The sequence below is a fragment of the Tenrec ecaudatus genome, chromosome X (assembly GCF_050624435.1).
Source record: "Tenrec ecaudatus isolate mTenEca1 chromosome X, mTenEca1.hap1, whole genome shotgun sequence".
Classification (NCBI taxonomy): Eukaryota; Metazoa; Chordata; class Mammalia; order Afrosoricida; family Tenrecidae; genus Tenrec; species Tenrec ecaudatus.
In genome coordinates this window covers 23,839,427-23,911,515 of record NC_134548.1, presented here as the reverse complement: position 1 = coordinate 23,911,515, position 72,089 = coordinate 23,839,427, and the positions used below count along the sequence as shown (strand labels likewise).

The window sequence follows — 72,089 nt, the reverse complement described above, 5'->3', positions numbered from 1 at the left end:
CACTCCAAGTAAGAAACTTGCACTAAAGGCCAATTTCCTCCTCATCCACCAGCTTTGTATATTCTCACCCAAGTGCCTCCAGCCTTAGACTCCTGTGAGAGCCTTTCTCTTGTTTCCAGGGAGCTCTCCTGTGCTATGCCTGCGAATATCCTTCTTGTCACAGCATGAGCTGCGGGTACTTGCTCAGTGGGCAAGGCAGTTTCATCACCACCTGTCAACTTGAGGGCAGGGTTTGAGTGGAGACTGTCCATCAGGTCAAAACCAATCATGCCTGTGCTTGCACACGGCCTTCTCCTCAGACTTCTGAAACCTCCTGTCTTCCCCACCGGAGGCCGAACAGATAAGATCACTCCCTGTTTCACCTTCTGTGGACAAATGGGATGGAGCTCAGCTGAGGGAGGAGCCTCATGGGGATTCACGGCAGTACCATATGCTCCCACTGCCAGTGGACCCACAGGACTTTCCATCCACTGTCCTGTGATCTCCCGGCCCTGCGCCTCATAGCATGTGTCATATGAATCTCAAGAAGAATTTATAAACTCCTTTAGGATGTAAGCTTTACAATTGGACTTACGGACTTGATTTGGACTGGCCTGCGATGTTTCCTTAAGATGCAAATACTTTTGGATAAAACACTCTCTTACACACATAGGAGTCTCCCTGGATTTCTTTCTACAAATCAACCAGACGGACACACTGGGGTTCATTGATAGCTCGCAAAAATGAACTTCTGGTACCCATGACGTTATCTCAGATCAAATAAATTAAGGATGACAACCTGTGTCCCATGAGCATTATAACCGTGGGAATCGTGTGAGCTTTTAGAGCACCTATTCTTTGGAGGGACTAGGTAAAAATGTTGGGGGAGGGAGAGCAATAGTCATCCCATACGAAGAGGTGTACTTTTGACAGTGGGCAAAGGAAAACATCGTTAGTGGAATGGGACACACGGCTCCACGCATTGGTGACGAGGTTGATGTACACCCTTCTGCCCATGCCATCCCAGGTTCCCTTCATTGTGACCAAGAGAAAAAATTCCAGTCTTCATTTGGAGTTTGCTCAAAGTCAGTCCACAAATTCCAAACCCAATGATTTGTGTGTGGAGTGACCTATTGAGCCCCCATCCCTCCCCAAAAGGCCATGTCATGGGCTTCTCGACATCACACTCACATCAAGCGAGTATCAAGCCATCCCTGAATCCGCACATGATTTCAAGGGCACAGAGAATCAGAGCACTGTACAGCTCTCGGTCCTGCCCCAGGTGGGGATGACTCTCTGGTTGACTCACCACCTGAGGCTGGGCTCAGAGGCAGGCTCCATTACAGCCCGTGCCTGGATACTAGGACACAAATTAAGACTGAATGTCTGACTATGCACACCCCAGTATACTCTCATTTATTCCCATGACCTGCAAACTCCTACGCATCCAGGTCAAACACCCTTACCTATAATAGCCAGCTACTCCGAGATCCAAGTGCCTCATGAACCAAAAGGGTCCTGGCCCAGAGCCTGTACTGTACTGCCAAGCTCAAAGTGGGTTTTCTTCTTCTGCGCTCACATCATGAAGAGTAATTCTGTGATTTCCAGATTCATCATTGCTGTTAGACAGGACACATTTTCAACAAGGGAATGCATGATCTTTGGCTCCAGGTCTTAATACCAGTTTGAAGACTCCAAAGGATGCACTCTAGGTACCATTTTGGCAAAGCAACAAGAAGTCAATAGGGTGTGTACATCACCGCCTCTTTTTCCTCCAACATTCTTAAATAAACTATTACAAATACACTCATGTATGTAATTTCTTGGGAAAAATTACAATCAGGGAGCCTGGCACGGCTCCTCTCCAACTTTTGCGCAGTCCACTACATGGTCTAAACTACTGATTGTGGAATTCTGTGACAGCTGAGCTTCTCTCTACTCTCATGCTGCATTAGCTACATCTAGATCACCCCAGGAATCATCCAATTCACTTACCAAAGACATTGATGGTCAAAATAAACCCTAAGCAACAGCTAGGAACATTTTTAGGTAGATATAAATTGAATGTAAGCCAACATTGGGTAAAAGGAATAACATTAGTCAACTGGAAACAAACATACAAAAATAAATAAATAAAACGCACAGCTCCATCAACACCATAAACATGCATGCCTAGTACACAAGAGGGCAGCCTTGTGCTCCACGTTGCCTTACTACATTGAGTAAGAAGCATTTTCATCAAGAAATTGAAGCGGTTTGCTCATCCTTCCATCGGTGGCAAGGCAGAGAAACCCAGGGGCCGGCAGGTGGAACATTATAAGCAGGTTATTCCAGTGCTACCCAGGATGTCGTGGGCTGTGTTGAAACCTGGCTGCCCTACTTGACCATGATGGCCTTGCTGGACTTGGCTGTGAAACGGGCCCTGGCCCTGGCTAAGGCCAGTGCCACTCCATCCTGAAGCTGACACTCTCCTTTCTTCATTGTGCCAGGTGCGTTTGTAGAGGTCACGAAACTCTTTGATGTCGAGCTCATCAAGCTTCTCCAAGAACTCCAGCACTTTCTTCTTATTAGCTTCCGCGTGGGCTCTGACACCCCACAGGAACTCATAGCGAGGAGGCTCACTGTTGGGCACCTTCCGGTACTCCAGGTACTTCTCCTGAACCAGATCTCTGATGGGGAGCTTCCTGAGCTCTCCAAAGATGAATTGACACTTCCCATTGAAGATTCCCAATGCATTCAGGAATCCCTACATGGTTTCTTCTCCGATCTGGTAGCCATTCCTATAGATCAGACTCAGGACAGGCAACAGGATCCCCATCGTGGGAAATCACCTGGGGTTAAACAGCCTCTCTTCCCTCATAATCTCCAAAAGGCTGATCAGAACATAGGTTTGGCTTCAGGAGATGACTTCTTTCAACTCAAGGTCAAAGAACATCCATGTGTGCGAGAAATATTTCCTCAGCATCCCAGGGTAATGCTGCTGGTACTTTTTATTGATGATTTTTCATCATGTCTGCCTTGGAAATGGGCTCTTTCCTTTTATGCTTGAGCAGAAGCTAGTGCACCGAAATGTTGAAAATCCAGCCAGTGGGTTCTTTCTGGCAGCATAGGGCCAAGCTTGGGAGAGCCAAAGTAGCGCTTCCATCTCCCTCACCTTCGTTCTGGGTATGGGAGTGGTCAGCAGCCTTTTGACAGCAAGCCTCTTCAGCAGCCACAGTGCAGGGCAAGGATTCCTATGGTACCCTTGGGCATCGATCCTCAGGGGATCCCGGAGGTGAGTTCTCAGAAGGAGAAGGCATGGGAGCAGAGGGGTTTTCCTCCTCTATTTCAGTGGCCTAGTCACCCTCTATGTCCTTAGGGACAGCTGGGTCCTGGGCCCGGCCCTATTTGCTCTTTTGACTGCGGGGCATGACTCTCTCCCCAAGGGCAGCAGGCAAGCAGTGGAGAGGACAACATGTGAACCGCTGTCTCTGCTAGACAAGCAGAGAAGAGAAAGTGTGAGCCCTTGAGCACGGAGATGCCTCCCTGGCTTTGACATCCACACTGCTGAAAGTGCACACTTTTTGTGAGGGCCCTACTCTAGGAGCCCAAAACCCACACAGTCACCTGTTCTGCCCCACCCCCCTTGACGGACCTTTGAGGGATGTTCATTTGCACTTTGTCTCGTTGGAGTTGGGCTTACTGGGTCGATCATGGGATGGACTGCAAGGACTCCAATGAGGATTAGGAAGAGGGTCTTCACAGTTTACTTGCAGGGCCGGTCCAACAAATGTTTCCAAGGCCTCTTGGCCCTTTCCCATTGCTCCTGTGTACTCCACACCTCCAAGGCTATGGGAACCTACAAACACAAACTGAAGGAGGACATAGGATTCCATTTCTGCAAGGCCGTCTGTGTGTCCATAACACACATGGACAATTATCTCCCTGGATTCCTTAAGTACCTTAGTCATTCAGCACTGTCCTTATGCCTCCATGATCAAGTGGAACTTGAGTGCACCTGAAAACCTCTGTGACCAAGTGAGTAACATCAAGAGAAACACAAGGACCACTTGTGGCTGAAAATAACTGACTGGGGGCTTTGAAGATTTCTCATTTGGGGGCACCAAGTATATGGAGTTTACTGTGTTTTCCTCTTCAGGAATTTTTACCTAAAAACATTGCTACACCTCCTCCTCCCAGCTCACCCCACCACCCTCTGGGAGAACAGCTTCTGGAATTGTTCTATCTTCTGAATGCGTTTGAAATAAAAAGCTCCGCTGCCTGACAACCTCCTGACAGGAGTCTCTGGGCATTAGTACTGGCCAAGTTTGTCTGTTGATCCACGATCCAATGGTAATGAGATCCTTTGAGGGTTGAACAGTGCCCACTTCATTTTTATGAGTGTCAATTGACTCCTGTGCACCCTATTTCTACCACCCAAATCCATGGTCAACCTGAGTCTCTGCCCCTTAGACGAAAGGCTAGCCCTTTGTGAAACCTCTGTCATAGGACATAGCCAACTACACCAGGTAGAAGCTACTTTTGTGAGGCTAGGGTTTGGGGGCCAGAACAAGGGGCTGGACTGCACGGGTGCAGGCAGGTTCTGAGACCTGCTAAGTTCTGGATTTTGAGCTCCCTTCCTTCCTCACTAGGGATTCAGACCTTGACTTGGGGCAGGGCAAGAAATTCCTCTCTCTGATCCCTTGGGTGCTCACAAGCAAGGATGGGTTTCTTTGCTAACTCCAAGACCCTCAACTCTTGGAGGGCAATCCGAATCTCCTTTATTTCCAGAAGAGCTCTGCTCTCCTAGTCCAAGACCCTTGGGTCCATATGACTTTCTAGGTCTAAGGTGCCCCTGGGCCTTGTGTGTAATGGTAGGGACAGGATGGTGCAGTTAGCACTACACTAACTCAGGTTTGGTGAACCCCCTAAAATACATCCAAGGTCCTCACCTGGACTCCTGACCGGCCAGGATATTTTCCCTCTGAGAGAAAGGAACTCAGCTTATCAAAGCAAAAGCCTTCTCTTCCAGAGGCCCTGCCAAAATCAAAGTCTGGTAACTTTACATCCCCAGAAGCATATTCGAAAGTCTGTAGGAGCCAGAAAGGACACTGCAGCTTCTAGAAGGGCTGACATCAGGGTAGGAGCTTGACATCCAATGGTTTTCATAGGGTGGTCCTTTAGTGCTCACCCATATTCCTCACTGAGAGACCCCATCATAACCTAGACTACCTGTTGACAGAAACCTGAGTTCCAGGCTCAGTTCAAGATTCTCTCAGGTACAGAGTTCCAACCTAGGAAAGTTGAGTGTAGAGCTCCATTTCCCTGTCTTGGGGTCAAAGCAGCACCTGCTTGATCAGTTATCTGCAGTGAGCCAGTACTGGGCCTACCTCCCCACTACTGGGCCTACCTCACCACTCAAACATAACCACTCTTAATCTGGCTGCTTCCCATATGCTGAAGGTCCAATCTTGCCTGCACTCAGGGACTATGTTCCTCCCTCTGCTAGACTGGGGGCCCCTGTTTAGCCACAAACCCTCTCTTCCATGGAAAAATAAGAAGGGAAGAGTTTGTAGTAATGCATTCTCTGGAAATCTAATGCAAGTCAATGAAATTCCATGTTTCATATAACTGAACTGGGCAATTTTGCTCTCCAGACCAGCATCTTTAGGGAACATAAGGATTATCAGGCATTTCTACCTCAGTGCAGCTGGGTTGATTCACACCAGCAGCTCGATTAACACATGGTCTAAGAGTCAGACGACTACCCACCATTTCTCCACCCTCCCTTCACTCATCCCATTCAGAAGATTTGTTTTCCATTACCCCAAAATAGTGAGAACACATAGTAAATTATTAAATCAGGTGACAATTCAATGGGAGGCAAAAAAATATATACCACAAACTATTTGTGGTTACAATAATCCTATAGCACAGGACAGAACTGCTCAAATGTGTTTCTGAGAATATAAATCTTTATGAGAGGATAAGGCCTTGTAGATCTCCCACCAAGAAGCTGGTGGTTTAGAATTGCTGACTTTGTGATTAAAATCCGATGTGTAGTCAGTCATGCCACCATGACTCCCTGGGTTGCGAGGAATTGAATATTTTTATACTGGTGGCCCAGAAGAGAAGAGAATTCAGACCAGTGGACCAGTCCAACCTTGTCACTTACCACACTTGTTAGGCTGAGAATGTTGTAGGTCCTTCTACTCTCAAGGAGAAGCTGTATCTTAATAAGACTCTTAGAATACACTCCTAGGTGCAGGATGTAAAGCACTTGGCCAGATGACTGAACAAACTGGATGGCCTTCATTCCCGTGGTTATCTTGACACAGAAAACATCACCCTGCTCTCCTGAAGATATACAACGTGGCTACAAATCCTTGACAGTAATCCCATTTTGCTTTCCTTTTGTTTAATGCTTTTGGCATTCATTATCCATGTTTAAAAGGGCACATAAGGATTTCATGGTAGAAACGTTATACACAACTAAGCACTGAGGATCCTGTCTTATTAACATTAAATACCTCACCACTTAAACATAACCACACTTAATCTTTTAATTCCCCTTTACCATAAACTTTTGAAGTCCATATATATATATATATATATATATAAATCGAGTTGATGCCACTCATATGAACTATATAGGCTAAGGTAGAACTTTGGTTTCCACAACTGAGTCTATATCTAAGAGTAGAAAGCCTGGTCTTTCTCCCATGGATCGGGAGATGTTTTCACACTGACCACCTGGTAATGTGTCATCACACCTGTACCACTCCACCCAATGTGGAACCACGCCAACACCAGGGATATATATATATATTATATATATATATATATATATATATATATATATATATATATATATATATATATATATATATATATATATATATATATATATATGGCAATCTCTGGAACGCAGGGCCGAGTTTGGGCCAGCCAATGGAGCGATATTTGGCTATAGGATGTATTTAAATATGTGAAGCTCTAAAACAAAATACATCCTATAGCCAAAGGTTACCCTTGGCCAAAAAATATGACGGAAATATCTCCATTATAGCACCTGGTTGACTTCAGTTACACAGGGATGTGAGATGGGACACAGCAGCAAACAAATTTGCTCCCTGGACAGGAGGAGGGCTCTCAGAGAGGAAAACCATCCAACAAAAACAATAAACCCACCTTGATCTATTCTTTCTTTTCTCCAGCTAGATTCAAGACTACAAGAATTTTGTCAAAATGTGTACTACCAGCTTTCCCAGGGGCCCTTTTATTCTAACGGTCTCTGTTTAGATTCATTTTACCCTCACTAAAAAGCTGCTTTTTCAGAGATCGCCAGTTTTATTCAAGACACCTGAATTAAAACACTTGTTTGTACTGGAGGAGGCTGTGGCACTCCTCTCAGAGGCCAATATTATGAATCTCCTGATAGAGGATTTGGAGCATTGCACATCAGAAATGTACCTTTACTTCTCCGAAACTCCCTCCAAATATTATGTGAAAAACACCAAGTTTATGCACTGAGACAAGAACACAGATCACTTTCCCCCCATGCCTCACATGGCAATTTCTTTCTGGTCAATCTCAGATTTCAGATTAACATATTAAAACACTTTTCCAAAGCAGGGTCTTGTCTCTCAAGTCTAAAACCCACAAGTAGGTCACATGACATCTAATCAACCATGTTCACAGCCTCATCTAGACCATCTCACAGCTGACATTATATTTTTATGCCACCGAAGGACTTGCACCTTTCATGGTTCCAAAGGGTATTGCCTTGGGAAATGTATGCTGGACTTTTCTCCTCTAGAATAGCCTCTTCACAACTATAGGTTTTACTTTTCCCTTAGGTTACAATGGATAGGTCACCATCTCCTTACATGACTATACCGCCTGGCCTCTTAAACGGACTAGGCCTCTATTCAAAATATCAGAAAGTAACAAGTTTCGAGGGGCTGTGGTGGGACAAGAACTCTCATCAACTTCCGGTGGACCTTTAGATATGTAGAGCCACTATGGAAATTGATTTTGCGATGTCTAAAACAACATACCGGCATGTACCAGGGAACCAATATCTTTTTTTTAAAATTTTAACAATTTATTAGGGGCTCATACAATTCTTATCACAGTTCATACATATGCATACATCAATTGTATAAAGCACATCTGTACAGTCTTTGCCCTAATCATTTTTTTCTCCTCTTTTCTTTTTTTACATTTTATTAGGGACTCATACAACTCTTATCACCATCCATACATATACATACATCCATTGTATAAAGCACATCCATACATTCCCTGCCCCAATCATTCTCAAGGCATTTGCTCTCCACTTAAGCCCCTTGCATCAGGTCCTCTTTTTTTCCCCCTCCCTCCCCTTTCCCCCCTCCCACATGTGCCCTTGGTAATTTATACCTTGTTATTTTGTCATATCTTGCCCTATCCGGAGTCTCCCTTCCCCCCTTCTCTGCTGTCCCTCTCCCAGGGAAGAGGTCACATGTGGATCCTTGTAATCAGTTCCCCCTTTCCAACCCACTCACCCTCCACTCTCCCAGCATCGTCCCTCACACCCTTGGTCCTGAAGGTATCATCCACCCTGGATTCCCTGTACCTCCAGCCCTCATATGTACCAGTGTACAGCCTCTGTCCTATCCAGGCTTGCAAGGTAGAATTCAGATCATGGTAGTTGGGGGGAGGAAGCATCCAGGATCTGGGGGAAAGCTGTGTTCTTCATCGGTACTACCTCGCACCCTAATTAACCCATCTCCTCTCCTAAACCCCTCTATGAGGGGATCTCCATTGGCCGACACTTGGGCCTTGGGTCTCCACTCTGCACTTCCCCCTTCATTTAATATGGTATATATATACTTATACACATACACATATATACACATACATACACACACTTATATCGTTGTTTTTTTTTTGCATGATGCCTTATACCTGGTCCCTTGGCACCTCATGATCGCACTGGCCGGTGTGCTTCTTCTATGTGGGCTTTTTTGCTTCTGAGCTTAATGGCCGCTTGTTCGGGAACCAATATCTTAAACAGTTTTCTAAAGCGAACTACCATACGACCCAGCAATCTCCCTATGGGCATATACGAAGAAAAGGCAAGAAAGAAACCATGGTCAGACATCTGTGTTCCAATGTTCAACACAGCACAGGTCACAATTGCAGGAGTTGGAAACAACCCAAATGTCCATCAATGGATGAATGGATCCAAAAACATACATAAAGTGGAGTACATACAGTGGAGTACAATGTATGTATATACATACAGTGGAGTACTGCGCATCCCTCTAAAGCAGCAATGAATGGTGCATAAAGCACATTACCACACGGGAAGAACTATAGGAAATCATAAGAAGTGAAGTAAGCCAAGCATAAAAGGACAAGTACAACATAAGTCCACTGAGGTAAGCTTTAAAAATGGGGAATACAAGATAAGCTACTATGTACATACATTCCTGGACTGAGGTCCAATTACTATGGCAGGGGCCAAAACAATCTAGGGATACATAAGGCAGCCAATTGAATAGAAGGGGGAAAGAAAGAGTACTTAAAGACATGTGTGCTGGGGAACTGCAACTTGGGGAGAAGGACACATCTAAGTAGAGCACAGGGGAGTAATGAAGAGGGATGAAGAATGAGGGGAACACATCCTGGGGCACCAAGCCGGGTGGATGATATTAACTGTCAGAGCAGACAATGCACAGAGAAGACAATAGGGCCAGTCCCACCATGAGACGCGACACTCCTCCCTGAACCAGTGCGTCATGGGCGATGACAATGGAGACATAGTGTAGGAAATTGTGCCCAATTTGACCCCATCACACTGGGGTGAAACACTAAGGGCATGCAACAGAGCAGCAAGGGGAGCAAACTGATGAAGTCTCCAGGGAATATCAAAAATAGACTTTGGAGGCAGTGGGGCACGCCATCAGACTTGAATGAAAACACTCATATAGGCCAACAAATAGATCTTGAAGTATTTTTAGTTTTTTCCATGTTTGTCAATGGCTTTCTTTTTGTTGTTATTTTATTTTTGTCATTGTCATTATTTTGTTTGTTTTGACTGCGCTGGTTGTTTTGTTTGGCTTTGCCTGGTATTTGAGTTTATTAATAGCTGCATGTCTATCTAGATAAGACATACGGCATAAAAAAATTCAGAGATGAAAAGAATGAGATCAATGATTCCGGGGAGGGGATTACGTGAGAAGTGAAGGTGGAAGAAAGGAGTGGGGGTGACAAACTCAAGGACAAGAGAACAACAAGTGAAATGCAATCAATAGTTAGAAGGTCATAGAATGCCTAGTGGGGCTTTATCATGGTAGCTCTAGCTGTATGGATTACTAAACATGAATGAAGGCAGAACATGATGGTGGGACAAGAGGGAAGGAGAATAAAATAGAGGAAAGCATCAAGAGGCAAAGGAAATTTATAGAGTTCTAAATACAAGTATGTTCATATGTAAATATATTTATATATAATGAGAGGGGAATTGATATATATATATAATTATATCTTTTTGTTAAGAATCAAGGTTGCAGATGGACACTGGGAAGTACTCCTTCAACACAAGAACACTTTGTTCAAATAATCTGGCATTCTGTGATGCTCGCCTTCCCAACACAATAGCTAGAGACCAAAATTGGTGCATAAGCAAATGTGGTAAAGAAAGCTGATGGTGTACGGCTATCAAAAATATAGCATCTGGGGTCTTTACGGCTTGAAGATAAACAAGTGGACATCTAGCTGAGAAGAAACAATGCCCACACTGAAGAAGCACACCAGCCTGTGTGGTCATGCGATGTCGATGGGATCAGGCATGAAGCATATTAGACCCAGAAAAAAGTCATATCCAATGTGAATTTGGGGAGGCATGGAGTGGAGACCCAAAGCCCTTCTGTAGACAATTGGACATCCCTCACAGAAGGATCGCAAGGAAGAAATGAACCAGTCAGGGTGCAGAATAGCACCGATGATATACACAACTCTCCTCTAGTTACTTAATGCTTCTTTCCCCAAACTATCATGACCTCAATTCTACCTTGAAAATCAGATTAGACCTGAAATGCATTCAGCTACAATGAGAGCCCGCAACAGAGGGAATCTAGGATAGATAAACCCCTAAGTGTGAACAGTGAAAATACAGATACCAGGAGGTAAGGGTAAGATGATTGGAGAAATGGGGAAAAGATCACAAGGATCAACATATAACCCCCTCCCAGGGGACAAACAACAGAAAAGTTGGTGATGGGCCACAAAGGATTATGTAAGATATGAAAATAGTGTATAATTTATCAAAAGTTTCCAGAGAGAAGGTGTTTGGGGGAAGAAGAGGAAAAAAGGAGACGCTGATATCAAAGGCTCAAGTATAAAGAAAATGCATTGAAAATGATGATGGCAGCATTTGTATAAATGTGGTTGACACAATGGATGAATGTTTGGATTGTGATAAGAGAGGTAAGAGCCCCCAATAAAAGTATTTAATTTTAAAAAAAGGAACTGAGCATTTGTTTTAGCCTCCTGAGTACTAGCACAGAACCTTTCAACTAACGTTAGGGAATAAACGCGCCTGTGAATACTTGATCTCCCTTTCCTCTACATTCTAGAGGAATGTAGTCCAGAAGTTCTCAACCTGTGGGTCGCGACACTTTTATGGGTTGAACGACCCTTTCACAGTGGTCCTCAGATTCATAACAGCACCAAACTTACAGTTATGAATCAGCAACGAAAATAATTTTATGGTTGTCAGGTCACCACAACATGAAGAATTGTAAGAAAAGGTCTCAGCATTAGGAAGGATGAGAAACCCTGTTCTATAGTAAGTGAAACTCACTGAGGTATAAAATCAAATATCTCCTATTGTTACAAAATGGAAGATGGAAAGCAATCAACGACACGTAGACAAAAGCAAATGCTAGAGATGGGAACTTTCCTATACTATTTCTGGGCTTATCAATATGCACAGATCTTATGGAAAGAATAATGGAACTACCCAAAACACAGAGAATTGGAAAATGCCATACAACCATGGAATCCCTTTACTGGGCATATACTCCAAAGAAATAGAAGAGAGGACATGAACAGAATAATACTCTGCTGAGCTCATTGCAGCACAATCCAAAATACTAAGAGTCTGCAAACAGTGCACATTCCCACATGGAGGACAATGAATGGCCTAAGCCCTGGTACATATACACAAAATAATACTATGCATTCCTGACAAAGAGTTCTTAAGCCAGGCAAAAGGTCATGAGGTGGACACCCTTTTGCTGGATGAAGTTAGTCAATCAAAAACAGATAAGTGTTGCATGAGCCCACTTCTAAAAGGATGAACACCAAGAAAAGGCAGGCTTCTGCTCTCACATCAGGTCACCTTCTAATCGGGTTGGCCAAACAATGAGATAGAGAGCCTGCCTGGTGTCTAGGAACTTTATATCACCCCATTTATACGGACACCTTAGAGACCCCTTCAACAGAGAACACATCATTTCAGCTGGGGTGAGTTGTTCAAGAAGGTTGGAAAGTGAGAAGACCATTCAGTGGCTGCCACACCACATTGTGACCAGGCCACTCAAAATTAAAAATGAAAAGGAACATATGAAAAGTAAAACACCACTCATCCATGACTGAGTAGCAAATCTTATTGGACATTCATTCCAGGTAATAGAGGGGGGCATCTATGTTGCCAAGAAGGAAATTAAGTTAAGAAATTGGGCAAACTGGGGAGAGAAACTTGTCTTCAGCAAACAGACAATAAAAAACTATACAAAACATGTAACAATTCTATATAGAACCCAAGGTAAGAATAAGCCCATTTACTTTTTGAACATTTTTGACTTAGATTCCATGCAGCGCCTGTTGGCCCAAAATGTGTACTAGAGACTCCTGGGAGTTTAGAATATGGCCTTTAAAAGGGCACAATCTCTTTAATAGACTACTCCCCATGGATTCGATGTGGAGACCCCAGTTAGAAAACTGGGCTTCATGTCAAACTCACCTGTAGAACATTTTAGGAACCAACAATTGTCCCTTGGACTTAAGGCAGAAACCCTTTTGCTTGAGCAGAAGCAGATGACTGATAGGTCAGGAAATTTGTGGTTATACAATGTTGCTTCATAGCTCTTGCTTTGACGTTGCCCCCCCCCTAAAAGTGGACCAGGACTTCCATATATTTACTACATTTATGTCTTCCTTGGTTTCGTCTGACAAATATTTGTCTGGTAGACATGCATGGTTCTGCTTTTGTGAATGAGCGTTATTGAAAGTTTGTCCTATTACCAATGCTCATTGTTGAAGTAAATACTGTTTAGTTACATAAAAATTTAATCTGTACAAGTCAACAATTCCTGTAGTGCAGTCTGAAGCTGGCCTATACTAGTATAATTCCTCTTTTCAACAGTGATGTAAATTCTATAACACTGGTTAAATTAATGATACTGTGTAACGTGGGCATGACGACCATGTTCTTTATCATAAAAAGATGGTGTCTCTAAAGTGAACCAGAGACATAGAAAACCATGGGTATATAAATGGGCTTTGGGTTCCCACTTAATTTAAGTCCCAATCTACCAACACTTAGGTCCTATAATTCTTGCCCACCCCCCACGCTTGTTCTCATGAAGCAACACTGAAAATATGGGTGCTAGAGCAAAGTGGGCTGAAGACAGCAGCTGGTGTCCCTATATCAGAGAAAATAGAGTCTGGCATCTTAAAATATGATCTTGAAACCATCTTTCATTTAAATGATCTGTCAACTTAGCCCACATGCAAAGACACCAGCCTGTGTGCTCCAAGAATTGTAATTATAACAACACATACAAAGGAGGGAATGAATACAGAGTGTAAATGGTCAACACTAGGACTGCCAAAACTATGAATGACCCGAAAGCCAAAATTGGAGTAACGATGTAAATTAAGCCTCAGGTTCATCCCCTGAGAACACAGTCCAGGGATGTGAATACCTTGATATCAAACACAGAGTATGGTAACTTTGATGGCAGCAGATGTCAGGTTAAAATGTACTTCTTTAAACTTGGTATCCTTTGGACCCATTTTAAAGTTGTTCCGGTTTTTCCATATTTTCAGCTTTATTTAAATTAGATTTCCCAATGTCTTTTCTACTCATTGTTGTTGCTGCTGCTTTGTGGTTTTTTTATTTGTTTGCTTCCAGATTGTGCTTCTTTTTTCGTATCTTTTTACAAAGTCTGGGATAGATAATTCTACACACACCGTACCTGGATTCATAACCACTTAGGGACATGGCAGGAGAGGACGGGGGTACCCTGGGAGCTCACAGCATGTGTATGAGGAGGAAAGGTCCCAAAACAATTTTGGTGATTCTTAATTCATTATAACACTCAAATCATAAATATGTGTTAAAAATAACATAAAATTATATTGAAAGTTATGATAGAGTAATCCAGAAAGAATTTATACAAACTTTCCCAAGTGTGCTTTGTGCCATTTGAATAAAACTAAGTGGACCAGTCAGTAAATCAAGAACATGGACAGGTCAAGAATTGTTCTTGATTTATATTCAGCCCCTGGCATTTCATGACCCCAACAATATAATATAGTAGTTCCTTGAGGTTTTCAAAATAATCTCTAATTTCAGATCAGATGATCTATTCTGAGTAGAGGGAAACCTCACTTTCACATGGGGTGAGGAGAGTTGCTACACCTGAGCCAGTTGATTGCATTCGCCAGGAGAGCAGCATTTGCCATGGCTGCCAGATGGGGTTGGGGTCTCCTATCCTCTTGCTCACACTGCTCATAGAAAGACGAGAAGGGAATGGGAGATACCTTGCTGTCTTCGGCCAAAAACTCGAGCAAGTATTTTGGACCTGGATGTATCAGCAAGAGCTCTAGGGCCCCACAGGAATTCATAGCAGGGAGGGTCACTATTAAGTACCTGATGGTACTCCAAGTACCTCAGCTTCACCAGGTGTTTGGGAATGTACCTCTTAGGCTCTCCATAGATATAATGCTTCATCCCCAGAAACATACGCACTATTCTGAGGAATTCCCAGATCTCCTGTACAGTGTCATCGTAGCCCTTCGTTAAGATCACCCCCAGCACAGTCATTAATAGCCCTGTCTTGGGCAAGGCCCTGCCAGGATGGACCCTTCCATTGTTGTGGAGGTCCATTTTGCTGACATGAATGTAACGTCAAAGATGGTAGAAGATTTGCTCACTTCAATTGCATTCCCCACCTCAAGACGCTCAACTGCCTTCTTCACAATCTGGTGAAACAGGTCTTTGAATGTGGGCCTGATAATCTTCATCATGTCTACTTTGGTAATGTGTTGTTTCATTTTAAACTTTTATAGCATGAAGTGCTCTAGTATATCTACCCTAAAGTCCAGAGTGTCAAATTACAAGCCCTGCTTGTTGGGGGAATGTAAACTGTCCTTAGATGGTCCCTTAGCCCCTTTGTCATCTACTCTGTCTATAGAGTTCCTGGGGCTCTTGGGGTATACGAGGGACCTTAGCAGCTGCAGACCTCTGGGGGTTCCCCTCACAAAGAGGAAAGGAAGAGAAGGAACTGGGCCCATGTCACATTGCTGCCTGAGCATGAGCACCTCCATAATCATGGGCCTCTCTTTGACCTTGCTGGTGTTTCTCATATTTCTTGGGTTTATATATACGGTATTCAGGTATGCTTCTTCTGGTCAAGTGCAACATTCAATACTCTAAGCAGTAGAGCAGGTGATGTGAGCTCAGGGACAATGGGATGCCTGAAGATGTACACCCCTCAGCACGAAGATGTCTCCTTGGCTTTACTGAAGCCACCTCTGTGGTCTCCCATGAGGACACTTTCCTAGGATCACCAAACCTTCCTGGCTCCTGGGAGCCTGTCGTTGAAAATTCTGAGAAGGACGGTAGAGTATGCAATAGGTTACTGCCTGCCAGCTCTGCCTGAGGTTTACTAGGGCTGAAAGTAGGATCTCATACAGGGGAAGTCTCCATTCTTCAGGGGGTTGGGCCAGGTCATGGTTAGAGTTGCCTGTCCCCTTTACTTCCCATGGTGACTCAAATTACCAGGTAGGGATACATGTCTGGGAATCACTCATAGGCCCTTCAGCTGTTATTCTGAATTTTCCTCTCTCCCAAGAAAGTGAGACCTGAGTGCAGCGGAACAGCAAGGGAATGGAGTGGCAAGGTCCCCAGGGAATGCTGAAAGTGGACTTCGGGGCCAGGGCGTGGTGCCCCAACAGACTGGACTGGAAAACGCTCCTAAGGGCCAGCAAACGATCCCTGAACTAACTACAAGCTTTTCTCTTGTGAACTGTTTTATTCTGTTCTTTGTCAGTGGTTTGTTTTTGTTGTTTTGTTGTCTGGTTGTATACTGTTGCTTTGTTTTCCTCTGTCTAGTTTTCGTGCATGTTAGTGACTCCACAGGTCTGTCTGAATAGAACAGGCTGGATGAACTATCTGGAGGAAAAACAACGGGACCGACAGTTTTGGGGGGACTTGGGGTGGGGGGGTGGGGGGGTAAGGAAGTGGTGTTAACAAACCCAGGGACAAGGGAAAAACATGGGACCCCAAATGGTAGAGAAGTGGGAGTGGCAGGCCTGCTGGGAAATGATCAAGGGTAAGGTTGCTTAGAGAAGAGGTATACTCTAGCCCAGGTGGCGATGAAGCATGGTAGTAGGGCAGGAGGAAAGTCAAGGGAGATGGAGGAAAGAGCTAGGAGTCAAAGGGCATTCATGGAGGTCTAGACAAAGACATGTACATGCAAATATATATAGGAGGATGGGGAAATAGATCTATGTGTCTATATTTATAGGTCAAGTATTAAGGTGGCGGAAGGACCTTGGGCCTCTACTCAAACACTCCCTCAATGCATGAATACCTTCTTTTATTAAATTGGAACTCTATGATGCTCACTCTCCCGACACAACGGCTGGAGCCAAAGTGTGTGAACAAGTAAATGTGGTGAAGAAAGCTGATGGTGCCCGGCTATCAAAAGAGATAGTGACTGGGGTCTTAAAGGCTTGAAGATAAACAAGCGGCCATCTAGCTCAGAAGCAACAAAGTCCACATGGAAGAACACACCAGCCTGAGTGAGCGAGTGGTCCCAAAGGGATCAGTTACCAGGCATCAAAGAACAAAAAATCATATCATTGACTGCACACCTCCATGATAGGATCGCTGAAGACAAATGGGTGCATAAGCAAATGTGGTGAAGAAAGCTGATGGTGCCCGGCTATCAAAAGAGATAGTGTCTGGGGTCTTAAAGGCTTGAAGGTGAACAAGCGGCCATCTAGCTCAGAAGCAAATAAGCCCACATGGAAGAAGCACACCGGCCAGTGCGATCATGAGGTGCCCAAGGGACCAGGTATAAGGCATCATGCAAAAAAAAAAGATATAAGTGTGTGTATATATGTGTATATGTATATATGTATGTATATATATGTATATATATATCATATTAAATGAAGGGGGAAGTGAAGAGTGGAGACCCTAGGCCCAAGTGTCGACCAATGGAGATCCCCTCATAGAGGGGTTTAGGAGAGGAGATGGGTTAATTAGGGTGTGAGGTAGTATCGATGAAGAACACAGCTTTCCCCCGGATCCTGGATGCTTCCTCCCCCCAACTACCATGATCCGAATTCTACCTTGCAGGGCTGGATAGGACAGAGGCTGTACACTGGTGCATATGAGGGTTGGAGGTACAGGGAATCCAGGGTGGATGATACCTTCAGGACCAAGGGTGTGAGGGACGATGCTGGGAGAGTGGAGGGTGAGTGGGTTGGAAAGGGGGAACTGATTACAAGGATCTACATGTGACCTCTTCCCTGGGAGAGGGACAGCAGAGAAGGGGGGAAGGGAGACTCCGGATAGGGCAAGATATGACAAAACAACGATGTATAAATTACCAAGGGCATATGAGGGAGGGGGGAAGGGGGAGGGAGGAGGGGGAAAAAAAAAGAGGACCTGATGCAAGGGGCTTAAGTGGAGAGCAAATGCCTTGAGAATGATTGGGGCAGGGAATGTATGGATGTGCTTTACACAATTGATGTATGTATATGTATGGATTGTGGTAAGAGTTGTATGAGTCCCTAATAAAATGTAAAAGAAGAAAAGAGAAAAAAATGATTAGGGCAAAGACTGTACAGATGTGCTTTATACAATTGATGTATGTATATATATGAACTGTGAAAAGAATTGTATGAGCCCCAATAAATTGTTAAAATTAAAAAAATAAAAATTAAAAAATTAAAAAAAAAAGAAAGAAAGTGAGACCTATGCTCTGAGGATCCAATCATTAGGACATCAAGGTGTGGGCCCTGATATTCTTCAATGGGGAGAGAAGTGAAGAGGAATCCCCACAGCCCCTTTGCCCTGGCCTAGACTTTCAAGACCTAAAAGGAGTAAATAAAATTAGAGGCCTTGCTGGTCTCCTCATTCATTGCCTGGACTGTGGGGTGACCTAAGATTTGCCCTACCTGGATCTGAGTCTTCCTCCTGACATGAGCACCTCTCTGGGATTCCAAGGAGCAGGGATAATTGACTCATTTGACCTCACCGCTCTGTGCTCTCTAAGGTTTGCTGAGAGTAGGGCAGGGATTCTAGGATGTTCCCACTCTCATCAGGTTGGTGGTCTGTCTAGAACCCAAAACCTTCCTCTTGGCCCCCATACAAAAGCAGGAAACAGTTCTATTCCTGACTTGAGAAAGCTCTTTCAGCAAGCCCTTCAACAGCACAAGACAACATAAGAGGCAGTGAGTAGAACACAGTGTGGAAATGGCTGGTATCCCAGGGATGCCAATAGGGCGGGGTCCTGTACGATCTCATCAACTATGATGCAGTAAGTTTCCCTCAGCCCTAACTCACAAGTTGTGCTGAATCCTGGCCACTCCCAGCACTGCTCTTTTTGCTCACTTCACCCCCACCTGTGCTAGTTACATAATCTCTTGTCAATTTGAACATATTAAGAGTAAAGGGGTGGAGTTTATCCTGTAAATCAGATGGAAGCTCAATGACCTCATTTGGAGGTGCTAAGGAGATAAAAAGCTCAGGTTAGGTGAGCTACACGCTGACTCCCTGGGAGACATTATAGTTGACAAGCCACATGGAAACAGGCTGATGGCAGCTAGAGCCTGAAAGCTAGAGAAACCACATGGGGACCCCTTCCATTGTTGAGGTGCTTAGATCACCACTGTAGCCACAAGACTTCCTGCCCACTGGCCTGTAATCTTCCTGCATTGGGAGTCATTGTATCAGATATATGGACTTTATCTGGACTGGGCCGGGAGGTTACCTCAATATTCATTCAATTGCTCTTGTTAATAAACCAGTCTTAAATACTTATGAGTGTCCCGGATTTGTTTCTCTAGTCAACCCAATCTAACACACCACCCCTCAGACCAAGCCCCTTACCTGTGTCTCCATCAGCTGATACCACCAGTGGAGCCCCCATCACTCTACTGTTTGAGTATCAGTAGACCTAATACAATTCACTCAGAGTTTCATCCTGGATTCCCAGCTGAGTCTATGAGCTTTCAATTCACTGGCCAATGTGCCCCAAACTCAGACCAATCCTCTCACCTGCATGTTGTCACCGAGGAGGAAGTTGAGAATGTATCCTGAGTTTACCCATGCCTGGACACTTCCACAGATAACCTGAAGATTGAGTCTGTGAGACCCTCTCTAAAGCACTGTAGTGTCCCTTTAATCCTTGTTCAGAATTATTGTCAGCCTCTGGCTTCCTATTGGGTGTCTAATCTACCCTTCAAATCCACCGTCACATGTCCAGGAAGCCCTGACATGACAGTGACTGTGTTCTCATCTTGGCAGCGCTGCATTGGATCCCTTCATGACCAAGAGCACACAGCAGCATGTCTGTACTTGGCCCCATATATTCTTAAATGCCAGTCCCCAGTGATCTCCTATATAGGATGTCCTTGTATGCATTCACATGTGTCTAATTTTAGACTCTCATGAAACTTGGACCTCCTGCAGAACACCGTGCCTTCTGCCAATGATATAGCGTCCAGTTCCCCCTCACAGAGTGAGGAGAGAGGACAAAAAAAGAGGCACAGGAGGTGGGTTGTCAGAGATCTAGGTCTTATCATCAGCATGCAGACTTAGACAACTTTGTATGTAATATCCAATCTAGAACAATGACTCTATAGAAAAAAGCAACTGAATTTGATACTTTTTGAGCCTCTCCTCCTTTCAGGATATTATTTTTTTTAATTTAATGAGGTCATAAAGGAGTATCCATTAAACCCTAGCCTATGAAACAAAAGGACATTGGCCACTACCTATCCAGAAGATTTTGGAAGAAATAACCTACTGCTACTGTCCTTTGAACACAGTGTGCTCTAGTTTCGCCAAAGAAGGGAAAGTGCTACCTCCTTGATATCTGACCACCAGGGAGCATTCACCAATTTTTCAGAAAGATCGTGGATATGATATTAATCAAACTCTCAGTCAATAGCTTATTTCCAGTGCACTAGAACAAACCCACTGACTTATATCACTTTTCACCCTCCTGTACACTCCTATGATCTCCACCCACCACTTTACCACCACTCCCCTAACTGCCTCCCCTTACCTAACCCACTTAGTACAAGTGAACATTCCTTCCAGTTCAGAGTTATCAGTTCCCCAGGGTAGAAATGGTCCTGTCTCAGGGCACTTACACTAGAGGGAATCCTGCAGTCCCTGCTTCTTTTTCTCTAGTCATTCATGCCATGGAAAAATACTAACCGTATAAGACAAAGTCAGAACTGCTCCTTAGGATTGCCAAGGCAATCAACCTTTATGAGTGCAGATTGCTTCCTCTATATCCCTCATGGCAGCTAGTGGGTTTGAACTACTCGCCTTAAAGTAAACAGCCCCATTCATGTCCCATGTTGTCAGAATTGGCAAGATTTCAGGTGGCAGGTCTGGTAGAGTATTTCAAACTCTTCTTCATAGTTACACTCAGACTACAAAATTTATGAGAAAGCAGTTCTACATCTTTTCCTAAAGTTTCCACATATTCACATGAACAACCCCAAAGACCAGAGGCTCAGTTACAATTGGGGTAAAAGAAGAGTCCGTGAACAAAATGTACAAGTTATCACAATTTATTGTCTAATACCTTCTTAAACAAGGTAAGCAAATCTGGATCTATGTAAACTTTACTTTGACCAATAGGAAATACAGAAACCAAGGGCTGGGGACATGTTATAGTTTCCGCCTTATCTTATCTTTATAACTATTTATTGTGACCTTCTTTAACATTTCTAAGGGGCCTATATTTTGATGTCATATTATATGATTCTGGCACTCACACACATCTAAAAAATAAAGAGAAAAAGTGGTGAGAGAGGGAATGAGAGAGAAGGAGAGACAGGGAGATTTGGTGATTTTCCATTTGGTTTACAGAATTCTGACATCAGAAAAACAGTAATAAATGTATGGGGAAGGCTTGAATGTCTGAGTTCCACTGTGCCTGCAATACAAAGAACAACTGCATAGTGGTGCAAACAGAATTAAACGGACAAGTTATCCAAGGAGGAGAGGTACACAGGAAGGCATGCTTGTGCTCCTACCGACTCCCACAATTGAGAAGATTAACAAACATTTCCAACAACAAAGTGAGTCATCTGCCTCAGCCATCAAGTGGAGTGGCGGGATCTGCTGGACCTCCCCTTGACATGGCTCTTCGCATTTCCCTTGGCAATTGGATTGTCGACACCCATCCCAGAGGATGCAGCTTCTGCTCGTTCTTGCTCTTCTCCCCAGGTTTCTTCATACAGGTCTTGGAAGGCCATGATGTTGATAAACTTGATCTTCTCCAAATACTCCATCACTTTCTTCTTGCAAGCCTTAGTGTGGGCTCTAGAGCCCCACAGGAATTCGTGGCATGGAGGATCAGACTTAGGCACCCGACGGTACTCCAGGTACTTTTCCTGCAGCAAATCTTCAGTGAGAAGCTTTTTAGTGTCCCCAAAGATGAAGTGATGTGGGCCATCGTAGATCCCTAACTCATTCAGGAATTCCCACATCTCCTCCCAGGTGACCCTGTTATCCTTGAGGTAAATCATGCCCAGGAGAGGCACGATGATCCCAGTCTTGGGAAAGCCACAATCGCCATTCAGAATCTCCTCCTGGGTGATCTCTAACTGACTGACCAGAGCATAGGTTTGACTTTTGGAGTCAACTGCCTTCAGCTCAAGGCCAAAGACTAGCTCCATGTGCTCAGAGGCTCTCCTCAGCACCTCAGAGAATTGGTCCTTGTACCTTTTAGTGGTGATTTTCATCAGGTCTGCCTTAGTAATGGGCTCTTTCATTTTATACTTTAACAGCAGGAACTGCAACAAGAGGCTCACCCTTCTGGTTAGGGGGTCCCTTTGGGACTTCTCAGCAGAAGGTGTGGACTGAGGGGCATTTCGCCTGCCCACATGGTGACTCAGGGCACCTTTAGCAGCTGTAGCACATGAGGCATCTGCAGCACCCTTGGAGGTGGAGGCAGCTGCTTCACACACCTTTGGAGCAGAGGAGGAAGCCTGGTGCGAATTCCCAGAAGCAGAAGCAGCTGAGGAGGGGGGTTGTCCCTCCTCTGCAGCAGTGGTCTGGGCCAACTTCATGCCCATGGCGTCACCTTGATCCTGGGCTTGGCGGCGTTTCTCCCGAGAGCGGAGTTTGCTCTTCTGACCACAAGGCATGATGACTCCCTTCAAGGGCAGCAGGACAGGACACAGATGACTTGACTCTGCTAAAGAAGGGGGTGTTAGAAGGTGTGAGTGAGCCCCTCAGCAAGGAGATGCCTCCCCGACTTTCACAACCACCCTGTTGCCAATGTAGAATCCTTTGAGAGCCCTGCTCTGGGAATCCACAGTGCTCTGGTCACCTGCTCAAGTACCTTACAAGGTTATCTGAGATGCAGTGAGGTTGCACACTACCTGGCCTGAGTGGAATTACTGGGATGATAGCAGGCTGGCTAAAGGGATTTCCTGTGCTTGGCTGGGGAGGGCAACACCTTCACAGTACACTTTTATGGACATTAGATCAACTGCTGGCAGGGCTTTTCTCCCTCCATTTTGTTACTCTGAAGTTGACACGCCAAAGTTCTTTGAGACTCATACGGAAAACACATGAACACATCCGACCCCACTACTTACAGAGTATCTTTCTGGCTGCAACACAGAGAGGAATTTCTGCCCTGGGTTCCTTGGAAGCCTGGATCCCCTATTAGGGCTTTCACCTGACCGTCCCCTGTGACCAGCTCCCTCTCCTCCTTGGATGACCTCCCATGGAGCAAGTGCACTCTGTAGGTCAACATGCCCAGAGGCCACAGGATTAAAAAGAGAGTGGGGTTTGCTGGTCTCTACTGATTAGTGGGAAGAGGAGTCACCACCTTACACTCAGTGTCCTCTCTTAACTACCACCATTACGGACTCAGTCACTTGCCTCTACTGAATCAAACCCAAACAACAATCACTGCCATCTAGCCTACTGTGACTCACAGTCACCCTGTAGGGCAGGAGAGACCTGTCCCTGAGGGCTTCTGAGATGGTAACTCCTCACAGGAACAGAACGCTTCATCATTCTCCCCCGACCTTGCTCCTGGTGGAGTGCCCTGCTCCCTTGGGTCATCCATTGGGCTACTAAACACAGGTCAGCATTTTGAAATCACCAGCTTCAGGGGGACAAAGAAGGGCTTTTCTTCTGTCAAGAGCGACAGACTCAGAAACCCAGAGGGCTGTCGAGTCTCTGAGGCTAATGGACTCAATGGCAGTGAACATGAGAAGGGCAGGACGCATGCTCTTTTCTCCTACAGGAATCTTACTTTGACCCTGCTCTGATGCCCACAGTTTGGAATTCCTCTGTCTCCTGAATTGGGCTGAAAGTAAGGCCCTCCTCTGCCTGAGCACCCCTGGAATGATTCTATGGGCATCCTTACTTCCAGGTTTCTCCTGGGGCCACAGAGCCATGGTAATCTCAGGGCTCGGGATAGCCGTCCCCCTAGAGGGTAAATACCGCTCCCTTCCTCATCAGGAGTGCATTTGTCCTTGAACCTTCATGGGGACCCACATTCACAGCTGTCGTTAAACTAGCCCCTCACCACCTCACCTCACCAGGCCGCAGACTAAGGGCCAACCCTATCAGAGACCTCAGAGTCAGGACTGAGAGTGAGAACAGCCTTTGGAGGCTGCTTTGGGGCGGACAGACCTGGGGCTAGAACATGGCAGTGGGGAGCCAAGCTCCATGGCTGGGCCTGGAGGCTCCTGAGACCTCCTCAATTTTGATTTCACGGCCCCTTCATTCCTCACTTGGATTCAGTCCTGCACTCTGGATTAGGGCTTGGGATGTTGCCCTCTGTTCCCTTTCGACTACTGAGAGACAGAGGTGGAGCTTTGTGACCCGGTCTCAGGCCCGACCTCCCCTACAGTCCCCCCGCCCCCTTCTGCCTGGGGACTCCCAGCATGGAGGGCAGAGTTGGGGTTCGGCAGTGCCCCTGATTAGGGAGGTCTGTGCAGTCGTACTAAGGGTCCCAGCCTAGTCCCCAGAGAGGGTCTGCTCTTCCGGCCAATCCAGAAGAGGGCTGCTCTTGGACACCAAACCCGTAGGGCCACGTGACGTTCTGGTTCCAAGGGTTCCTTTTGGCTCCGGAACTTGCGCTAAAGGGGGGGCTTCACGTGACGCCTGGATTCGGGTTAATTGTTCCCCTCATCCCACCTCCTTACTGGGAATCTGTTGCAGTCCTCTGGGAAGAAAGTACAGCACAGCGAAATTAGATGGTCGCCTTCTCTGGCCGCATCCCCAGTGGAGGGCCTGTGACGTCACATCCGGTAATTGGGGATCCGTTCAGGGACGAGGTTATTGGGGGTTCCCCGAGGGCCGACATCAGGCAGGTCTCCAGAGACCACAGTGTTGTGTCCTAAGTCCTTCTCCCTTGAAAGCCATGGTCCTCCTTGTGCTCAGTCATCCAGGGTGGGGTATCTGATTAGACAATTCATGCTCCAGACTTAGTACAAGGACAATCTTCAGCCCACAGCAGGAACTGTACCATTGGCGGTGGGCAGGAGCTAGAGTTACATAATTGAAGGCCAGACATGACTCCAAGAACTGCTGAGAAAATCCAAAGATACCCCATTCCATCCACATCACCCATGTTTCCCTTCCTTGGACCACAGAAGTCTTCTTTTGGCATTCCTGGGGACTTTATTGCTTCACTCCCCTTGGTGGTCTATTACTCGCCCTTAGCCTTTTGCCAGAGTGTGGTGGGGTCAGATTAGTTTCAATTTCCATACTGAGTCTCTAGTGTTGCTGGCTTAGAATTAGTATTGAATCTCTGAGAGTGGATGATAATAAATGAAAGTTGCTCAGTCTAACAACCCTGCCTATCTATGTCCTAGCCCTGCCTCAGACCATCTAGGTCATTAATGGACCATCTAGGTTGCTAGGATCTCTACATCCTTGATCCTACTCCATCTTCACTTATTCAGTTTCTTATCTTGTCTCCACATCTTGAATTAAAGACGTCTGATGAAATATCACATGCGTTCTCTACGTTATACCTTGAAGAGTGTGTGCCCTTGTCTTAGAAGAATACAGCACAAGACAGGACAAATGGACCTTCAGAGAAAACACACATCCTTCTCCTCACTGCCCAGATGTCGTCTTTTATGCAGCTATGTTCTAAAATATTTACTTCTATAAGCAGGGTTTCCCCAGCATTATTTTGCCATCTTTCAAATTATCTGACATTCCATATGTAGACAACAATCTTGCCACCAATATTAAATTTCCCAGTGGCTCTATGGTATAAACATTGTATTTTTAGCTGTACGTTCTGTGGTTTAAACCCAGCAGACACTGCACAGGAGAAAGATGAGTTTGCTTGGTTCCTGTAAAGATGTACAGTCTTAGAAGCCCTAAGGGGGTGTTCGACTCTCTTAAAATTTTGTGATGAATCAAAATGGTATAAAGGCAAAAGTTTGGGGTTCTAATTTTTTTCCTGATGCCTACTTCTACTTTATTTTCATCTTCTTATAATTTAGCAGACTCCTATATTCACTAAGATTTTTTTTTTGCTTATGAGCGGAAAATACATTTAAGACACACAAGACCTGCCTCTGGCTTGAAGGACTGAAAAAGTGTGGTCCAGATTCTTCAAGGCTTCTGGTCCTGCAATGTTACTTAGGAACATTGAACTTGAGAATTATACAAGTCTTTCTACAAAATATGACTGATAAATCCACCTCTTTGGATTATGTGAATGCATGTAGTGTGATAGGGGATATTTTGCAAGAGGGGTGAAATATTGTTGACTGAATGGTAGTGAGTATCTGGTTGTATTTAGCTCAGAAAAAAGACAACCATTTCATCACAATTTAAAATTTTCTTAATTTCTAATCAAGTAGATTTCAGAGACTCTGCAGTGCTCCAAATAAAACACAAAACAACACCTAAATATTTTAATCAAATCGAGGGTTGTGCATCCCTGTGTGTGTGTGTGCAACTTTTAATTTTACAAAGAAGTAAGATTAAAAAGTATCAGGCAACCCAGGTATTTCTATAGTTATCATTTTTTTTCTTTCATTTGTGATCTTAACTAGCTTAATCTGGGATTCTCTCAATGACATGCTCCTTACTTTTAACGCATAAAAGAACTGTTGAAATTTTTTCAAGTCATGTCGATGGCAAAGCTAACTTTTATATCTGATAAACAACAAAAATATGATTCATGAGCTTACATTAAGGAGCAAAATAAAAAGATCAAGAGGAACAACATTTGAGAGAGAACAAACTACAAGTTACTAGTACACAACAGAAGATAATATATTTCTCCTCTAAGCTACTTCTGAATGTACTACTTGGAAGCCCAGTCAACTACTGTGAAGAATCTGCTCCCACGTCACTAGATTCTGGTGAAGCCACTAGACCTGGGCCTGAAATGTCAGTGGTTTTAGCATTAGAGCAGATCCTGGATGCAAATCACTGTTGGGATCTCTTTTCTCATCCCTCAAAACCTCTTCATAGGCACCAGGGAAATCCCAGGGACTCACAAGCATGGCCCAAATCTCCAGAACTTTTGTTTTGGTGGTTTCAGTATGGCCTCGGATCCCACAGGAATTCATAGCGTGGAAGACAATTCTTTCACACCTGCTGGTACTGCAGGTATCTCGCCAGCACAAAGTCACATGGCAGGAGCTTTCTTGGCTCTCCAAAAATATCTTGCACCCTCCCAGCATAGATTCCCAGCGTATTCAGGAACTTTCGGATGGATTCTTCAGAGGCCCGGTTACCTTTCGCGAAAATGACACCCAAGACAGTCATCAACACGCTTGTCATAGGCAAAGTGCTTCTGGAACTTCTTGTTGACGACCTTCAGCATATCCACTTTCATAATGGGCTCCTTAATGTTATACTTGTCTACCAAGATCAGCAGTAACATGTGTGTCTTTCCTGTCAGATCTCTGTTAGGCTTCTCAGTGAAACATGGGCACTGGGCAGGGCTGGGGTTTTCTCCTCTTGGTCTTTGGCATCTACATGAGATCTATTGAATACAACAGCTGAAGCAGGAGCAGTGGCTTCCTTACATGACTGCAAAACATCCTCAAGCGGGGACCAGACGGGGTGTCCCCCAGAACAAGGGAGGAAGAAGAGGGTCCTTCCTCCTGCTCTGCATTGGCCCGTGCACCCAGGGAAGCCTGGCTTTGCATTTCTCATGGACACCGTACTTACCCTTCTGACCAGGAGCCATGGTGACTCTGTTGAGATCCCTGTGTTAGAAGTGGCAGTTATGCTAACAAAGACCAAGTTGATTCTGACTCAAAGTGACCCTGGAAGACAGTAAAACTGCCCTTGTGGGTTTGTGAGACTGTAAACCTTGAAGAGAAAGAAAGCCTCCCCTTTCTCCTGAGGAAACACTGGTGGTTTTGAACAGCTCACATTGTGATTAGTAGCCCAAAATGCAACTCACTACCCCAACAGCCTTAGGACATAACCAATAGCGTCATCATGTCAACCCTTACCAGGAGGTGCGCCCCTTCACTCTGTTACTCTGATGTTTTGTTTGTTTGACAGGAACTTGTGTGTCAATAAAGACAAAAAGTTCAATTCAGTTTTACTTTCCCCTCTATTTTTATTATTATTTCTTCAACCTCTCAGACCACTATTTAGGTTTGAGGGATAAAAAATTGGCAGGGATTTTTTTTTAATTTTAAGAAATGCAATATATAATACAATGCTTATCAAGAAGTGAAATCACCAATGGTATCGTGTTCAACCCCCCCCCCACACCTATATAGTTGATTCTCTTTCTACCTAACCCCACCTCCCTCCTTCCTCAATATCCTGTCCTGAACCACTCCCTGTTCTGGGACTTGTCTCTGGCCCTTCCTGCAATCCAGAAAGGAGGGAAAGGGAGCATCAGACCACTATGCCAGGCAGGGCACAGGGTGTCCTGACAGTACAGGCTGTGGTTGAGTGGAGAATGGACCTGAAGACCTGAATCTTGCTCTTCAATTTGACTGACAGAGGTGCTAAGCTTCAGACCACCCTGACATGTGGACACTCCCTCTATAAAAAAAACCCTCTTTTCCCTGGAATTCCCAAGGAGAAACTGGACCAAGTGGGATATTCCTGCAGCCGTCATGGTACTTACTCTGACTCCTGAGGTGACCCCGAAATCTCCCTTCAGCTGACTGAAAAATCAAGCTCTTATAGTAAGACCAAGGCCCCCAACTCTGGAGATTCCTGAGGAAAATGTAAGGTTGCATGTCAGACTTGGACCCACACCAGCGTCTCCAGGGGTACTTGATGTGGGAGGGGCTGCGGCTCTTAGAGTACAAGGTGATGAAGTCTTCTCAGTCATCTCCTAGTCTCCATATCATGATAAACAAACAACAATAATAACCTCACCATTTGTTTGATTCCAAGTAATAGCCACAGTATAGGCAGAGTAAAATTGTCCCTTTGGGTTGGTTTCCCAGGCTGTAAATTATTCTGGGAGCAGAAAGCCTCATTTTTCGCTTATACAGTGGCTGGTGTGTTCGAACCGCTGACCTTACAGTCAGCATCCTAAAGCATGTTCCACTATGCCAATAGGACTCTCTGACCACTAGGGAAGTGTCTGGAATTTAATATATCAGCCCTTAAATATATGTTCCTCTTTGTGAAATAGGTAACAAAACATAACCTGTCCCCATCGAGTCAGTTCTTGTTCTCCTTGAATTCTAGTTTTAAAATAAACCAACTCTCTGACATGGAGCGAATCCCTGCTTACAGAAACTTAGAGGCAGAGCACCCCATGTGCTTCCTAGCCTTTCAGTCTTCCCGGGAGCAGCCAGCAGCTTCTGTCTCCAGGATTGTGGTTCCCAGGCTCCTGATTCCCCAACCCGGTACCCTACTCCTGATCAGGCCTGAGGCCTGAGGGAGCAGGAGGGCTCATCCCTTGGACATAAGAGGGAAGTGAGGTGGCTTTGGGACACAATAGCCGGGCTCAGACCTCCCGCCGCTGACAGAGGAGGCGGTGGTGCAAGACTCGATGGTGCGTCTGGTTCTCGGGGTGCAGCCCCTCGGGTTTTTTCCCCCCCTCAGTTTTAACTCCGGGTTCTCACCTGGACTGGCAGCAGCTTCTGCCTCGGACTCCCTTTGCTGGGTGAGGACCGCGCCTCCCAGACAGGGCTCCGGCCACAAGGGGGCAGTGTGACTCCTGACCACGCCTCCTGGGGAGGGCCTTGGAGGCCAGCAGGGGAGGGGCGCCTTGCGGCTCCCTCATTGACTGCTGAGGGGGCGGGGCTGTGAAGGGGTTTCACTGAAGTCACTGGAGGGTCTCTGATGATAAGATCTGTACATGTCTCTGTCTATCAGTTGCCTCAGCGAGTTCAGAAGAAGGTTTCCATTTCCTGGGCATCCCTCATCTGAAGGAAGAGAAAGGCTAGGTCTAGCAGCCCTGTCGGAGGGCTCCCACACCTAGAGTAGGGGCTCTGGGGCAGTGAGGGCCGGCGCTGGTGGGGATAGGGATCTGAGAGGAGATTCTCAGAGCTCCTCTCTTTGTAGCCAATGCCAATGTCTTCTTGTTAGAAACTTTCTACTAAAAGGAACTGCATTTGATAACGAGAGAAAGAAAGAATGGGAAGCTGGGTAGAGCACAGGGAGGGAGGGAGGAGACAGAAAGCACTCAGAGTTCCCTGCGCAGAACAAGAGAATAAAGATAATATCGAACTTGTGCTTTCTCCAGCCCTGTCCAGGATCCCCACTCCTCAAAAACTGACCACTGCCTCTTTTCCCACAACGAAAACTGCAGAATGCAGTATTTGAAATTTCTCTTTAGAAGGAGGAAAGGTGACATTCCAAATTATTCATGTAGAACAGTAATTAAAAGAAGATATATATATAAATAATTTTCTCATATATATAATTTTCTCCAACAGTAAACTGACCGTGCACTTTTAGAATATTGCCAGCCTCTTTTAACTAAAAAGGGAAGGATCATTATTAAGTTTTTAGCTTTCACTTGGTGCAGGGGATACTGCTGCTCTTACCATGGTGCGAGCCCTGCCTGTGATTCTGGCTTGCAACCTCTCTTGCTCCTCTCTGAAATCCTCTCCATAAAAGGGTGGTGAAGTGCTTGGGGAGGTGTCACCGACAGTGGCCAATAACTCCAGGAGTTCCATCTTGGTGAGTTGAGCTTAAGCTCTAGGGCCCACAGGAATTCGTTGCATGGGGGCTCATTATTGGCCACCTGCCGGTACTCTAGGTACCACAGCTGCATGAAATCTTGGGTGAGGGTTTTCTTGGGATGGCCAAAGATGCTGTGTGTCTTGTCAGCATAAATGTCCATCATGGTCAGCACTCCCCAGACCTCCTCTTCGGAGTCACAGTTGTCCTTCAGGAAGACCACACTCAGCACCATCATCAGGAAGCCAGTCTGGGACATGCTGGGGATTCTTTGATCCACGCTGGAATCCAGCTTGTTGATAAAGGTAGAGCAGTGCCAGATGGGATCCCCTTCCTTCAGGTCAACACCAAAGGTCAGCTCCAGGAGCGCAGACACTCTCTTGAGGATCTCGGGGAGGTGATTTTTGGATGCTTTGACAACAGATTTCACAATGTCAGCTTTTGTAACTGGCTCTCTCATTTGATAATTCTCCATCAGGTGCATCACCAATAAGACCACCTTCTTTGTTAAGGGTCCATTGCTGAGGCTACAACTGGCCTGAGGGGAGCTGGGATTTCCCTTGCCATCTTCATGGGCATCTGTAAGCACTGCAGCTCCAGCTCTCTGGAAGGACAGTGGAGGGCCCTCTGTCCACATGGTTGGCAAATTCTGGGAGGGGGAGTTTGCTGCAGTAGCTTGAGCAGCCTCTATGGCTTTGGTGTCGTTTTGGGCTTTTGTTATTTCTCCCCGACTTTGAACTTATACTTATGGCTCTGAGGCATAGAGTCTTCTCCAGAGCACAGGCAGCTGCACTGCTGAAGAGTTCACCCTTGAAGAAAATGATAAGATATGTGTCGACTCAGGAGGGAGATTCTGCCATAGCTCCAGGAAAAGCTATTTCAGTGGGTTCCTTTTACCTTGACAGCACTGCTGTAGAAACCTACAAGTAGGGCTGGGCAGGACTCAGGGGCCTTTTCCATTCTTTCGGTGGTTGGCACCTCTAAATATTCCCTTCAACTCCTGTGTCGTCTGGGGACTCATCATTGTCTTATTCTGAGACTGCCTGCTTCAGACAAAAGCCTCCCTTCCCACAACCTCCTTGGAGGAAGTCAGGGGTCTATCAAGCATGTCTCAGGCCTACCTACGGCACATCATCACAGTGGGGCTCTATCTGTCTGCCTCTGTTCTGGGACGAAGTATTTCCACTTTGTTCATACTTGAGATACAAACCTTGACACCTGGTAGGACCTCAGATTCTCCATATCTCAAGTCTCAGTCTTAGAGCAAAGGGTCTCTCCGCATGGTCTCCAAAACCCCTAGTCCTGGGATTACTGTGCTCTCATGGGGTATGGCAATGTGAAGCCGCCTATATTCTGCTCCACAGAATTCACACAGAGGGAGGCATCATTCCCTCCTGCAAGCCCTCTTAAATAGGAGCAGCCAGTAATGTTAAGAGGCCTGGGGCCTCTCAATGCAGAGTAGTGGTGCTGAGGGTCAGAGTTCTTAGGAAGAGAACCCTCTGATTCCCTCTCTTAACAATGCGTGGAACCCCCCAGTCCTCCCTCAGCACCTTACCTTGAATCTTGCAGGGACCTCTTCTCTGCTGATCCCAGACCACCTCCTTCAGGTGAGGCACTGAACTGGGAGATTTTTCGAGATGAGCTGGGAGCCTGTGAATCAGAATTGACCAGAAGGCTCTAGGGTTGGCTTAGGCTTAGACAGTCTTTTTATTGTTCTGCCCTTCTCTAATAAACATTGTATCCAACTTTGCTCTTTAGAATAATTGTAAAGGCAAGGCTGCATAGTTGTATCCATAAAGATCCTGACTATTTTTATGAGTTCCCATGTTAGGTGAAAGTGTAGACATAGCTGCTGTTTTCAATCATATATTTTCCCATGAAACATCCCAAGTCCCTGTATGTCGTTTGTGTGACCCTAGTGATCTGCCACACCAGCTTTCCGAGGTTTCTTCCAGCAGGGGACAAAGTTTGAGGGAAGTGACAACTTTTCATTGCATTGTTCCATGAACTTAAAACACAACGACAGCAGCACAGTTTTATGTCACGTAATTCACACATCACACAATTCAATAGATGCATCTTATGTAAAAGCATTGTGCGATCATCACCAAGGTCAATTTTAGGACAGTTTCTTCTTCCCTGTACTCATGGCTGTTAGCTTCCCATTCCTCCACCCCCACCCACCCACTCAACATAGTCAACCTCCTTTTCCCCCTCCCCAGTAAACTACTAACACAGTTATTGTCGTCACAGATTTATCATACACAAAAACATACACCACCAAAAACAAAAAAATTAAAGCAGTAACAAAATGAGACAGAAAAACCAAAATGGAAAAAATTCATAAACTTTGTGTGAAGGTTTCTTGGAAATATAATTACTTTGTGGCTAATTAAATTAGATGATCATATGACCTCTTTCTTTTCTTTATTCATACTTTAATGTATTTTGCTATTATTGTATATGGCTGCTCACTGGCTATACATACCAAACTGTTCTATATTCTATTATCTTTTTCTGGATTTCATTGGCAATGCTTTTAATAATTCACATGTAAGTATGCTTGCTGCTCATTTGATAAACTTTAAATTCCCTACCAGTACAAGTGTGGTTAAGTTTATTAAATTGCTGTGAGGTGGTGTTCCATGTGAAAAGCTTACTATTTATCTTACAATTAAAGGCTCTCCGTGAGATGTAAAGGTAGTAGATTCCAATTCACAGTATTGTGATATGCCTTTTGAATGATTTGGGCACAATCTATTTCTTCATTCAAGCCCCTGCTATCTCATAGCTGCTTAGCACTTATTTAGGATACTTGTCTCTATGTCAGTGAGCTTGGCTGAACTGTTCCTTTATGGGGGAATCACCTAATCTTTGACAGTGGCAGAGCTAGCTTGTTCAGTCGAGTTAGTCATTTTCCATCATTCCATAAGGTGATAATTATGAATCTGATCTGACTCGATGGGGCACATTCTCAATTTGCCTGGGCATGGTATATTTTAAATGTGACTGAGAGTTGGATGAAAGTTTCACTTGTAATATTCAATTATATGTATTCTTCAATTTCTATTTTTTCATGGACCCACTTAGTCATTAATATTTTGAGAAAAGTTCTATCATTTCAATTGAGTTTCCAAATTTACACACATGATACTTATCTATAATTATGTTATCAAAGACATCCTTGAATATATCCGATAATACTGAGAAAAGAAAAAATGAACCCAAAAGATTTGCCTTGCAGCACCAACAATCTTCAGTAGTTATAGATTAAGCTTGATCAGATTAATTTATATTTATTAATACTCTAGTCATCAGACTCTGCCCTTACATTTCTAAAAAGCCAGAAAAAACCACCATATTGCCAGATATCCAACCTTTATTCATTAATCCATTGAAGGCTACATCACAGAAATTCTCTAATTATATCATTCCTGCTGAGCCCATTGATTGCAACATATTTATACATTGGCTATTTTGTTAGTCAACGTTTGGTTTCCTTTAGATGATCTCTAAAATTGCCTTGTGTTACAGCCTAAAGAAGGAGATATTAAATTAAAAAAAAACAATAAAAATATCCATTGATCTCACTCTCAAAATATTCCAGGACAAGTCAAATTGTTGTGAATTCACGAGTCAATTCTGACTCAGAGTTACCATCTTACGTAACAATAGGAAATGACTGAATCACTATAACAGGCTGTCCATCTCCCCTAACAAACATCAACTGGAGATGCCCCCAGTCAAGGAACTTTTCAGCCAAGCTCAATGACATAGATTTTCCCACAATTCTTGAGTCCAAATGTACAGAATCTCTTGTCATGTTTATTCACTGAAAAGAGAATTGCTTGAAAACTAAACCAAAGGTTAGTCTTATCTGGTTGAATAATTAATCTGTTATTAGTGATGATTGATGAGTCGCATTTGGAATGATCAGGGCTCAAGCCCTAGTCATTATTCAATGACATGTGTTTTTAAACCCACAGTTAGTGGTCACTCTAGATTCCCTGGAAAAAAATTTGCTTTGAATTTTCAGTGCTTTCTTTCTTGGAAAGGTTAGGGTCTGTGTTATTTCTACGTGCCTAATTGTCAGTAAAGGAATCCGGGTGGTGCATTGATTAAGTTGCTAACCAATAAGTCAGCAGTTTGGTCTCATTCTCCACTCCCTGGAAGAAAACTGTGGCCACCTGTTTCTAGAATGACTACAGTCTTGGCCTCTCATTAGTATGGTGGTGAGTAGCCCCACCTGCTACAAAGTTGAGAGCCCTGGAATCCTTAGCTACAGCTTATAGGTGCTCTTTGTACAGGCCCTCCCTCTCTAGCTGTCCTGTTTGCATACATTGCTATCAGGTAACATCTGGGATGGAACCATGCCTAAGATCATTCAGGGTATTGGCTGAGTCCAGTTCTTTGAATTTGGAGAATTGAGAATCTTGTTTCCTTGGTGTCTGTCACACTGGACGTGGACCCTCTGCTTCTAAAAGTGCTTGTATTCTGTGGAAAGGATCTGAAATAGTTAAAAATCCTTTCATAGAAAAAGAGCTTTATGCATTGAAAGAGTTCACCTGAATATTGAGGCCCACCAAAAATAATGTCCCTTTTTTAATATGAATTGTGCTATGCAGCATCATCTAGTCATGGGGCTGATAGCCCATCATATCCTCAGGGCTCTCTGGCATGCAATGAAAGGGTTTAGATGGAAATGTGTGTCTGCCTACCAGACCTACAAAGGGATATCTGCTTTTAGGTTCTGACCATAACTATAAGTAGAACACCCAAGTCCATATTCTGCCATGAATTTAGAATAAAAAGTTTCAAACTTCATAATTCTATTGATGTATTCCACCCTCAGTGAAACTATTGTGCCTATTGGCTCCTACGGTGCAGCAGGCAGCTGCTTAACTCAACTATATGAACCTAGTAAGCAAAATCCAGGTCTGTTTCTTCCAAACTGAAAGACAACTTTGGCACATGGAACTTCACAGAACATTGAATGTCGCAGTCTTCATATTTACATCACCTCAGGAACTTTTCATTTTTATTTTCATTATCTTAGTAAATCATATAAGGTACCTCCCACAAGTTTGAGGACTGTCTTCAGAGTCCTAAATAGAAATCTACAGGGGTTCAAACTCAGTCATTCTTTTTCTATCACTATAGCAATTTTAAATGTAAAAATCAGTTAATTACACTTATATCCCAGTATTTCAAAGGGTTGGCAATGGTACTGTATCACAATGAAGGGTGATGTGAGGGGCATTATCCTGGAAGGAGGACACCTGGGTTATAGTGATGGCTGAGCTCCAACATGCCTCTGAATTTGATGAAACATTTTCCCAAAGGATTATTGGACAAGCATATTTTAACTACACATATTGATTAATTGTCACTGATGCTTACTACAAATAGAGAAGTATTTTATATTCTATACAAAATGTACAACATAAAATAAAATTCAAATGACATGCATTCATTGGGACAGAAACAGTCTGCCAAGCAAATATAACAACAGACAGATTCTGCTGCTTTGGGGTGCTACCAAGTCATTTCTGACTCAGAGTTTCCCGAGCATAGCAGAATGAAACACTGCGTGGTCCTGTGCAATCCTCACAAATGGGCTCATTTTTAAGCCTATTGTTGCATCCACTGTGTCAATCGGTCTCCTTGAAGGTATTCTTTTTTGATGACTCCCAAATTTACCAGGCATGTATCATTGTGCAGGGACTAATCTCTCCTGATATCCCATTCAAGGGATGTGAGACCAAGTCTTGCCATCCCCACTTGTCGGGAATATTCTGCCTCTACCTCCATCAGGACAGATTCCTTTGTTTCTCTGGCAGCCCATGGCTCTTTCAATATTCTTCTCCAACACCACAATTCAAAAGCATCAGTTCTTCTCTGACCTTTCTTGTTCATTCTCTAGCTCAGGAGGGAACTGCTATATCCTGGCTTGGACCAGGTGCACCTGATGCCTCAAAGTGACAAACTTACTCTTCAACAACTTTAAAGAGTTCTTGGGCAGCAGATGGGCACAATGCAATACTTCATTTGATTTCTTGAATACTCCATCATCTATGGATTCAAGTAAAATCAAGTTTGACAAATAAAATGTTTTCTGTATTCATTATGATATTATCTATTGGTCCAGTTTTTTGGATTCTGCCTATTTACATTGGGGTGTAACTCATATTGAGGACTGGCATCATTGATCTTCATCACTGCATGCTTCAAGTCCTCTCACTTTCAGCTAGCAAGCTTTTATCATCTGCACATCGGAAGTTGATAATGAACCTTCCTCCAATCCCCATGCTGTGTTCTTTATATAGATTACCTTTTGTGGTTATTTTCTCAGCATCTGGATTAAATAATATGGTGAAGAAAATAACCCAGATGTTCACCTTCTCTGAATTTAAGCTATGCAGTATCCTCGTGGTCTGTTCAAAAACTGCCTCTTGATCTATGTATGTACCGGTTCCACACGAGCATGCATGTGAGTTTAGGAAGATTCATTCTTCACAATATATAAATAACAGCTCTAATAATATGGAACCTCGTTAATACCAAGTTGTTTGTATTTTTAGGGCACAAGAAGGAAAAATTGGAGGCATTGAAGGGGGCAAAGTGAGCCCTACCAAACCCAAAGACAAAGTTGCTTAATTTAAACCATAGGCTTATATATTTTTCTGTCAAAGGAATATTATTAGAAATCAGTGAAAAAAGTAAGAAACCGAAAAGAATGGGCATATATCTAGCCAAGAGAACAGGTTGATTAACTTGGACCATTGTTATTATGTTAGATGCCATCCAGTTGATTCAGACACATCACGACTCTCTGTATAACAGAACGAAATACCACTCAGTCCTGCTCCATCCTTACACTTTCCCCATGCCCAAGCCCATTGCTGCAATCACATTTTTAATCCATCTCATTGAGGACATTCCTCTTTTTCACTGTCCCTCCACTTTACCAATCATGATGTCCTTCTCCAGGGACTGGTCTCTCCTGACAACATGCCCCAACTAGGTAAGATGAATTCTTGTCATCCTTACTTCTAAGGAACACTCTGGCTGTACTTCCTCCAAGACGGATTTGCTGGTCCTTTAGCAGTTCATAATAATTTCAATGTTCTTCTCCAGCACTATAATTTAAATATGATGTCACGCCCATATACAGAAACACTAGTATATAAAAGAAATCTCCAAAACCTTCGTGGGAAGACTCCATTTTCTTTAAATTTTAAGTTTTCCTTGAACCTTTTGAAGTCCTCTCACAGAACAGTTGTACATTTTCACTTTTAAAAACGGAATTATGTGGATGGATACTTGGCTATGTGGAATATTCAAAATGGGATCAGCTAAGTGTCTTTGGTTGGTTGTTCTGAGTTTTTTCACTCTTAATGGAACCTTCGAATGAACCCTCTCCATAGAAAAGTGAGCAGTCACAGAGCAGGTCTGAACATGTCAACACTTACTGCAAGACATATGAGGTGTGTCCCAAGAAAAAGGGCATTGTAATGAGAAAAGGTTCACAGTGCATCTGCCTCCCAGCAATGGTGCCGTCAGGAGTCAACATGACCACGAGACCCACGAAGTGAAAGAATAATTTTTTTAAATCACTTTTGGGAGTTCATACAACTCTTATCACAATCCATACATACATCAGTTGTGTAAAGCACCCTTATACAGTCATTGTCTTCATCATTCTCAAAATTCGCCTTCCGCTTGGGTTCCTGGAATCAGCTCATTTTCCTTTTTTTCCCTTCTCCTCCCTCTCCATTCCCCCTTCCCTCATGAACCCTTAATAATTTATAAATTATTATTTTATCTTATCTTATACTGCCTGGTGTCTCCCTTCACCCACTTTCCTGCTGCCTATCACCCAGAGAGGAGGTTATATGTAGATCCCCGAGATTGGTTCCCCTTTTCTACCCTGCCTTCCCTCTCGGTATCACCATTGTCACCATTAGTCCTGAGGAGTTCATCTGTCCTACATTCCCTATGTTTCCAGGTCCCAACTGTACCGCTGTGCATCCTCTGGTCTAACTAGGTCCACAAAGTAGAATTGAGATCATGATAATTGGGCGGGGAGGAAGTGTTTAAGAACTAGAAAAAGGTTCTGCATTTCATTATTGCTACACTGAACCCTGAGTGGCTCATCTCCTTCCCACTACCACTCTGTAAGGGATGTCCAGTTGTCTACAGATGGGTTGGCCAACACCTCCTCCCTTCCCCTACCACCCACACTCTCATGTCCCTACGGGACCATTGGTCCTGTTATTTTCTTCTTACATTGTTTGTCCAGCCTATCTTATCTGGGTGGACCTGCAGATACAGTAATATGTCCATAAAAATGCGGATGTCTTTGACAGAACCAAAGTGCAACATAAGATCATGGTGTTGATGAGAACAACACTGACAAACAAAAAGCCACTGACATACAAAACTTAAAAGAAGAGAAAAAAACAAAAAGACAGGGGAAAAAACCTGTTAGTAGTTCCAGGTCTGTTTGTTGACCTTTAGGGGTGTTTTCCGGACTAGTCTGATGGGGTGCCACAGCCTGGCCCCAAAGTCCACCCTTTAGACTGCCTCGGGACCTCCTTGTTCTGCTTCCCTCACCGCGTCATTGCACGCCCCCAGTGTTTTGCCTTAGTGTGGTGGGGTCAGCTCAGTCACACATCCCCGGCTGCGTTTCAGGTGCTGTCCCATGTAGGGCCATGGGTCAGTGCAGGATGTCACATCTCGCCATGGGGCCGGCGATATGGTCCTTTCTGTACATTGGGCCCTTGGAGCCGGGCTATCATCCTCTGAGCTTGGTGGGCTCTGATGTGCTCTGCTCCGTTCTTCCTCCTTCCTTTGCTTCAGCTTCCTTCTGGGTGTGCTGTGGTAGGTCAGTTGCTTTCCCACATCACCCAATCTATTTTTTCCCTGTGGTACTCCCTTCGATGGGGGGATCGGGCTAATTCTGGTTGGGGCCGGCGTATGATCCACTCTCTTTGTGTATTCCTCTGTGCTTTATGTTGTCATGGTAGGGTCCGTATGCATGTTCCAGTTCTGTGGAGACACACCAATACTCTCTTCTGGGTGGGTTAGTGCCCTGTTCCCCCCATGCCATCTACTCAGTTGACCCAGGGTCCTAGGAGAGAGGCAGCAACACCAGGGAGAGGCTGCATTAGGGCTGCTATGGCTGGGGGGCCTTAACATGAAGGTGGACAGAGAGGGCACGGTGCCTATACAGGGAGGCTTCTGTGACCTCCTAGGTTCTCAATTGCGTGGCCCCTTCCTTCTTCACTGGAGATTCAGACCTTGATTTGAGGCAGAGATCTGAATTCATCTGTCTGCTCCCTAGAGGCTCTCATGAGCAAGGATGGGACTTTCTTGCCCAGGACTACGCCCTCAGATCCGTACAGGGGAGTGGCTTTTCTGAGGGGCGGGAGGGGGGATGGAAGCAAGAGGGAGGAGCACTGCAATTTTTCTAGGAGGGCAGTTCCACAGATAAGTTCAAGGTGGGGGTCACTCTCATTCAATCTGCCTCCTTTAGGGTTCACGCCTGACATCCAGGAAGGGTCTGCTTTTCTTTCTTCTCCAAAAAGGGCTCACTCTGACAGACCGAAACCAAGACCCTTGGTTCCATGATACTTTCCAGGTCTAAGGCGCCCTGGCCCTGAGTATAGTGATAAAGACAGAACGGTGTAGGTAGTGCTTTTTTACACTCGATTCAGGGAACCCCCTGAAATACATCCAAGGGCCTCACCTAGACTCCTGAGCAGTCTGTGGAATTTTCCTGCAAGCATGAAGGAACGCAGCCCCCTAACCCCAAAACCTTCGCTTCCAGTGCCATTTCCAAAATGGAAGTTTGCTAATGTCACCTTCGCAGAAGCTTACTGGGGAGCCTGCAGGGGCCAAAAGGAATACAGTGGCTTTAAGGACGAATGAAATCAGGTGCGGGACACCTGAGTCCCACTGGTTCTCAAAGAGGGGTCCTTTTGTGCTCGCTCACAGTCCTTATGGAGAGAGCTGATCACTCCCTGGACTGCCTGTGCACTGAAACCCGAGTTCTAGTCTGCGTTCAAGATCCTCCGAGGTGAAGAGCTATAACTGGGGGAGGTCGGGCACAGCGCTCCATTTTCCACGTCTGCGCGTCAAGGGATGCTCGCCTGATCTTTGTTCTGCAAAGAGCCTTAGACCCTGTTCATCTCACCTGTCCCGGCGTTCATAAAAAGAAAACAACAGAGTCAAAGAAACACACCAAACGGCCCATCTACAACGACAGAATGCAGCACAGACAACCCTCAGCCTGAAGAAGCAAAGCTCTCCAGAGGAAAAACTGGAACTCTTCATATGAGGATCAAGAAGGCTTTCCAATGATGAGGTGGTATATTTCCACCTACGTACAGAAGTAGCAGGCACCCCTACAACTACTCTGTCAGATAAGAAGACCTTTCCCATCACTTGTCCATAATCCCTGGGGACTGGGGGCTTTTATTCTTCTTTCCCCTTTTGTCCTGACTACAGGCCCCGTCTCTCTTCCCCACCTCATTCCAAGTAGCACCCATATGAGCAGTGAATACTTCCTGAGGGAGAGGTAGCGAGGGGGGCCGTTATACTACCCATGTTCTATAGATGAACGCTGCCTTTAAGTGTGAGCTCTAAATCCACTCACCTATCTAAGGTGTGTGTGTGCGCGCGTGCGCACATGTGCGCCTATGTGTGTCTATATTTTAATCCCTGGTTCCCCTTTAAAACATACTTAGTCTTTTTAGAAGATTTTCATACATTACGCTTAATGAACAATATGGCAATTCTTCCAATGCTACCGTGGCTTTAGACATGGTAGAGAATGGAAAAGAATGTCTATGGAAATTATTCAAAATGATTCAATATTCCTGCAAAGCTTTCTGCGTGTATACAACACACATGGACATTTCTCTCCCAGGGTTCCTTAAGGACCTTAGTCCTCGAGCACTGTCCTTATGCCTTCATGATCAGATGGGACAGGATCCCAACTAATACCCTCTGTGACCAAGTAAGTAACCCCAGGAGAAAGACAAGGACCACTTCCAGCTGAAAATAACTGGGGGCTTTGCAGCTTCCTCATTTGGGGGGACCAAGTACATGGAGTTTATTGTGATTTCCTCTTCGGGAATTTTTACCTTAAACCACTGCTACCTCTCCTCCTCCCACCTCACCCCACCACCCTCTGGGAGAACAGCTTCTGGAATTGCTCTGTCTTCTGAATGGGGTTGAACTAAAAACCTCCACTGCCTGTGACCCTCCTGACAGTAGTCTCTGGGCATTAGTAATGGCCAGGTTTGTCCCGTGCTCACACATCCAATGGCAGTGAGAGGAGTCTTGACAGCCCTCCCTTTTGAGGGTTGAACAGTGCCCACTTTGTTTTTGGAGTGTTATTTGGCTCCTGTGCACCCTATTTATAGCACCTAAATCTATTGTCAACCAGAGTCCCTGGCCTCAGACTAAAGGCTAGCCCTTTGTGAAACCTCCGTCATAGGAGATAGCCAGCTACACCAGGTAGAGGCCGCTTTAGGGTGGCTAGTGCTGGGGGTACCTGAACAAGAAGGTGGGCTGTGGGGGTACGGCATCTGTGCAGGGAGTTTCTGAGACCTCCTGTGTTCAGGATTTTTAGTTCCCTTCCTTCTTCACTGGGGATTCAGACTTTGACTGGGGGGCAGGGCAAATAATTTCTCTCTCTGATTCCTCAGGCACTCACAAGCAAGGATAGGGCTTTTTGCCTATGCTAAGGCTTTAATTCCTTACAGGGGTTCTCGGGGGGAGGTTGCCTGAAATTATTCTGGGAGGGCAATTCCCAATTGTCTTTCTTTCCAGAATGGGCCCACTCTCCTTGACCAGGAACCTTGGGTTCATATGAATTTCCAGGTCTAAATTGCCCCTGGGCCTCGAGTCTAATGTTAGGGACAGGACAGTGTCATTAGCAGTATTCTAACTCAGGTTTGATGAGCCACCCTGAAATACATCCAAGGTCCTTACCTGGACTCCTGAGCCGGCCAGGGAATTTTCCCTTCAAGAGGGAGGAACGCAGATTGCCAAAGCCAAAGCCTTCACTTCCAGGGTTCCTGCCAAAATCAAAGTCTGGTAACTTTACTTCCCCAGAAGCTTATTGGGGAGTTGGTAGGAGCCAAAAAGGACACTGTGGCTTCTAGAAGGGGTGACATCAGGGCCAGGAGCTTGACTCCCAATGGTTTTCAGAGGGTGGTCCTTTAGTGCTCATTCACATTCCTCACTGAGAGACCTCATCATAACATAGACTACCTGTCCACAGAAACCAAAGTTCCAGGCTCAGTTCAAGATTCTCTCAGGTGCCAAGGTCTAACCTGAGGAAGTTGCGTGTAGAGCTCCATTTTCCCCGTCTGGGGGTCAAAGGAGTGCCTGCTTGATCTGTGGTCTGCAAAGAGCCTCTACTGGGCCTACCTCATGACTCGTTGGCCTACTGCACCACTCAAACATAATCACTCTGGATCTGCCTGCCTTCTAAGGGCTCACGGTCCACTCTTGTCTGCACTCAGTGACTGCACCCCTTCCTCTGCTGGACTGGGGCCCCCTGCTTTAGCCCCAAATCCTCTCTTCCATGGAAAAAATAAGTAGGTAATGGTTTGTAGTAACTCATTCTCCAGAAATCTATTGTAAGTCAATGAAAGCCCATGGTTTACACAACAGAACTGGCCAGTTGTGTTCTCCAGACCAGAATCTGCAGGGAAGAAAAGGATTGCTAGACGTTTCTTCCTCAGTACAGTTGGGTTGGTTCACACCAATAGCTAGGTTAGCAGACTGTCTAAGATTCAGACACCGACCCACCATTTCTACACCTTCCCTTCACATATCCCAATGAAAGGATTTGCTTTCCATAACCCCCAAATTAGGGAGAATTCACAGTAAATAATTATATCAGGTGGGAATTCTATGGGAGGACAAAAAAAATTCTGACACAAAGTCTACTTGGGTTTACAGTAACCCTATAGGGCATGGCAGAACTGATCGATTTAGTTTCTGAGAATATTAATCTTTATGATAGGAGAAGGCCTCAAAAATCTCCCACCAAGCACTGGTGGTTTAGAACTGACTTTGTGATTAAAAGTCCAGTGTGTAACCAACTTTTCCACCAGGGCTCATTGTACTTGGAGGAGTGGAATACTTTTAGAGTGGTGCCTGAGAAGAGAATAGAATTCAACCAGTGAACCAGTCCAGCCCTGTCACTTCCCACACGTTTTAGCCTGAGAATATTGTAGGTCCTTCCACTGCCAAGTGAGTGTGCTAAGCTCTGTCTTACAAGACTTTGAGAATACACTCCTATGTGCAGGATGTAAAGCACTTGGCCAAATGACTGAAAATACTGGGTCTTGAATGGATGGCATTAATTGCTATGGTCATTTTGACACAGAAAATACCACCTTGCTCTCTGGAATATGTACAAGGAGCTTTCAAAACCTTTCTGGGGAAATTCCATTATGCTTTCCTTTTGCTTAATATTTCTATCTTCAATTCTCCAAATTTAATAGGGTACATAAGCACTTCATTATAGAAATGTTTTATACAACTAATAACTTAGGAATTATTTTTAATATAGAGATTCTCACCACTCAAACATAACTACTCTTAATACTTTAATTCCCCATTCTCATTAACTTTTTGAAATCCATATATATATATATATATATATATATACACATACATCGAATTGATGCCGCTCATATCAACGATATAGGATAGAGTAGTTTCCACAACAGTGTCTGTATATAAGAGTAGAAAGTTGGGTCTTTCTCCCATGGAAAGGTTGGTGGTTTTAAACTGACCACCTGGTAAAATGTGTAATCACACCACCACCACTCCACCCAACATGCAATCACTCCAACACCAGGGAGATTATACATATGCTTGTCTTTCAATGTGTGAATCTCTATGACAAAATACATCCCATAGCCAAAGATTATCCTTGGCCAAAAAATCTGACAGAAATATCTCCATTATAGCACCTGGTTGACTTTGGTTACACAGGGATGTGAGATGGGACACAGCAGCAACAGAAATTAGCTCCCAGGACAGGAGGAGGGCTGTCAGAGAAGAAAACCATCCAACAACAGCAACAAATCCACCTTGATCTACTCCTCCTCTTCACCAGCTAGATTCAAGGGTACAAGAATTTTGTCAAAGTGTGTACTACCACCTTTCCCAGGGGCCCTTTTATTCTAATAATCTCTGTTTAGATTCATTTTACCCTCACTAAAAAGTTGGTACTCCCAGAGACCGCAAGTTTTATTCAAGATAGCTGAATTAAAATATTTGGTTTTAATGAAGGAGGCTGTGGCTCTCCTCTCTGAGCCCAATAAATTGAGTCCTAGGCTAGGAGATGCCAGGCATCACACCTCAGAATAGTACGTTAGTCCTCAAAAACTCCCTCTAGACATTATGTGCAGAACACTTAGTTTGTGTACTGAGACAAGAACACAGATCACTTTCCACCCATGCCTCAGATGGCAATTTCTTTCTGGTCAATCTCAGATCTCAGTGTAACACATTAAAGCACTTTTGCCAATGCAGGATCTTACCTCTCAACTCTAAAACCCACAAATAGAGGACATGCCATCTATTCAACTAGGTTCACGGCCTCATCTAGACCATCTCACTGCTGACTTTATGATTCTATGCCACCAAAGGACTTGCACCTTCCAGGGTTCCAAATGGTATTGCTTCAGAAAATGTACACTGGAGTTCTCTCCTATAGAATAGCCCCTTCACAACTATAGCTTTTACTTTTCCCTTTAGGTTACAATGGATAGGACCATCTCCTTGCATGACTGTACTGCCTGGCCTCTTAACGAACTGGGCCTCAATTGAAAAAAGTCAAAGAGTCACAAGTTTGGAGGGGCTGTGGTGGGATAGGAACTCTCATCAACTGCCGGTGAACCTGTATGTATGTACACCCACTGTGGAAATCAATTTGGCGATATCTAAAACAACATACTGGCATGTACCAGGGAACCAATATCTAAAAGAGTTTATCTTAAATCAAGCTACCATATGACCTAGCAATTCCCCTAATGGGTATATACCCAGAAAAGGCAAAAAACAAAACATGGTCAAACATCTGTGCTGCAATGTTCATTGCAGCACAGTTCACAGTAGCAGGAATTAGAAAAGTATGGGACAGATGGTTCAACGGGGAAAGGGAGAAGGGGAGGAGGGAGAAAGGAGTGGGGAAGACCAACCCAAGGACAGGGGAACAACAAGTTAACTAAAATCAATGGAGAGTAGGGCATAGGATGCCTAATGGGGCTTATTCAAGGACAATATCACAGGGAGGAATTTCTAAACCTCAATGAAGGCAGAACATGATGGTGGGACAAGAGGGAAGTAAAAGAAAATAGAGGAAATCACCAGGTGGCAAAGGAAATTTATAGAAGTCTAAATATAAGCATGTACATATGTAAATGTATTTATATATAATGAGAGGGGAATAGATTTTTGTAATCATATCTATCTATGAAGAATTAAATTTGAAGATGGACACTAGGGAGTATTCAACTACTCCCACAACACAAGAACACTTTGTTCTAATAATCAGGCATTCTGTGATTATCACATTCCAGACACAATACCTGAGGGCCAAAATGGGTACATAATAAGCAAATGTGAAGAAAGCTGATGATGCCTGACAATCAAAGGTATAGCATTTGGGGTCTTAAAACCTTGAAGATAAATAAGCAGCCATCTAGCTGAGAAGCAACAAATCCTACATGGAAGAAGCATCCCAGCCTACGTGATAATGAGGTATCGATGGGATCAAGGATCAGGCATCTAAGACCCAGAACTAAATAATATCCATTGCAAATGTGGAGGGGGGCATGGAGTGGAGATCCAAAGCACATTTGTAAACAATTGGACATCCTTTGACAGAAGGATCACAAGGACCTCTAGTTCTTTAATGCTTCCTTCCCTGCACTATCATAACCTCAATTCTAAATTACAAACCAGATTAGACCAGATCATGCACTCACTCTGCTACAGAAGAGATCCTGCAACACAGGGAATCTAGGATACATAAAACCCTCAGGACCAAAAATGGGAATAGAGATACCAGGATGATAAGGAGAAGGTGGGGAGAGAAAGGGGGAATTGATCACAAGGATCAACATATAACACCCCCCCCCACAGGGGATGAACAGCAGAAAAGTGGGTGAAGGGTGACAAAGGACATTGTAAGATATGAAAATAATAATTTATTACTTATCAATGGTTCATGAGGGACGTCATTTGGGGGAGCACTGGGTAAAAGGAGGAACTGATATCAAGGGCTCAAGTGGAAAGAAAATGCTTTGAAAATGATGATTCACCTTATGTACAAATGTGCTTGACACAATGAATGAATGTATGGATTGTGATAAGAGATGTAAGAGTCCCCAATAAACGTATTTTATTTTTTAAAGAGGGAGACTGGGCCTTTGTCTTGGCTTCCTGAGTACAAAAACAGAGACTTTCAACTGGTGTTAGGGAACAAAAGCACTTGTGATTAGGTGATTTCCCTTTCCTCGACATTCTAGAGGAATGTAGTCCAGCGGTTCTCAATCTGTGGGTTGTGATTACTTTGTGGGTCAAACTACCCTTTCGTGGGGATCACGGGATTCATAACAGCAGTAAAATTGCAGTTATGAAGTAGCAACTAAAATAATTTTATGGTTCAGTGGTCACCACAACATGAACTGAATGAAAAGCTCATGACATTAGAAAGGATAAGAAACCTGTTCTACAGTAAATGAAACTCATCGAGGTATTAAATCATATATCTCATACTTTTACAAAATGGAAGATGGAAAGCAATCAAGGACAACTAGAGAACAAGAAATGCTAGAGATGGGAACTCTTCTGAACTACTTCTGGACTTGTCAATATACACAACTGTTGTGGAAAGCAAGATGGAACTACCAAAAACAACTGAGAATGGAAAAATGTCCAGAGCCATAAGGTCCGGCCATTACTTGGAATTCATTAGCCTCAGCCAGCCTACAGCGCTGCAGCTGTGTTTGACATACTTATCTTGCCAGACATACATAAGGAAGTCTCTAGCTGTCTGTACGATTCTGTTCTATGGTCACTATTCCCGAAATGAACTCTGCTCCAACCTTGGGTAAACATGTGTGTAATGATTATATATAAACATCTCCATTTTGCTCCCCCCACTATTGTTCTCAGGGAAACATCTGCGGCTTGTTTCCCTTTCCCTGGCCTATATAAGCTATAACTTTCCACTCAATAAACAGGATTTGATCAGGATACTGTCTTGTTCTCATTCTCCGTGCCTATTGTACCCCCCCAATTCCCACTCTCTCCTTCAGGATCCACGTTGAATGTCCCACGGGACGGGACATTTTGGCGCCCCAACGTGCCGCAAGATCGAGTCGAGAAGCCTCAGCTCCTGCAACGCTAGCATCTGGCCATATTTCTAAGCTGTATCACTGAGCTGAAACGCTGAAACAAAACGGTGCCACTGGCGTCCTGCTGCTAACGCAGCGCCGCAACTGAGCTGACACTGAGCTGCTGACAGTGAGCTGGCACTATCGCTGAGCTGCCAATGCCATGCTGAGCTGTTAACACCTGCAGAGCTGCTAGCACGGTCGCTGAGCCTTCGCCGAGCGCTAGCCTCGCGGTAGCCGAGCGTTAGGCACGAGCCTGCTGCTGGTGCCTGCTGCCGTAACCCGCACTGATTCTGTCGCAAAGCGTGCCGACGCTGCCATAAAGCGCGCGGCCGCCAAAGTCCAACCGTGCCCGTCGCGCCTGCACCTGCTGGCGCCCGCTCCCACGGCCGCCCACTTGCCCGCTTGGCTCAAAAAGCGGGCTCCGAAAGCGCCGATTTGCAGTGATACTCTGCAACATCCAGCTGTCATGCCTTTGTCGCTTGGAAGCTTTGAGACGCTCCTCGTTCAAGCAGCCTGAAAACGAGGGAACCCACTGAGGAAGCAGACAATTGATCAAGGATCGGCCAATCGACTTATCAAGCCCACTACACCATCGTTGTAACCTGTGACGACGAATAACTGGGTGAGTTTTTGTCTGACGATGGGTCAAAAAATTAGTCAGCATCAATTATTCGTAGGACAAGTTATGGTGATGCGTTCAAGGCACAGGGAGTAAAGGTTAAAAGTTGTGATTTAAAACAGAGGATCCCTTGACAGACACCACTGAGCAGCATGGCCGTGAATATTTAGAGAGAAAATTAAGTGTAAGTGGTGAAAAGTTGGACGTAATAAATAATGGGACAGATTTCTAATAAATGTATGTATGTAAATATGTTTCAAAATATGTTATAAGCTAAAGGAACAAAAATAAGTTACCAAAAATTAGAGAAGTTTTCAGATTTTGTGGTTAAGATATGTCCGTGGTTTACTGAGGACGGAACTGTAAATATTAGGGATATCCTGGATCCTAAGCATGAGGGACTCCTGAGTGAGAATAATTCATTTGCATGCTCAAACAAAATTGAAAGAAAAGTTGCTGCTTATCCTCCAGCTCCTCCCCCTCCGCCACTGAAGCCACAGCGCCCTGAGCCGCTGGAAAGTGAAACTGAGGGCTTTGAAAGCGGGCAGGAGCAGTTAGAGGGTTAGAGGGTGGGTCATGATAAGGATCTAGGACTTTGAAACCTGGTGCCAGAGACTCAGTCCTGCTCGGATTAAACAATGGAAGAGGCGGTAGCCTGGGAGCAAAAAGAGTATGAGTCATTAGCTTGTGTGGAAATAGAAATTTCTTAAGAGTTTTCAAAATACAGCAGATATAAGCTGTTTGTGTGAACAATGTGTGTGTGTGTATTACATACTCTTTCACTTGTATGTATGAAGAGGTTTTTCTAAATGTTTATTTTAAGGATAAAATCACTTTTGCTTGTGTTTATTACTGTTTGAAGTTGAGTCTTTTTTAAGTATTTAAAAAATAATTATACCAATGAAACTGCTCTCTCAAGGAAAATATTGCCATTATTTGTAGACTATGTAACCTTCAAGTATGTGCTAATTTTTTTGTCAAATCAGAAATTCAAATCAGAAATTGTATTAAAATTTAAACAATTGGCTTTAAAAAATGCCAGGTAGTGCTAAGACCTTTCAACCTCACCTGTCGAATTATATCAAACTATGTTTAAACATTAAACCTTCCTTTACTCAAGGCTTGCTATAGCAGTTGCTTTGCAAGGAAACAGTAACGAAGGATTAATGATACTATGGAATTTATGGAAGCCCTGCAGCCTGGGCTCCCTTCCCCCTCTGCTATTCCAGCCAATGCATATAATATCATTTTAGATTTAAAAGATTGTTTTTATACCATTCTCTTGGATTCCAAAGATTATAAAAGATTTGTTTTTAGTGTTCCTAGTATTAATTTTAAAGAACCTATGAAGCGTTATCAGTAAAAAGTCTTAACGTCAGGGAATGTCTAATAGCGTCACCTTATGTCAAAGGTTTGTAACTGCAGCTATAAAGTCAGTAAGAACTTCTGAAACATCAGTGTATATCATTCACTACATAGATGATATTTTGATGGCTCATAGGGACCAAAAGGTGGTTCTCTTTATTTTTGACTTATTACGAGAAGCATTAAAAAGGCTTTAGTTATAGCAGAAAAAAAGTACAAGTTATTGAAACTTACAAATATTTAGGACATATTTTACAGAAAGGTTTTGTTATACCCCGGAGGATAGAAATAAGAAAAGATCACTTACACACTTTAACTGAATTTCAAAATTTATTAGGAGATATTAATTGGCTTAGACCATATTTAAAAAGAAGTACTGGAGAACTTAAGCCTTTATTTGATATTTTAAAGGAGATCCTGATCCAAATTCGACTTGGGAGATTTCCCCTTTAGCAGAACAAACCTTAAATTTAGTAAATTTACGTACTCAAGAACAACAAATTATGTACATTAATTATGGTAAACCTTGGTACTTTTACATCTGGTGTATTATGGCAGGAAGGACCATTATTGTGGGTATATTTAGCTTCTTCAAGAAAAAGAGCTCTAAAACATTATTTTAAAGAAATAACTGAATTAGTGATGAAAGATAGATCCGAGTCTGTTAAATATTTTGGAAAAGACCCTAATTCTATCGTCATACCTTATGACAAACCCCAAACTTCTTGGTTATGAGAAAGTTGTGATTCAAGGGAATTAGCATTTGCTGGATTGGTGAAAAATGTTTATCCTCCAGATAAATTGTTATAATTTTCTAAAAAAACATTTATTTATTTTCCCCAGTATTTGTAAAAATAAACCCATACCTCATACCCTTACAATATATTTACTGATGGTTCCTCCAATGGAACTGCAGCTATTTCTTATGAAGGACATACTATGGTTAAAAAATTTCCTGCTCAATCTGTACAGTTAGTTGAACTACTTGCAGTCATAGCAGTTTTTCAATTACATCTTTGCCAGATGGATGTTACTCACATTCCTTCATTTGGTAAATTCAGTTATTTACATTTTACGGTGGACACTTATTCTGGATTTATTGTGGCCACTCCTATGACTGGTGGAAAACCGTCTTTAGTTATTCTACACAAGTTACATTGTTTTGCTATTATTGGTGTACCTAAATGCTTAAAGGCAGATAATGGATCCGCTTATATTAGTAAATCATTTACTCAATTTTGTGTCACTTTTTGAATTAAACACATAACTGGAATCTCTTCTAATCCTCAAGGCCAAGGTATTATGGAATGTGCCAATGTGACTACTAAGTGATATTTAGATAAAATTAAAAAGGGAGAGATATACCCTTCTACTCCTCACAATCAATCATACTTTATATATTTAAACATTTTTTTTAATTTGGATGTACACGGTCAATCTGCTGCTGACTGCCTTTGGAAAAAGATTCCCAAACACAAAGACAAAGCATATGTAAAATGGAAAGATCCACTTAATGAAAATGGAAAGAGCCAGCTCCCTCCTGATTTGGGTACAAGGGCATATTTGTGTTTTTCCCACAGGATGCTGATGGAGCTTGGTGGCTGCCTGAACCTTTGGTGCAGTTTGCAAACTATGCAGATGGTAATTTGCCTCCAAGAACTTCTGATGACTTCGTGCAGTGAGCAGTACTAGGCTTAAGTTCCTGATCCACCACTCTTACATCCTGCTGTCTGGGAAGTCTGGAAATCATGGTGCAGGTTAATGACTCATGTCCTCCCTGTACAAGGTGGAGGAAATGTATTATCATCTACTGCGCAGTCCTTTCTCTTTTTGTGAACTAGAGAGGTGAAAGAATAATAAAACCATAATGTGGAGATCATGTCACATGGACAAGCCCATCCAGTATAACATCACAAAAGAGAGAGATATCATCGATTGGTCCGGCAACCAGGACAATACTCAAATAAATTACTGTCGAATGGAAAATAGAGACTACTTTGAAAATGTGAATCTTATGGGCCTTTCCTCCAGACCTCAAGGAAACGTTACTGCCTGCATAACATCGTCTTATGTACTCTTGTCAGGGAATATTACTATAGATCATGATGATTGTAAATTTAACATGTCTTGTAATAATTGTAATTTGTCCAATTGTATTACCTGAACCCCTGAAGGTATTGTCATTGCAGTTTTGTATAAATCTTTTATTATTTAAAAAGATGGTTACAGGTATTTGAAGAGATTGAGAAAACTAAGAGTTTTGTAGGTTTGCTTATAGCAAATATTTTAACTATATTGTTTAGTTGCTACTGTTATTACTGCAGCAATTGTACTTTATCCAAAAATGTGACTGATGTGTTGAGTACTCAAAAAGACAGAACGTTAGAACAAAAAATTAATGCTCTTTATTACATGGTCACAGCAAGTGTGTGTATTGTTGATCTTGTGCATACTTCCTATGATACTGTACAAGGTTATGGTTAAATTATTGGCCTTAGGAACAAAACTTCATGAAGTGCTCCTGTGCCCTTTGCCCCCTCCCCAAACAGGGGTGTAAGGCAGAGGCTGGTTAGTCAAAGACGGGTAAAGTCGAGTCTGAGTCTCTCAACCTAAGACAGGTCATAGTCACCTGGAGGACTATGACTGATGACGGGTAAGGGAGACTTCAGGATTGGACAACCTAAGCCAAACACAGTCATCTGCTGATGTTGTGAGTGAAAACGTCTTCATTAAATTAAAAAGGGGGAAGAAAGATGTTAAAGGTCATTAAGACTCAACCTTAAAACAGCTGAAAATCCTCATGACTTGTGTCAGTGTTTGATGATTTCTTCTGTGACTCTATCAAGAGCAAGAAAGTACACAAGGTCTAGGAAAAACAGGTGTTTTAATTTTCTCAAGGATGTCTGGCTTAACAAAAGATAAAGTTTCTATGTGTATCAAATGTGCTTGCTTAACAATGAGATAATTAACACTGGATTGTTTCTGCATGAATATAAGGAATATAATGTTATTATTATCATTATTATTTTTAAATTTTTGAAATGTATTGCCTTGTTATCTCCAATGTCTTCAAACCATGCTAGCATGAATTACTGCACAAGTTCTTCTGAACAGACATGAGTTGAAACGAGTTCATGGAGTTATCTCCCTCCGAAAAGCCTGAAGAACTGGCAGTCAATGACGGGTAAAATCGGCACAAGACATACCAACCTACGACAGACATTGGTTTGCTCTTATTTTATGAAGGCATTCCATTGATCAATGATGGGTAAGGATGATTCTTGATGCCTGACGACCTAAGACAGACACAGTTCCTGAAGGGATTTCTCTCGGCTTTGAAAAAAATATATAAAAGGGAGACCTGTCCGGAGCCATGAGGCCCGGCCATTACTTGGAATTTATTAGGATCTGCCTGGAGCCAAGAAGCCCGGTCATTACTTGAAATTCATTAGCCTGAGCCAGCCTACAGCACTGCAGCTGTGTTTGACATACTTATCTTGCCAGACATACATAAGGAAGTCTCTAGCTGTCTGCACAATTCTGTTCTATGGTCACTATTCCCAGAATGAACTCTGCTCCAACCTTGGGTAAAGATGTGTGTAATGATTATATATAAATATCTGCTTTTTCTTCCCCCACTATTGTTCTCAGGGAAATATCTGCGGCTTGTTTCCCTTTCCCTGGCCTATATAAGCTATAACTTTCCACTCAATAAACAGGATTTGATCAGGATACTGTCTTGTCCTCATTCTCCGTGCCTCTAGTACCCCCCCCCCCCACCAATTCCCACTCTCTCCTCCAGGATCCACGTTGAATGTCCTGCGGGATGGGTCAGAAAAATGCCTTACTACCAAGCAATCCTTTTACTGGGCACATAACCCAAAGAATAAGACAGGATATGCACCATAGAATACCCTCCCGTGTTCACTACAGCAAAATTCACAATAGCAAGAGTCTGCAAATAGTACACACTCCCACATGGAGGAACAAGAATAGTTACGGCCTAGTACATACAAACAAAATAATACTATGCATTCCTGACAACGAGTTCTTAACCCAGGCAACACCTCATGAGGTGGACACCCTTTTGCTGAATGAAGATTGTCAATCAAAATTGGATAAGGATTGCATGAGCCCACTTCTAAAAAGATGAAAACCAAGAAACTTCAGGCTTCTGCTCTCACATCAGGTCACCTTCTAATCTTTTTGGCCAAACAATGAGATAGAGAGCCTGCCTGGTTTCTAGGAACTTTATATCACCCCCTTTATACGGACACCTTAGAGACCCCTTCAACAGAGAAACATCATGTCAGCTGGGGTGAGTTTTTTAAGAAGGTTGGAAAGTGAGAAAACCATTCAGTAACTGCCACACCACATTGTGACCAGGCCACTCAAAATTAAAAACGAAAATGAACATACGAAAAGTAAAACGCCACTCATCCATGACTGAGTAGCAAATCTTACTGGACATTCATTCCAGGGAAAAAGAGGGGGGCATCTATGTTGCCAAGAAGGAAATTACCCTTAAGTAATTGGGCAAACTGGGGAGAGAAACTTGTTTTCGGGAAACAAACAAATAAACACTCAATAAAGAAAACCAATAAAAAACATGAACAGTTCTACATAGAACCCAAGGGAAGAATAATCCTATTTACATATTGAACATTTTTGGTATAGATTCTATCCAGGCCATGTTGACCTAAAATTTGTATTACAGATTAGTGAGCCTTTAGAATATGGCTTTTATAAGTTCACTCTCTCTTTCATAGACCACTTCTGGTGAATTCGATGTGGAGACCCCAGTTAGAAAACTGGGCTTTCTTTCAAAGTCCCCTGTAGAACATTTTAGGAACCAAGAATTGTCCCTTGGACTTAAGGCTGACACCCTTTTGTGTGACAAGAATCAGATGACTGCTAGATCAGGGAATTTTTGGTTATAGGACGGTGCTTCATAGCTCTTGCTTTGACGTTGCCCCCTTAAAAGTGGCCCAGGATTTCCATATATTTACTAAATTTATGTCTTCCTTGGTTTCTTCTGACATGTATTAGAATTGTAGACATGGTTATTCTTTTTTGAATGAGTGTTATTGAAAGTTTGTCCTCTTACCAATGCTCTTTGTTGGTGTAAATACTGTTTAGTCAGATGAGTTTAATTTCTACAAGTCTACAATTCCTGTATTGTAGTCTGAAGTTGGCCTATACTTGTGTATTTCTTCGTTTGAACAATGATGTAAATTCTATAGCACTGGGTAAATTAATGACATTATATTACCATATGTAATATGGGCATGATTATCAAGTTCTTTACCATAAAATATGTCTTTAAAGTGAACTTGGGTCATACACAAACCATAGGTATATAAATGGGTTGTGGTCTCTTACTTAATTTAAGCCCCAATCTACAAAAAATTAGGTCCTATACTTCTTGCCCAGCCCCACGCTTGTCCTCATGAAGCAATCACTGGAGATATGGGTGCTAGAGCAAAGTGGGGTGAAGACAGCAGGTGGTGTCCCTACATCAGACGGAATAGAATCTCACATCTTAAAATATTATCTTCAAACCAGTTGTCACTTAAATTATGTGTCTACTTAGCCCACATGCAAGGACACCAGCCTGTATGCTCCAAGAACTGTAATTATAATAACACATACAAAGGAGTGAATTACAGGGTTTAAATCGTCAACACACGGACTATGGACTACCAAAGCTATAGAAGACCTGGAAGCCAAAACTCCATTCGTGGAGCCACCACATAAATTAGGCCTCAATTCCATCCCCTGAGAACACAGTCCAGGGATGTCAATACCTTGGTATCAAATGCAGAGCATGGTAGCGTTAATGACAACAGATGGCTTAAGTTAAAATGCACTTCCTTAGACTTGATATCATTTTATACCCATTTTTAAGTTGTTTCACCCTTCAATATTTTCAGCTTTACTTAAATGAGATTTTCCTGTGTCTTTTTTACTCATTGATGTTGCTGCTGCTTTGCTTTGTTTGTTTGCTTCCAGATTGTGTGTGTGTGTGTGTGTGTTCCTGTGTGTAAAATCTGAGATAGGTAAATCTACAGACATGGTATCTGGATTCATAACCACTTCGGGGCATGGCAGGAGAGGATGGGGGGACCTGTGGAGCTCACAAGCATGTGTATGAGAAGGAAAGCTCCCGAAAGAATTTTTTGGTGATTGTATAACACTTCTTAATTAGACTGAACACTCATATAGTAAAATATGTGTTGCAAATGACAGGAAAAATATTTTGAAAAACATGATCTATTAATCAAGAAAGAATTTATATAAACTTTCCCCATTGTGTATTGTGCCATTTGAATAACTAAATGGTTCAGCCAGTAAATCAAGAATGTGGACAAGTTAAGAATTAATCTTGCTTTATTTTCCACCCCTGGCATTTGATGACCCCAACAAACTAACAGAGGGTTTCCTTGAGGTTTTCAAAATACTCTCTAATGTCAGATAAATTCATCTAATCTGAGTAGAGGAAAACCTCAGCTGTCACATTGGGTGAGGAGGTTTGCTATACCTGAGCCATTTGAATGCGTACGCCAGGAGAGAAGCATTCGCCATGGCTGTCAAGTGGGGTTGGGGTCTCCCTTCCTCTTGCTCAGCCTGCTCATTGAAGGATGATTGGGGAATGGGAGACACCTTATTGACTTTGGCCAAAAACTCTAGTATTTTTGCTCTGGAACTATCAGCAAGAGCTCTGGGGCCCCACAGGAATTCATAGCTGAGTGGGTCACTATTTGGAACCTGACAGTACTTCAAATACCTGAGGTTCACCAGGTCTTTGGTAATGAGCCTCTTGGGCTCTCCATAGATATAATGCTTCTTCCCAGGAAATACACGGACCATCTTAAGGAAATCCCAGATCTCCTTTGCAGTGGCATGATGGCCCTTCATTAAGATCACCCCTAGCACAGTCATCAGTAACCCTGTCTTTGGCAAGCCCGTGCCGGGATGGACCCTTCCATTGTTGGGAAGTTCCAGTTTGCTGACAAGAATGTAAGAGTCAAAGACAGAGTAAGATTTCCTCACTTCAACTGCATACCCCAGCTCAAGGCGCTCAGCTGCCTTCTTCAGAATCTGGTGAAAGCGGTCTTTGAACTTGGGACTGATAATCTTCATCATGTCTACCTTGGTAATGTGCTGCTTCATTTTAAACTTGTACAGCATATAGTGCTCCAGTATATCTACCCTAAAGTCCAGAGTGTCAAGGTACAAGTCCTCAGTGTTGGGGGAAAGTAAACACTCCTTAGATGGTCCCTTGGCCCCTTTGTCATCTACTCTGTCTATAGAAGACTTGATGGTGGAAAAGAGTTCATGGGGCTCTTGTGGTGGACGAGGGACCTTAGCAGCCGCAGAACTCTGGGGGTTCCCCTCACGAAAACATGAGGAGGAGCAGGAACAAGTCTCTTGTCGTACTGCTGCCTCAGCATGAGTACCTCCATGATCATGGTCCTCCCCTTGAACCTGCTGGTGTTTCTCATCCTTCTGGGGTTGATACTTACGACGTGGAGGCATGGTTTCTCTGGTCAAGGGCAACATTCAATTCCCTAGGCTGTAGAGCAGGTGATGTGAGCCCAGGGGCCGTGTGACACTGAGAAGATGCACAAGCCTCAGCACAAAGATGACGTTTGGGTTTACTGAAGCGACCTCTGTGGTCTCACAGGAGGGCACTGTCACAGGATCACCAAAACTTCGTTGCTCCTGGGAGCTTGTCTTTGTGAATTCTGTGAAGGAAGATAGAGTATGTAATATGTTACTGCCTGCCAGCGCTGCGTAAGGTTTTCTGGGGCTGAGAGCAGTGTCTCATACAGGGGAAGTCTCCATTTTCAGGGGGTTGGGCCAGGTCATGTTTAGAGTAGCATGTGAAGTGGGATAACAGCTCTTTTGCCACCCCCCGACCTTTATTTTTACTGCTCTGAAAGTGACCCCTATAATCAAGGCAATCACCCCCATGAAATCCCCCACGGTGCACATGGAGAACTTCAGTTTACCATGGTGACCCAAATCACCAAGTACTGATACAATGTCTGGGAATCACTTATAGGCCCTTCAGCTGTTATTCAGAATTTTCTCCTCGCCCCCCCCCCACCATGGAGAAGCTTAGAGCCCGCCCCTTGGTTGCCTGATGGCTGGATCCTCAGAGCATAGGTCTTACTTTGTTGGGATCTGATGTCAGGAAGTGTGGGGGACACGGGGGGAGCACCACAGCCTCTTCACGTAGGCCTGGACTTTCCTTTCAAGACCTAAAAGAAGGAAATATGGTTAGAGGTCGTGCTGTCCCTTCTATTTGAAGGTGGATGATCTCCAAAGTCACTGCCTGGACTGTTGGGTTCCCTAAGATATGCCCTCCCTAGTCCTGAGACAAGCACATCTCTGGGATGCCAAGGAGCAGTGATGGATGACTCATTTGACCTCACCTCTCTCTGGTCTCCAAGGTTGGCTGAGAGTAGGGCAGGAATTTTAGGATTTTCCCACTGTCCCCAGGTGGGTGGTCCTCCTTATCCCTCAAACCTTCCTCTTGGTCCCAGTATAAAAGCAGCAAACCATTCTAAACCTGACATGAGAACATCCCCTTCAGAAAGTCCTTCAACAGCCTAAGACAACATAAGAGGCAGTGAGCAGGATTCAATGTATCAATGGCTGGTACCCCAGGGATGCCAACAGGTTGGGGCCCTGTATGATCTCATCAATTATGATGCAGAACGTTCCCCTTGTCCCTAACTCAGCAGTTGTCCTGATTCCTGACCAGCCCTAGGACTGCTCCTTGTGCTCACTTCACCCCCACATGTGGTAGCTACATAATCTATTGTCAATTTGACTGGCTTAAGAATGACAGAGTGAAGTTTAGCTTGTAAATAAGGTGGAAGATCGATGACCTCATTTGGAGGTGCTAAGGGGATAAAAAGCTAGGATGAGGTGAGCTACACGCGGACTCCCTGGGAGACATTGCTTTTGACAAGCCACATGGATACAGGCTGATGGGAGCCAGAACCTCAGAGCTGGAGAAACCACGTGGAGACCCCTGCCATTTCTGAGATTCTTAGACTGCCACTGGATCCAGAAGACTCCCCACCCACTAGCCTGTGATCTTTCTACATTTGTTGTCGTGGCACATGTTTCCTGAGTCTGAACATGACTTTAAACATTGGTCAGATATATGGGCTAGATTCAGACTATGGACTTGATCTGGACTAGCCTGGAATGTTTTTTCTATATTCAATTGCTCTTGTGTATAAACCTTTCTTATATACATATGCGGGTCCCTGGATTTGTTTCCCTAGTCAACCCAGACTAACACACCACCCCTCAGACCCCTCAGACCAAGCTCCTTACCTGTGTCTCCGTGAGCTGACACCAGAATTAGAGCCCCTGACACCCTAATGTTCTAGAATCAGTAGTCATCATACAATTCACTCAGAGTTCCATGCTGGATTCCAGGCCGAGTCTAAGAGCCCCAATGACCCATGTGCCCCAGCCTCATACCAAGTCTCTCACCTGCATGTTGCCACCGAGGAGGAAGTTGAGAATGTATCCTGCATTTACCCACATCTGGACACTCCACAAATATCCTGATGATTCAGTATGTGAGACCCTCTGTAAAGCATTGCGATGTACCTATAATCCTTGTTCAGAATTACTAACAGGCCCTGGGCCTCCTATTAGGAGTACAATCCACCCACTTCAATCCACAGTCACATGTCCAGGAAGCCCTTATATGACAGTGGCCGTGTTCTCATCTTGGCAGCCCTGCATGGAGCCTTTGGTGCCCAAGTGCACACCGCAGCATGGCTGTCCTTGACCCCATATATACTGAAATGCAGTTCCCAGAGGCCTCCCACATGAGATGTCCTTGTATGCATTTGCATGTGTCTAATTTTAGACTCTCAAGAAATTTGGACCTCCTGTACAACATTTGTGACCCTGCCCTGGAAGTAGCATCTGGGTCTCCCTTAAAGAGTGAGGAGAGAGGAACAAGCGGGAGGCCCAGGAGGTGGGTCGTCTGAGATGTAGGTCTTCTTTTCACCATCCAGACTTAGACACCTTGTATGTAATTCACATTATAAAACACTGAGTCTCTAGAAGAAAGCAACTGAATCTGATGTTTTTTGAGCTTCTTCTTTCAGGATACTATTTTTTTATTTAATGAGATCATAAAAGGAATATCATTTAAACCATAGCCTATGAACCAAAAAAGACACTGGCCCCTATCTATCCAGAGGATTTTGGGAGATATAAACTACTGCTACTCTCCTTTGAACACAATGGGCTCTAGTTTCACCAGAGAAGGGAAACTGCTATCTCCTTGATATCTGACCTCCAGGGAGCATTCGTCCATTTTTAAAAATCATTTTATTGGGGGCTTGTACAATTCTTATTACAATCCATACATATATCCATTGTGTCAAGAATATATGTACCTTTGTTGCTATCATCATTCTCAAAACATGTGCCTTTAACTTGAGCCCTTAATATCTGCTGCTCATTTTCCCCATCCCTCCCCCACTCCCCCCTACCTAATGAACCCTTCAGCATTCATTAATTGTTATTATTTTGTCATATATTACACTGTCTGACATCTCCCCCCGCCTTCTTCCCTGCTGTCCGTCCCCCAGCGAGGAGACTATTAGTAGATTCTTGTTATCAGTTCCCCCTTTCTACACTACATTCTCTCCACCTCCCAGGCATCACCACTCTCACCACTGGTCCTGGAGGAGTCATCTGTCCTGGATTCCCTGTGTTCCCAGTTGCTCTCTGTGCCTATGTGTATCCTCTGGTCTAGCCAGATTTGTAAGGTAGATTTCAGATCATGATAGTGGGGGGAGGAAATATTTAAGAACTAGAGGAAAGTTATATGTTTCATCGTTGCTACGCTGCAACCTGCCTGGTTCATCTTCGCCCCACAACCCTTCAGTAAGGGGTGTCCAGTTAACTACCATTGGGCTGTGAGTCTCCACTCTGCACTCACCCATATATTCAATGATATGATTTTTTGTTCCTTGATTCTTGATGCCTAATCCCTTTGACAACTGGTGGTCACACAGGCTGTTGTGTTTCTTCCATGTATGCTTTGTTGCTTATGAGCTAGATGGCCACTTGTTTATCTTTGAGCCTTTAAGACCCAAGACGCTATATCTTTTGATAGCTGGGCACCATCAGCTTTCTTCACCATATTTGATTATGCACACATTTGTCTTCATTGATCATATCAGGGAGGTGGGCACCCACTGATATGGTTTTTAGCTCTTTGGTTTCTGATAACTGGTCCCTTCTGCACCTTGTGGTCAGACAGGCTCGTTTGCTTCTTCCATGTGGGCTTTGATGCTTCTCAGCTAGATGGCCTCTTGTTTATCTTCAAGCCATTAAGACCCCAGACACTATACCTTTTGATGGCCGGGCCCCGTGAGCTTTCTTCAACACATTTTCTTATGCACACATTTTTCTTCAGCAATCGTGTCGGGAAGGTGTCATCATAGAATGCCAATTTACTAGAACAAAGTATTCTTGCATTGAATAAGTGCTTGAGTGGAGGCCCAATGTCCATCTGCTGTCTTAATACTAAACCTATAAATATATGCACACAGATCTGTTTCCCCACACTCATATAAATATATTTGCATATGTACATTCCAGTCTTTGGACCTCTATGAATACCCTTTGTCACCTAGTTCTTTATTTCCTTTTACTTTCCTCTCGTCCCAATATCCTGCTCAGTCTTCATTTGGGCTTCAGTAATTTCTCTCTGCTACCTTGCCCTTGCTGACTCCCTAGCAGGCCACGCACACACTCCTTGCTACTAATTTGGGATCACTTATTGCTCCCCTGTCCCTTGGCTGGAGAGCACCATCTCCCTGACCCCTCATCCCCCTTTCCCATGTCCCCCTGGACCATTGGTCCCATTGTTTTCTCCTCCAGACTATTCGTCCAGTCCATCTTATCTAGATAGATCCTTAGAAATAATAATATGCACCAAAATCAAGTCATTGCAAGATAGGCAATGAGTGAGAACACAGCTATGACAATAAAAAGGGAAACCAATTACTCATAGAAGAATAAACTAATTAAAAGGAAAAAAATTAAAAAGAAAGACAAACCTGTAAATAGATAAAGGTCTGGTTTTTTATCTCTAGGCGTGTCCTTCAGTCAGGTCCAATGGGCTACCATGCTCTGGCCCCAGAGTCTGTCCTTTGTGCTCCCTCTTGGGGCTCCCTGCTCTGCTCCCACAGTTGCTATGTCGCACACATTTAGTACATTGCCTCAGTGTCGCAGGGTCAGTCTGGGCCAGTCCCCGCCCTGAGACTCCAGTGTTGTTCTCCTTAGGGCCCTGGGTCATCAAGGGAAGGTGTGTCTCCTAGTGGGATCAGCCATATTGTCCACTCTGTCCATTGGGTGTTCAGAGCGGGGATATCGTCCTCCAGGCTTACTGGGCCAGGATGTGCTCCATGCTCTCTTCTTCCTCCTTCTTTTACTCCCATTTGTGCTGATCTGACATGCACCTTTCCCCTAGCTGGAGCTTCAGTGCCGTCCTCTCAAGTAAATTCTTCTGGGGTGAGGAGCAATTGTCCACATAGCTGGTATGGGGGCCGAGCCCTGAGGCCCCTCCACTGGCTCCCCACTCCTTGCCGGCACACTGCAGTTGTGTGGCACTGGCTTTATATATGGTCCCTCTTTCCCTGTGAAGACAGAAACAATACCCTCCCCTTGGGTGGGTCAGTGCCCTATTCCCACATCACACATCATTTTTTCCCTTCCCCTTTTCTCCCTCCACCCCCATTTTAATTGGCTACCATATGTACCCCTTGGTTTGATCTGGCCAATGCCATACTATCTGGACCTCACTTTGGGAGTGTTTGTATAAAGTAGCTTTTTCCCTGTGCCCCTTTTTGCACTTACCTTTTTGTTCTCTCTATTTTATATATAAATAAATAAACAACTCAGTGGACTCATGTTTTCCTGTCCTTTTGTACTTGGCTCACTTCACTTAACATAATTCCCTCCAGTTCTTCCCATTCATCGATATGTTTCATATGTACATCATTGCTTTTTAGTGATTCATAGTATTCTATTGTATGTATGTACCACAGTTTTCTAATCTATTCTTCTTTTGATGGAAATTTGGTTGTTTCCAACTCCTTGCAATTGTGAACTGTGCCACAATGAACATTGGAGCCCAGATATCTGGCCATGGTTTGTTTCTTGCCTCTTCTACATATATGCCCAGTAGAGGGGTTGCTGTGTCGTATGGTAACACAATTTCCATCTGTTTGAGAAGTCGCCAAATCATTTTTCATAGTGGTTGTACATACCTACAGGTCCACCAGCAGTGGATGAGAGTTCCTATCTCACCACAGTCCCTCCAGCACTTGTTGCTTTCTGATTTTTTGAATTGGGCTATCTTTGAGGGTGTTAGGTGATATGTCTTAGCTGTTTTGATTTGCGTTTCTCTTATGGCCAATGAACGGAACATTTTCTCATATGTTTATTGGCCATTCGGATTTCTGCCCTTGTAAAACTTCTGTTCAGGTCCTTTGCCCGCCTCCTCAGGGGGCAATTAGTTTTTCTCTTATTGAAAGATTGCTAAGTATTGTAGATTTTAGTAATAAAGTTATTGCTAAAGACGTTTTCCCAGTCAGTGGACTCACTTATTACTCTCTTGGTGAATTCTTTCACTGTACAAAGGTGTCTTATCTTCAGTATATCTCACTTGTCTATTTGTGTCTCCTCTGTAGTTGTATCCTCCATATTTTGTGTAGCTTATGTAATCCCTGTGGCAAGGTTCTCAGATTTGTCCCTATTCCCTCATTGATGGCCCTAATTGTTTGGGGTTTTATCTCCAGGTCTGTGATCCACCTTGAGTTTATTCCTGTACATGGAGTGGGGTAAGGGTCTTGTTTCATTTTTCTGCAGGTAGATATCCATTTATTCCAGCACCATTTCTTGAAGATGGCATCTGCTTTCCATTTAATATTTTGGGGGTCCTTATCAAAGATCAGTTGCCTATATGCTGATGTTTTTATTTCTGGGTCTTCAGCTCATTTCCATTGGTCTGAATATCTGTCATTATGCCATTACCACACTCTTTGGACTACTGTGGCCATATAGCACATGCTTAAATGTGGTAGACCAAGCCCTCCCACTTTGTCCTTCTTCTTGAGGAGTTCTCTGCTAATTCTGGGCTTCTTCCCTCTCCATATGAAGTTGGTAATCTGTTTTTCCAATTCTTTGAAGAAAGATGGTAGTATTTGTATCAGAATATCATTGGACTTATATAGTGCCTTGGGCAGAACTGACATCTTTAGTAAATTCAGTCTGCCAATCCACGAGCATGGGATATTCTTCCGTTTGTTGAGGTCACGCTTGATTTCTTGAAGTAGTGTTTTATAATTTTCCACATAAAAATCTTTTGTTTTTTTTAGTCAGGTTTTTCCTCAGGTATTTTCAATTTGTGCTTGGCTATTGTAAAGGGTACTACCTTTTTAATCATCTCTTCTGTGGTCTTGTGTGATATGTGGAGCTGTCCAATAGACTTCTGTTTGTTGATTTTGTATCCTGCCACTCTGCCATATTCCTCTATTGCTTCCAACACTCCGTTTGTGGAGTTTACGGGATCTTCAATATATAAAATCATATCATCTTTGAATAATGATAATTTTGTCTCTTCCTTCCCCAGCTGAATACTTTTAATATCTTTCCTTTGTCTTATGTTGTTTGCTAGGATCTCTAGTACGATGTTTAATAGGAGTGGGGACATGGGGTATCCTTGTCTGTTCCCCTTTTTCAGTGGAATTCTTTTCGTCCTTTCTCCGTTAACTACCACATGAGCTCTTGCTTTTTCATATATGGCTTATATAATATTGAGGAATTTTCCTCCTATTCTTACCTTCTTAAGTGTCTTATGCAGGAATGTGTGTTGGAGGTTATCGAATACTTTTTCTGCGTCTATTGATCTTGTCATGTTGTTCTGATCATTTTTCCTGCCAATGCGGTGAATAATGCTGATGGTCTTTCATATGTTGAACCATCCCTGCATCACTACTATGAATCCAACTTGGTCAGGGTGAATTATTTTTAAATATGCTTTTGTATTCTATTGGCCATTATATTGTTAAGGATTTTTGCATCGATGTTCATTGGAGATATTGGTCTATAGTTCTCAATTCTTGTGACATCTTTTCCTGCTTTAGGTATGCAAGTTATACTAGCTTCATAGAAAGAGTTTGGTGTTTTCCGTCTTTTACTACGTTCTGGAAGAGTTTGTATAGGATTGGTGTCAGTTCTTCCCTGAATGTTTGGTAGAATTCTCCTGTGAAGCCATCTGGACTAGGGGATTTTTTGTTGGTAATCCCTTGATTACCTTGTTGATTTCTTCCTTTGCTATGGGTCTTTTGAGGTTGTTGAGATCCATCTGGGATAGTCTAGGGAGGGAAAGTGTTTCCAAATATTTGTCCATGTCTTCCAAATTGTTGAATTTGGTAGAATATATACCTACATAATACTGTGTAATTATCCTTTTGATTTCATTAGGGTCTGTTGTAATGTCCCATGTTTGATCCCTCATCCTTGCAAATGCCATTTGTTCCTTCCTTTCTTTGGTTAGGTTTGCCAGAGGCCTATCAATTCTGTTAATTCTTTCAAAGAACCAACTTTTAGTGGCATTAATTTTTCCCATGGTTTTCTTTTTTTCCCTCTCCTTTATCTCTGCTCTTATTTTAATTATACCTATCCTCTTGCTTTTAGTAGAGTTGTTCTGTTAACTGCTCTAGATGGTGTAGGTTTGTGTCAGCATATCATCCACGAGTCTCTCTTATTTTTAAATGTGTGCATTTATTGCTATCAGCCTTCCTCTGATAAATGCCTTTGCTGTGTCCCACAAGTTTTGTTATGTCGTATTTTCACTCTCATTAGTTTCTAGAAAATTCCTGACTTCATCTCTGATCTGGGTCACTACCCACTCCTTTTACAATAGGAAATTGGTCTTGCTCCAATTTTTGACCCTTTGTTTTCTTCATTGAGCTTCTGTTAAATTCCAGCTTTATGGCACAATGATCAGAAAGAGATGTCTGTATAATCTCTATGTGCTTGAATTTACTCAAGTTCAGCTTGTGTCCCATCATGTGGTCTATTTTTGAATATGTGCCATATAAACTTGAAAATAATGTGAATATTGTTGCATGTGGGTGGAAAGCTCTGAAAATATCTATCAAGTCAAGTCGTCCAATTGTGCTATTTAGGTCCATTGACTCCCTGTTGAATTTCTTTCCTAATGATCTGTCTTTATCAGAGTGGTGTATTAAAGTCACAAACTATAATTGTTGAGCCTGTGATCTCTTTTTCCATCTTTTGGAGCGTTTGATTAACGAATTTTGCAGGTCTCGCGTTAGGTGCATATATGTTTATTATGCTCACTGCTTCTTGGTCTATTGTTCCCTTGAGAATTATATAGTGCCCCTCCTTGTCTCTTGTTATGACCTGTATCTTGAGGTCATTTTGGTCAGATATTAAGATCGCTACCCCTGCTTTATTTGCAGTACCATTTGCTTGGTATATTTTTCTCCAGCCTTTAATTCTCCACCTGTTTTTGTCCGTAAGCTTGAGAAGAGTCTCCTGGAGGCAGCAAATTGATGGGTTATATTTCCTGAGCTATTCTGTTAGCCTCTGCCTTTTAATGCCTGAGTTGAGGCCATTGATATTCAGTGTTAATATACCTATGTGTGGACTCTGTGATGTCATATTGTACATTTTCTGGTGGATATTTTTCTATCTGCCTCTTTTATCTGCTTGTTTTGTGTGAGTGGTTTATGTTTGCCTTCTTTACACTATTGACCTGATGTTACCCTGGGTGCTGTTTCCTCTTTCATGCCCTATGGGTGGAGTTGTTCTAGATGCTGGTTTCTTATTTGCCCTTGGTGGGCTTTGATCTTCTGCGCATACTGGATCATCAAAGATCTTTTGTAGGATGGGGTTTGTTTTTATGCATTCTTTGAGGTTGAGCCTGTCTGGGAAGACTCTTACTTCTCCATCTCTCTTAATAGATAACTTTTCTGGGTAAAGTATTCTTGGATTTACGTTGTTTTCCTTCAATTTTTTGGAATATGATACTCCATTCCCTCCTCCTCTTCATCGTTTCCGCTGATAGATCTGAACATACGCTTATTGGAGTACCTTTATATGTGACTGTTTGCTTTTCCTAGCTGCTTTTATGATCTTCTCCTGTTCCTCATAGTTGAATAGTTTGACAATTATGTGTCTTGGTGAATTCTTCTAGGGATTCAGTCTGGCTTGTGTTCTTTCAGCCTCTTGTATGGCTGCTCTATTTTCATTTATTAAGCTGGGGATGTTTTCCTCTATTAATTCCCTTGCTATTGTCGCTGTTGATTTCTTTGTTGTATCTTGTTCCAATAATCCAATTATTCTAATATTGTTTCTTTTCATAGCATCTGACATGGCTCTCATGTTTTCCTCAGTTTCTTTGATTGTCTTATTTGACTGTTTTTCCAGTTTGCTGAAGTCTGCTTCGTTGTACTCTAGGTCACTGGTGTGATTCTCTGCCTCCTCAAGCCTATTCACTAGGTCTTTCAATTTTTCCCTGGATTCTGTTATTTCTTCCCTTAACTCTTGTATTTCCCTTTGACGTGTTGCCTTTATCCCCTCTATCATTTCATCTTTATTCTGAATTTCTTCCCTCATATTCTTTATGACTTTGAGCACCCTTGTGAAAATTTCTTTTTGTGGCAGGTCAACATCTGCTTCTTCTATGCAGATCGTTAGGGTCATGACTTCATCCATCATTGTTTTCTGTTTTTCCTGCTTTTTGTTGAAGCTGTTGGAACTGGTTGCTGTTTACGTGTTGTTTTAGAGGAGCCTGGTGCCAACTTCCTGAGTCGAAAATCCCTGGGCTCTCTCTTGGGGGATTTGTATGGGTCCTTCTATGAACTACCTGCCGGTAGCTGTTCTGAGGGGTCAGGCTATCACAATATCGTCCTGTGGTTTCACCCTTTTCCTAGCCGACAAGCATTCTGTTACTTGAAATGTGTGTTGGATATTCTCATGTGTGACACTGGTCGGATCACTGTGGGCCCACAATGTTGTTACTTCCCTGGCCTATCTCTAAGTAGGTTTCACAGTTCTTGGGGCACCTCGGCTATCCTGTGGTGTTTTTCTCTATAGCTATACTGCTGTGGAGGGCATGCCGGTATATCCTGCTTGGTGTACAGCTCTGTATCTGGCAGGGGAATTACCATAGGCAGAAAGATTGCCTTGGACGTTGGGAGGATGTTCCCGCACTAGCGTGGAGCTCCACAAATGGTGGTCAGGCGTTTCCCCGTCACTTGTAGAACCTCAGGAATAAGGCTGGGAATGCCCCCACTTTTTTAGGGGAGAATCCCCTGCTTCTTGGTGTGTGGGAGAGGACCGACGTGAATTCCCCAGCTGCTTGCCACGCCAATAAATGCGGGTGGGGTTTCCACCAATTGGGCCTTCAGAGTTGCCCTGTGCAGAAAAGTGGCCTGGATGATGCTAGTGTCTTGTGGTAGGAAAGAGAGTGAAAGGAGCGGGAAAAGACCGAAATAGGAAGACACACACTGGGGAAATAATGCCAAGCAAACTGACACCCACGTACACCTAAAGTGCACAGAATAAACAAAGGTGAAAAAAGTACAAAAACGTTGGAAAAGAAAACAACAAAAAGGAGAACTAAATCTGTTGAGGCTGTGCTAAAAATAGTGAAGACTTTGAAGGAGAGGAGAAAAGAAGAAAACGTGTAAGAAGAGCGCAGTGAAAGAAAAACAGAGAAGAGAAAAGGAAGGAGAGAGAATTTTAAAAATAGTTAAAGAAATAGCTGACCCTGTGCTGTGCTGTGTGTAGAACTGACTCGTCCTGTGCACAGCACTGTCTTAGGGGTCAGGCCTTTACAAGAGGCTGACTGGCTGCTTTCACCTGTGGAAAGCAGAGAGTGTTATCAGACTCTGCAGGGGCTATGGTTCATTCACTGTTCCTTAAAAAAATGTCCACCTGTCCTAGACAGGAGAAACATGCTTTGTCTCCATTGCATACTCATATGGGCTTTGCCTAATAATAACAATGAAAACTTTGCTCAGTCAAGGAGAGAGTTGTGCTCATATTTCAACAGATAATAAAAAGAATGTATAAATTTATCTTTGGTGTGTCTTCAAAGGAGGCTTCCGTATTGATTATCACTTGAAAAATTGAAAGTTTGCAAATCACTCACAAAAATGGTTCCCTCATTTTTGTTCCCATAAGTGGAGTAGGAAAACAGTGGAGAGGTCTGAGGGGTCAGCCCCTATCCCCACTACTACGTGGACACCAACCCCTACACCCAGAAAAAGTTATTTCAAAGGACAGCACTGAATCTGCCGCTCTGGGAGAGGAGTATATCTGATAAGAGCACAGGGGAGCAGGTGAAGTGGGCGGAGGAGAAAGTTGAGCACATCCTGGCACACAAGGCCTTGAAGACAATGGTCCCAATTAGTGCAGCCAGTCCACAGAGAGGACCACATGGCCGGCCCAACTATGAGACATGGCATCCATCAGTGTCCCATAACCCTAAAAGAGACAAGAGCAGAGACACAGTGTGGGAACTGTGCCCGATATGTGCCTGCCACACCGAGGCAAAACACTAAGGGCTGCAACAGAACAGTAAGGGAACTGAGTGGCGAGGTCCCCAGGGAATGCCAATGGTGGACTTTGGGGCCAAGGTTTGTTACACCAATAGAATGGACTATAAAAAACTCCTGAAGACCAACAAATGATCCTTAGACTAACTAATGTTTTCTTCCTTATTGTTTCATTTTATCATTGGTTTGTTGGTTTTTTTTCTTGTATATTGTTGTTTAGTTTTGCTCTGTCTTGTTTTTGTGCACGTTAGTATCTCCGCTGTCTGTCTAAATAAGATAGGCTAGATGAACAATCTGAAGGAGACAAACCATGGAACCAAGAGTTTCGGGGGGACATTTGAGAGGGGGAGGTGGGGGAAAGGTAATGGTATTAACAAACCCAGGGACAAGGGAACAGCAAGTGATCCAAATTGGTGGTGAGGAGGGTGTGGGAGGCCTGGTAGGGCATGATCAAGGGTAATGTAACCAAGAGGAATTGCTGAAACCCTGGTGGGGACTTAACATGATAGTGTGACAGGAGGAAAATCAAGGGAAATAGAGGAAAGAGCTCGGCGTCAAAGGTCATTTATAAAGATAAAGACAGGTACATATGCAAATATATTTATATATGAGCATGGGGAAATAGATCAATGCACATATATTTATAGGTTTAGTATTAAGGTAGCAGAAGGACATTGGTTCACCATTCAAGTACTCCCTCAATTCAATTAAATTGGCATTATATGATGCTCCTCTTCATGACACAACTGCTGAAGACAAAGCAGGTGAATAAGCAAATGTGGTGAGGAAAGCTGATGGTGCCCTGCTATCAAAAGATATAGCATCTGGGGTCTTATAGGCTTGAAGCTAAACAAGCGGCCATCTAGGTCAGAAGCAACAAAGCACATATGGAAGAGGCACATCAGCCTGCATGATCACAAGGTACTGAAGTGATCAGTTCTCAGGCATCAAAGAACAAAAAATTCTATCACTGTGTGCTCACCTCCCTGATAGGATCGCTGAAGACAAATGTGTGCATAAGCAAATGGCGAAGAAACATAAAGGTGCCCGGCTATCAAAAGCTATAATGTCTGGGATCTTAAATGCTTGAAGGTAAACAAGAACCCATCTAGCTCAGAAGCAATAAAGACCAGATGGAAGAAGCACACCAGCCTGTGTGATCAGGATGGGTCTAAGGAATCATGTATCAGACACCATCAGAACAAAAAATCATACCATTGTGAGTGAGAGGGGGAGTGCGAAGTAGAGGCCCAAAGCCCATTTGTAGGCCATTGGACATCCCCTTACAGGAGGTTCTCGGGGAGGATATGAGTCAGTCAGGGTGCGATATAGTAACTATGAAACATACAACTTTCCTCTTGTTCCTAAATGCCCCCCCCCCCCATGATCATGATCCTAAATCTACCTTACAAATCTGGGTAGACCACAGGATGTACATTAGTACAGATAAGAACTGTAAACAAAGGAATCTAGGGCCGATGACCCCTCCAGAACCAGTGGTGTGAGTGGCAATACTGGGAGGGTGGAGGGAAGGTGGTTTGGAAAGGGGGAACTGATTACAAGGATCTACATGTGACTTCTTACTGGGGGATGGACAACAGAAAAATAGGTGAAGGGAGATGTCATAGAGGGAAAGATATGACAAAATAATAATTTATAAATTATCCAGGGTTCATGAGGGAGAGGGGAGCAGGGAGGGAGGAAAAATGATTAGCTGATGCCAGGGACTTAGGTGGAGTGCAAATGTTTTGAGAATGATGAGGACAATGTACAAATGTGCTTTACACAATTGAGGTACGTATGGATTGTGATAAGAGTTGTATGAGCCCTTATAAAAAAAGAAAAATTAATTAACTTTAAAAAGTAGAATGCAATTAACTGATTTTCTTAATGTTTACTTAATGTTTCCCCATGCCCTCTGTCATTGTACTCAGCTTGTCCATGTCCCGGGGATTGGGTTGCATTGGCCCACTCTGTTACCCATGATACAGTTTCTCTGCTCGCCAAGAGGATGTAGCTTAACCAATTAGAGGTTAGGAGGGTTCGGCACTATTCTATGACACTCATGGAGATAGTAGCCTGTCTTTAGGAACCCAGGAAATCATGGCTCCACCTTGGGTCAAATGAGTGGAGAGGTGTGCTATCCCCCAGGAGGTCTGCATTTTGTGGTCCTTAGTGTGGTGGCCCTGGCCTCTGGAACTCTCTTGCTATGGCTCCTCTCTTGGAACTCAAGAGTGACATCCCTGGTCTCTGGAGTCCTTGCAGCAACTAAGCCGAAGCCTTTGCAGCATGTTCCTGCTGGTGGCTATGTCCTCAGAAACCCTGGAGGTGATGTCTCCAACTCCTGAACATCACCATAGCTTAGCCACACCCACTGGGACTGAGGACACTGTGAC

General features: G+C 43.6%; 2 protein-coding genes across 2 annotated transcripts; both read right to left on the bottom strand.

Annotated features, from left to right (window-relative positions):
• Positions 1-21,597: 21,597 nt before the first annotated feature.
• On the bottom strand, positions 21,598-22,647 carry LOC142433208 (melanoma-associated antigen B2-like). Its single transcript, XM_075538307.1, has one exon. It carries the CDS (start codon positions 22,645-22,647, stop codon positions 21,598-21,600), a length of 1,050 nt encoding a protein of 349 aa, XP_075394422.1.
• Positions 22,648-48,295: 25,648 nt separating this feature from the next.
• On the bottom strand, positions 48,296-57,577 carry LOC142433207 (melanoma-associated antigen B3-like). Its single transcript, XM_075538306.1, has 3 exons — positions 56,580-57,577; positions 49,276-49,328; positions 48,296-48,567 (listed from the first exon to the last, which is right to left on the bottom strand). The coding sequence occupies exons 1-3, from the start codon at positions 57,575-57,577 to the stop codon at positions 48,296-48,298; spliced, it is 1,323 nt and encodes a 440-aa protein (XP_075394421.1).
• Between the last annotated feature and the right edge of the window lie 14,512 nt (positions 57,578-72,089).

Coding starts and splice junctions, on each gene's coding strand:
- LOC142433208 (XM_075538307.1), bottom strand. CDS start 22,647: ATGCCTTGTGGTCAGAAGAGCAAACTCCGCTCTCGGGAGAAACGCCGC.
- LOC142433207 (XM_075538306.1), bottom strand. CDS start 57,577: ATGCCTCCACGTCGTAAGTATCAACCCCAGAAGGATGAGAAACACCAG. Junction 49,329..56,579: donor TACGCATTCAAATGGCTCAG/GTATAGCAAACC, acceptor TTTTGCTCCCAG/GCTACCGCCTCTTCCATTGT. Junction 48,568..49,275: donor GACTGAGTCTCTGGCACCAG/GTTTCAAAGTCC, acceptor CCTCGTTTTCAG/GCTGCTTGAACGAGGAGCGT.